Here is a 72,089-nt window from a genome sequence, read left to right as displayed (position 1 = left end):
AGTTCAAGAAACGCCCACTGACGGATTCTGCCAACGACTGAGACATCCAAGGGTGAGTGGCTGTCCGGACAGAAAGGGTTCACCCAGGTGACTCAGCCAAGCGTGGCGCCGATTTACGCACAAGCAACCCCTAGAACCATTACACTATTATTATTACCTTTAACCATCTAAGAAACTTTTTGAATTTGAATCGAGGAATTGATTAATGAGCTTTACTGGGACGATCTCACCTGCAGCTGACCCCTCTACTTTACACTAATCAATCACAGGAGCAGAACTGACTTGAGGTTGCTTCTTCTTCTTTAAGCACCCTAAACCTGATTTTTTAACATGTTCAGATTCAGCACAATAAACTGCAGGTGGTGGGGGTGGTCAAGTGTAGAAAAAAAGGCAGGGTGACTCTAGCCTTTATTGCTAAGAAACAAATTATTAGGGTATGTACCAAATACAAGTTTTTGTTTGGACTCCGAATGCATCAAAAGCACTCCAGAGGGTACCTAATTTTTTTCCATTAAAAAGTCTGCAACTCCCCCGCTCCCTATTTTACAGAATTAGATGACATAGGCATAGTAGCATCCCTTGAGTGGATAAACTTGCCAAATTAAGAACAAATAGGTCCGGTGGTTTGGGGGCTTTATACCTTTTCTACTATTTATGCTAAAAATAATAAATCAGAAGGTTAAATGTGGTATGTGCACATTCTACTAGGTGCCATTAAAGTCTATGCTTTCCCTCTCTTTTTTTGAGGAAGAAGATGTTTTCACTCCCTGTAATTTTGTGGGGAAAGATTTCAGTAGCAAAATGTCATGCATTATAGAGGTAAAGGTAAATGACCCTTGGACAGTTAAGTCCAGTCAAAGGCGACTCTGGGGTTGCGGCGCTCATCTCGCTTTCAGGCCGAGGGAGCCGGCGTTTGTCCACAGACAGTTTTCCGGGTCATGTGGCCAGCATGACTAAATCACTACTGGCGCATGGAGGACTGTGACGAGTGCCAGAGCGCACGGAAATGCCGTTTACCTTCCCGCCGGAGCGGTACCTATTTATCTACTTGCACTGCCGTGTTTTTGAACTGCTAGGTTGGCAGGAGCTGGGACAGAGCATTGGGAGATCACCCAAGTGTGGGGATTTGAAACACCGACCTTCCGATCAGCAAGCCCAACAGGCTCAGTGGTTTAGATCACAGCGGCACCCGCACATTGTAGAACTGCTGCTAGGAAAGTAGCCAGTAAATTTTCAGGAGGATAGATGAAGGGTGAAATATACTCGGAGACTCCTGCCAATCAAGAAGCTTGGGTACCCCCCACAAAAATTTACAATTTGGAAAACAATTGGATTATATGATATGTATTGTTATAATTTGGACTAATTGATTTGATGTGTTTAATTTGGAAATATGAAATTTAATAAAAATTATTTTCAAAAAAAAAAAAAAGAGTAGATTTCATGCTCTTTATTCACCTCATAGGGGTGAGGAGGAATGAATGTTTCCCCAAAATATCTGCTTTATATACATTATTTACACAATGGGCTGCATGTGATTGGCTAATTCCTGGATTCTCCTAAGGGCCAATCAGGTTGTGGATTCACTTCTACCTGGATTGGTTGGCTCCTGCAGATCAATCATACTGTTGCATTGTTCTAGGACCAATCAGACTGCTGCATTTTGGATCCTATTCAACTCAGTACATAACAAAGGGGGTTGAAATAAATGGGGAAATGATAAAAGCTTCAGTCTCGAGTTCTGCTCAGTTGGCACCCAAAGTCTCAGAAACTAAGTGCAAAGCTGATTTGACAGCAGTGGCTGTGTGGGCATGTGACTGAGCCAGAAGGCTTTGAAAGTCCAACATTTTCCAAGCAAGCACCCTAACAGAACGGACAGAGAACACAAAACAGACAAGACCAAGGTGATATATTACGTCAGCACCGCTCCCTCAAAGCGCTGTGATTGGAGGGCCCTGGTGAAACCAATCCCTCTGACCTGTCAGTCACAAAAGAGGTCTTCCATTCTACTCTACCCACCCTGGCTTCTTTGTGAGCAAATGTTTCCAGTTTGGCAGATATGCTGTCTGCAATGCTTTATCAATATCTAAATTTCCAAAGCACCTCAAAATACTTTGGAGGTCCCTGTTCCAATTTGGGGCACTTTAGAGAGATGCTGCTTTAGCTTAGAGATGCCCTGGACCTATCCAAAGCTCCAGTTTCCATTTTGGATTCACCCGGAACAACGGCACACCCCAACTGTGTGCCTTTCCGTCACAGAGAGCCAGTGTGGTGTAGTGGTTAAGAGCGGTAGACTCATAATCTGGGGAACCGGGTTTGCGTCTCCACTCCTCCACATGCAGCTACTGGGTGACCTTGGACTAGTCACACTTCTCTGAAGTCTCTCAGCCCCACTCACTTCACAGAGTGTTTGTTGTGGGGGAGGAAGGGAAAGGAGAATGTTAGCCACTTTGAGACTCCTTTGGGTAGTAATAAAGCGGGTTATCAAATCCAAACTTTTCTTCTTCTTCACAGTCCACCTCACCCAGTATTTTCTGCTCCAACACAGTGGCTCCCCAGAATTTCAGTCAGACATTCCCCCGCCCCCATCTCCCGCTGCCTAATGCTTTTAACTGGAGATGCCAAAGACTGAAACTAAGGCCTGGTGCCAGAAAAAGCATGTGCTCTACTGCTGAGCTATGGTCCCTCCTTAATGGATATGTACAGCTTGTTTTGAAAGAAAAGTTTATTTCTCCCTGTCTCTTTCTTTGCAAAGCAAGTAAGTCTAAATCAATCCTTCTAAATTAAGAGAGAGAGAAGCAGCATATGTGGGGAGGCTGTAAAGAAAAGAAAAGAGCTAAGTAGAAGGAGTGCTGAAAATGGAGAGAAAAGGCAGCATTGTTACTTCTGCAATTAAAAGGCTCAGAGGTTATTTTTTCATCATGGTAATGATTGGCAGAGAAAGGGAAAAGTGGAGTGGGAAAGATTCTATTTTATTCCAGACTGCGCATCAAAACTGAAGTTTTCATTCCTTCTTCTTGACCAGAGAAAATGCCAGAGAGTTCACAAAGTTTCAATCGTGTGAGAAGATGGTCGGGTCAGGGCCACCAACAGGGAAGTACAGGGGCCAGTAGCGTCCTGTGTTTACATTTTTTTTTAAAGTAAGTCAATCAAACATTTCTAAAGAAAGTTATAAAACAAAATGCAAAGACAATTCCAAGGCTTTGGAACATGGCAAGCAGCACCATGGTTAAGGATGCTTAATATCTATTGCTAAGCAATCACAAGAAGAAATGTTGACTATCCCCAGCTGGGACTCAGAGCAGCAGCAAAGCAAGAGAATCTGGATGGAGGATACTGGAGTATGTTTAGTTCTTGGTATGAGCTTTCGTGTGCATGCACACTTCTTCAGATACATATCTGATTTGGTATCTGAAGAAGTGTGCATGCACACGAAAGCTCATACCAAGAACTGACTTAGTTGGTCTTTAAGGTGCTACTGGAAGGAATTCGTTTTGTTTTGACTATGGCAGACCAACACGGCTACCTATCTGTAACTGGAGTATGTTTGTTTAAGCATTTTTCTTGTGTCCACATGATTCCATTCACTCCCCAAGCGTGCTGCCTTTGCAGAACAAAACACAATCACTTGGAAATAGCTCTCTTGATATAAGCGAGGCTTCCTTCTGATTGAGAAAAAATGTGATATTGCATTGCCCTCCTCAGATTTTCTAAGTCCAACCTTTCCCCCCGGACTACTACTCGTCTGCTTGTCATCAGTGGGCTGTTATTTATCAATCGGCAGTAACCATAAAACAAAAATATAAAATGCAAAATGAATAAGCAAATACAACCATAAAATAATGAAGCATCTTACAACTGCAGCAAGTTAAAATTTCCAGAGACTGTACTTTAACATAAACAATTTTGCTGTTTATCAAGGTTGGCAAAGAGTTTTGTGTGAGAGTTCTGAAACTGCACATTTGCTTTGCTTGTTGTGTGTTTGTAACTTGGTCTTCCTCCTAAAAGCTCTAGTCTGTGTTCCATTGTCTTCCCCCCTTTATCTTCACAATGGCCCTGTGAGGCAAGCTAAGCTGAGAGTTGGTCATCAGCATGTAATGGAAACTACATATGGACTTCTGTGGTGAGGGAATCTCATCACTTTGGGGCTGCCACAGAGGCTACCCTGCCTAGGAGAGGTCCTTAGCACCTTCCATTTTTGCATTTGAGAGTCACGTGTAAAAATAAATAAATTCAGAAAGTTTTTAGCTGAAGCTGATTTTTAACGGGAGAATCACAGTTTTCATTTTTGTCCTACAGTATGTATTTTTGGATTGCTGTTGTGGATTTTATTTTGGTTGACTGTAATGTTATTGTGAGAGTTCTGTTTGTCTTTAAAGCAAAGTGTGCGGAGAATTTTGCTTATATGCTGGTAGAAGTTTAATAAATACACCCTTAAAAAACCTCCACCAGCTGTTGATTTTATCTATTGTTTTGTATTCTGTACCTTACAATGGCATGCAGAGTTCCCAGATGGTCTTCCATCTCAACCAGACCAAAGAGCTGCTTAGTTTCCGTAAGGTCCCTATACATCGTGCATTTATACCACATCCTTTCTATAACAGGGATGGGGAATTTGTGGTCTTCCAGATGTTGTTGACCTTCAACTCCCATCATTCCTGACCATTGGGGCTGATAGGAGTGGTAGTTCAGGAACATCTGTAGGGGCATAGACTGATCTACATGGAATAATCGGTTCAAGCTGTAGCTGCTGGGCCATCCCAAGACATTTTGGGACCTAAGAAGGGGTGAGTGTAGATCTACATCAGGAACAAGGAGAGAATCCAATCAACATTACCTGAATCAATGCTTGTTGTGGGAGGAGATGCCCATTCTGAACAATGTCAGTTGGGTGCAGAGCTCAGAGGGCAGCCCTCGCCACTTCCTCCCTAAGGGAGCCATTCACTGAGAGGTTCCTGTAGAGGCAACATGGGCATGGGATGCCAAGGAGGTTTCAGATCCAGCCTCCAAGAGGGATGCCACAGCTATTGTTGTAACTTTTGATGATCGCCAAAGCAATCCCAGAAAGTGTGCTGGCACTGCTGACTTGTGCCAGGGTGCCTGTCTTAAATGGGACATTCTGGGATCAAAACAGAAGCTAGGATTGGCTTCTGCGATCAGGGACGCCCTGCTTAAGTTGTGAGGTATGGAAAACAGCATTCTATTTTCACCATTAGACAAGGTTGTGGTGTGTGTTGTATGATGCTTGTGGTTCTCACAACAGTTCCTCTGGTTTGCAAATGTGCTTACAGACCTAAAGACAATCCCTGTTGTAAATTAATAGGATAGAATAGAATACTCTGTGCTTGTGGCACATTATAAAGACTGACATTTCTTACTACCATTATCCATTATTTTTGTTCATTCATCTATTTATACCTACAGATCATGCGATCAGTGTGACGTCATCTTGTAGGAAGAAAAGAATGTGGGCAGACACCATCACATGTACCTAAAGCTTAGTTACAGCTGAGAATGAAGATTAAAAGGATAAACTAAAGATCACACGAAAAGGGTAGGCTTTGAGGATGAATTTGAAGGAAGGTAGAAGACTTATATTTCCATCGTGGCATAGCTGCTGCTCTTAAGCAGCTGATTCACAGCCCAGTATAGAGAGGCTCTTTATAGGTAGATATCTGAAAAGCATTTTAAAGAACAGTTTTTGTGGCATTTCAGCATTCATTCAATGATGCCTATAACTCCACTTCTACAAATTCGTTAGATCCACAAGCACATGGAAATGCATTTGCACACAGCCTTTTTATTTTCCCTTTTTATTAGTGTGAAACAAAGCCCAGGTCACATTCAATATTGATTTCCTTATGAAGAAGACATCGTGGCTTCTCTGGATAAGCACTCGAACAAGCGACATTTGGCATGACTGTACAGATTTCAGATTAATGGGCTTCACTAGTTTGAAGGCTGAAAGGAATGATCATAACCTTCTAGTATTAATCATTTCATGACAGTCTTTCCTAATAGCACCATTTTTATACCTCTATGGTAAATTTAGCTTTCAGTGTTAAATCTCCCACTGCAGATCATCCATCCTCACAATGTCACCGCATATTTTCAGCACCAAAAATGTTGAATAAAAATGGCAGGGAGAGAGAGAGAGAGAGAGAAGAAGAAGAAGAAGAAGAAGAAGAAGAAGAAGAAGAAGAAGAAGAAGAAGAAGGGAGGGGAGGGAAGGAGGCTAGCAAGGCATTAAGCTTTCAATCAACCAGAGAAGGCTTTAGATCAGTTTTGAGCAATGTGCAAACACACAATCATGCTATGGCTGAGCAGGGCCCACTGAGGTGCATGAGACTGATAGGGAACTGATCTGGAAGGAAAAGAGCATATGTGATGGCACATAAAAATGAGAAAAGCTAGCTGGGTGATACATGAGGGGTCTGTAAGGTGCTCTTTGTGTATGTTTCTCAAACTAGAACTCAACAGCTGAGCTCTCGCACTAGGGATGCAAGAAATTATATAACATATCTATGCTACGTCCTTTTTATGTAAATTATGCAACTTAAATTGTCGTTACGTTATTCCATTACATTCATTTCAATGTAAATGAAACACAATGCAAAGGGGGGGGGGGGAGAAATCAATTTCCTATAATGTAAACCCTGAAAGTAAGTATAGCAGTGAATTCTGATTATATTCACTGGATTTATTTGTGTTCTGGACATGGGAGGAATATGCAATCACTGGCAATTTCCACTCCTCTTTCTGTTTTTGTCAGAAGTCTCTAACATCCAATTGCATTTTTTCTCTTGCGCCACTAGTGCTGTGTGTCCGCTAGGTGGAAGATCTAGCCCTGTCACCTGACTGAGCATTATATGGCAGACATTAATCTCTCCTGTCGATAATGACCCTTTCACCCGTAAACTGCAATACTTTCCGTTACAGTTCTGGAAAGACACTCCACACTGGAATTATTCCCTATTCCCCATTTGTGGATTAGATGGTTGATTTGCACTTTAACTGCTGGTGTCTTTGTTTCCTTAACGCTGGTTTTCTTGTAGTGGTTTTTGCTAAAGTTGGTTGTATGGTACTGATCCTGTAGGCAGATCAGAACCACCTTATGTTTTAATATTGCTATGTATTGCACGGATATTTTATGAGATGGTAGCACACACCCATAAACCCACACACCCTTCCTCTCGCCATCTTGGATTATATTGGATGAAAGTAAAAACTGACACATCCCTCCCTGTCTGCATAAAGTAATTCTTGGGTAATCTACAGTCAGGTATCCCGGAACTGAGATGGGTCCAGGAGTGCCTGAAGGCAGCAATCACAAACCCTTGATGGAGAATGAATTCCATCAATTAGGCATGAACCCATTTTCCCTTCACCACCTGCTGTTCACCAGATCTGCTGACCATCATCCATTTAGTCCAGGTTCTGCTTCAATCAGTTCTCTGTTGCCAAAGCCTGACACACTCATTAGTGAACTGGTTCATTAAGACTTTGCCGTAATTGCTGTGGTTAGGCTAAGCTTCAGTAAGCACCAGAAAATGTTTATTTGCATTCAGGAATGGGCGAGAACCAGGAAATACTTTTTTAAAAAATGAATCCTAATGTGCAATGAAAGAGAGTTCTCATTTGTTTGTTGTGCTTTTCATGGAAACCGAAAGTTCTTCTGTGAATCCAGATAAAACCAATTATCTGATGCAGACAATAAAGCAGGAAATGTCATAGGAGTTTTGGGAGAAATATCCTTGGGGTATCCACTTTCTTCCTGGTTCTCTGACTACCCATTCAAATTGATTAGGTAGGCATTAAATGACGAAAGAAGACCTTGAAGGTCTGTACAGATGGAATTGTTCTGCCGGAAATAAGACAACTTGAAATAGTTCAGGGGGGAGGGGAGTAGGGATAAAGAAGAGAGAAAAGAAGTATTTGGTTCTGACTCAGTAGCTGTTGAGACAGGCTTGGAAGAGCTGTTCAGATTTCTTTCCTGTGGTGAGGGCTGGTTTGGGGTGTGTGTGTGGATCAGTTTGCTGTAGTTTTAAAACAAGTAGCATTTAAGAAACTGAGAAGAGTCTGCTAGATCAGTGGCTTATCTAGTCCAGCATCCTGTTCTCACAGTTGCCAATCAGATCCCTGTGTTAAGCGCTCAAGCAAGACCCAAGCATAATAACTGTTAAGCTGTGGGTGAACATATCAGACAACATAGCGATTCTTCAAACAGCTCTTGTTTATTCACAGGCCAGAACAGAACTGAACTGAAGGGTTCAGCCAGCCTGTTTATATAGAGCTCCACTAGAATGCAACAGTAACCATTTTCTGTAACTATCCAATCACTGAACATCACTTTCAATCCCTTATTTGCATATATGGACCAGAGTGAAAACTATCTACAGTATCCCCCTGCTGGCCCAGGGTGAGAACTTCAGTACATAACAATAACATTTCCTGTTCCTGTGCTTTTTAGTAACTGGAATTCAGAAGCATCACTGCCTCCAGTGGTGGTGGCGGCTGCGTATAGTCATCACCGCCACTGGCCATTGGTAGCCTTATCCTCCATGAATCTGACCAATCCTCTTTTAAAGCCATCCAAGTTGGTGGCCATCACTGCCTGCTAGGGGAGCGAGTCCCATAATTTATGCGCTGCGCCAAGAAGGACTTTCTTTTATCTGTCCTGAAACTTCCAACATTCAGCTTCCTTGGGTGCCAATGAGCTCTAGTGTTATGAGAGAGGGATGATTTATTTGCTTCAATCTAAAGATCCCTTTAGATGTTTTTAAACTAGTGATGTATGGAAGTGAGAGCTGGACCATAAAGAAGGCTGATCGCCGAAGAATTGATGCTTTTGAATTATGGTGCTGGAGGAGACTCTTGAGAGTCCCATGGACTGCAAGAAGATCAAACCTCTCCATTCTTAAGGAAATCAGCCCTGAGTGCTCACTGGAAGGACAGATCCTGATGCTGAGGCTCCAATACTTTGGCCACCTCATGAGAAGAGAAGACTCCCTGGAAAAGATGTTGGGAAAGATGGAGGGCACAAGGAGAAGGGGACGACAGAGGACGAGATGGTTGGATAGTGTTCTCGAAGCTACCAGCATGAGTTTGACTAAACTGCGGGAGGCAGTGGAAGACAGAAGTGCCTGGCGTGCTCTGGTCCATGGGGTCACGAAGAGTCGGACACGACTAAACAACTAAACAACAACAACAACAAAGATTCCCTGCTTGTGTGCTAATGTAGATCCTACATTTCTGGGTTTTCCCAATCATTTCTAAGGAGCCGGGAGGACCATAAGCCCATGCAAAGCTGACCTGACTTTTGAATCAAATGTGGAAGCTCTTGTAGAGCAGACATTTCATGTAATCATTGGTTCTCTGTGCTCACAAAAGATGAGCAGGGTGAATATTTAACACATGGGTATGGAACCTGTGGCCCTCCAGATGTGGTTGGACTCCAGTTCCCATCAGCCTCAGGGACCAGTGGTTAATGGTCAGCAATGATAGGAGTTGTAGTCTGGAAACATCTGGAGGGTCACAGGTTCTACACCCCTGATTTAATCTTTTCAACATTCTAAAGAAATTATTAGTTGTTTCTCTTACAGTTGAAAGATACTTTGATCAGATGCATTCACCAATCCACCTTGAGGGAGAGCCTGAGAAGCACAGCTGGGCATGAAGACCCCTCAGTGGATGGTTTCTGAAACAAGCAGACGGCTTCAGTCTAAATATTGGACATTCCTTTCTCACAACCTCTCAGAAAAAAATCTCAGCCACATATCGAAATGCTTTTTTCCCATGCTTACCACAATGTAATTTTATAATTATCATCCATTTAAATTATTAACAACAGGGCTAGCCCATAAATGTGACCTTTTGTTCTCTCACAATTAGAAATGCTAGCACTGGTTTGAGACAACATAATAATGCTATTGTGGAAAATGCTGAAACACACACACACTCATTTCCATTCAAGATTGCAGCTTGCACAGAATGAATTTAATAGGAAGCCTGATGCCGATACAGTGGTACCTTGGGTTACGAACTTAATTCGTTCCGGAGGTTCGTTCTTAAGCCGAAACCGTTCTTAACCTGAGGTGTGCTTTTGCTAATGGGGCCTCCTGCTGCCGCCATGCCACCAGTGCGTGATTTCCATTCTCACCCTGGGGCAAAGTTTGTAACCTGAGGTACTACTTCTGGGTTAGTGGAGTTTGTAACCCGAAGTGTTTGTAACCCGAGGTGTTTGTACCCCGAGGTACCACTGTACTTTGCTGTCAAAGGTCCTCCCTCAATGCGGGGAAGAGACGTCTTATGAAGCACTTGTGTGCATGCAGAGACTTCCGATCAGGATATTTATAGTGTTCCTAGAAACTGCTGGCAGGAAAGCTCACCAGCACCCTCACCACGTATGGCTGCTTCCACCAGCCGAGCAGAGCTGGGCCTCTCACCAAGGCCACCTGAAAGAACTTCCCTGTGATGAAGAGCACCATCTCCATCTGCTCTAGGGTGGTGGTACCTTCTGGGCCACTGAGCCTTTCCTGCCATAGTGGAGGGAGAAGGGAGATGCTGATCAGTCACCTTGGAGTCACCCTGGCTCAGAGGGACAAGTGGGACATCGGGTGTGATGAGTGTGTGTGTATGTGTGAAGGGGAGTGCCATAGGGTGCAGCAGCACCCCTGGGTGCTTCTTCTTGTCTTCTCCTTGAGTCTAACCATCCCTTTCACCACCTTTCCTTCCCATTCTCCCCCCCTTCCCCTTTCTTCACACTCAGGAAGACACTGGCTGCATTCAAATGGAAGTTTATTCACTTTCCTCCACGTATCCCTCACCATTACTTTATGCATTACATTTTAGCTTTCAAAAAGATGTACGTAAAAGCCACTTCCAGAAACCTAATGGAATACTGCACATGTTTGGTGCTCATTTCCATGTTATTTGATTTCAGGAGTGTGAAAGTGATGAAATTTGAGGCAGTATGCTGTCACCCAGTTCTTTCTTGCTGCTTTTATGGGTGAATCATTGGGAGAACAGAAGCAGGCATGTAGAAAAAGTGGGTGAGGAGTAAAGGCATTTTCCAGTGATGTTCGTCACTCTGTCACACAGCATCCACCAATGTGAATGAAGTTTGGCACACCGTAGAATCATAGAATTGTAGAGTTGGAAGGGATCCCAAGGGTCATGTAGCCCAACCCCCTGCAATGCAGGAATCTCAACTAAAGCATCCATGGCAGATGGCCATCTAACTTCTGCTTAAAAACCTCCAAGGAAGGAGAGCCAACAAGCTCCCAAGGGAGTCTGTTCCACTATCAAACAGCTCTTACTGTCAAACAGCTCCATGCTGGTATATTGGTCACAATGCAACAAGTACCGCAGTGTGAACAGAATATTAGAAAACGGGACAGAAGCTTTAGTATTATAATCGGTAAAACTAATGCAATATTCCCCATGCTTGAACACACCCAGGCTGGACCTATGCTGATTGTAAAAATGCTTAAAAAAGAAACGTTCTATAGCTCTCAATGGAATTTTACGTTGTCAATTTTACATTGCTCTGCAGTGCCCTCTGGTGTCACATGCTTATAACACATTTATAATATTTTAAATTTTACAGGAAAGATTAGTCCCCAGTCTGTTCCCCTGTCATCCATTTCTCCTCTTTCCTTCTTTTTCTTTCTTTCTTTTTCCTGCCCCGTGTCAAATTCCCATGCTTTATCCTTACTTACAAACCATCTCTTCCTGTTTGGGAGCTGCTGCTGTCAGAAATGAGGCAGGCGAGCATGAAGGCCCCTGGCACGCTGCCTGAAAATGTCCCTGAAAGTGTACTAAGACCTGCTGGTCCTCTTTGGCTTACAGTTTGTGAAACTCTAGTGGACTACCAGACAACCATACTCTATAGAGTTGGGGGAGGGTCAGCCTAGATGATGCCCTGGATCCCTTCCAGTTATTGGGCTCCTTTATCTGTTGGGTTAAAATGTATAAGAACAAGCTTGCCAAACCTTTTCCTTCCACTGAGGTAGTGACATTGGCTAGCCAGTTAAGAACCACACTTAGCATAACCAAATACTTGCTCTGTGCCATAGAACAAATGGGCCAATGTTAGGGGGGTTAACCCCCCCTCTTCCTTTTACTTATGGGGTTCATCCTGGAAGCCCCCAACCCCCCAGTGACCCAGTCCAACATTGTGAGTACTATGGGACCTGTTCATTTTATTCTTGTTCTGACTTGGAGCCTAGTACGTTTTAGGTACTTGTTCCGTATTTTATGTCCTGCGTTTACATAGCCACTCACTAATAGAAATTCTTCTCGCTGTCCGCCAGGTGAAAGAGCAACAAAATACACTACAAAATAATAACAGCACCTATAACATATTATTACAAAAACATATTATAATACAAAATACACTACAAAATAATAACAGCACCTATAACATATTATTACAATAACATTATAATACAAAACATAACAGCATACTATAACATATTATTACAAAATAGTAACAGCACCTATAACAAACAATAGTTTTGTATTTGAATGAACAAATGAATAGAGGACACTATTAATAGCTGGGGACCCTCTTTAGTAAAGGTAAAGGGACCCCTGACCATTAGGTCCAGTCGAGGCCGACTCGGGGGTTGCGGCGCTCATCTCGTTTTATTGGCTGAGGGAGCCAGCGTACAGCTTCCGGGTCATGTGGCCAGCATGACTAAGCCGCTTCTGGTGAACCAGAGCATCACACAGAAATGCCGTTTACCTTCCCGCCGGAGTGGTCCCTATTTATCTGCTTGCACATTGACGTGCTTTTGAACTGCTAGGTTGGTAGGAGCAGGGACCAAGCAATGGGAGCTCACCCCGTCATGGGGATTTGAACCGCCGACCTTCTGATCGGCAAGTCCTAGGCTCAGTGGTTTAACCCACAGTGCCACCCGCGTCCAGGGGACCCTCTTTAGGTTGGCTGAAATGCCCTCTGCATCTGCTCAGGGGCACCAATATTCCAGGACTTCACTTTTGATGCTACTACCAATTAGGTGCCAACACAAAGTCTCCAGCTGAAAACCCGATTTTCTTGCCCCCACTTTTTTTTAATGCCAAGGAGGGGCGGGGACCTGTGGCCCTACAGAGGCACTCCATTTCCCATCAACCCCACCCAGCATGGCCAGCTGTCAGGGATGATGGGAGATGCAGTCCAGCAAAACATCTGGACTGAGGTCCACAGGTATCCTCATCCCTGGACCACAGTCAGGCGAGCCCTTCTTTCCCGGCGCAGCTCAACCCGCTTTCAAAGAGCGAAGGGGGCAAACAGACGTCGTTATATATAAGTGTAGCATTTCTTTCACCCAGGCAGCGAGTGAGGGCGGATCTCGCCTCCCACAACCGGGGAGGGGAGGAAGGAACGAACGAGGCTTGGGGAGGGGGACGCTCTCTCTGGGCTGATTCTCTGATCTCATCGCACAAGCCAGTCAGCTGCGAGCTGTCTGCCTCTCTCGTCAGCTGATCCAGCAGGAGAGCTTTCCGTCTCTCATTGACTCTTCTCCTCTCACTTCCCAAGTGGATTCCTTCCTTCCTTTTTTTTTTTTTTAAGATAGCAGCAGCAACAAAACTCTTGCCGGGGAGTTTCTGGGTCAGGAGGAGGATATATTCCGAAGGCTGGTCTGTGGGGGGATTTAAAGCAAAACAACAACACCTACACGCAGCAGCAGCAGCACCCAAGCCCACAGCCCCAAACTGGATTGCATTGCAACTTTGCTCCAACTCCGCTCCTTCTGTTCCCTCCGTCCAGGATGGCTTCCAATTTTAACGATATAGTGAAGCAAGGGTATGTCAAGATAAGGAGCAGACGTTTAGGAGTAAGTATTTTTTTTTTAAAAAAAAAACAAACAAACCAAAACCCTCCACTGGCGTTATTGTACCGTGTTTGATTTATCAATGGGTTGGTGTTTTTTAACCACAGCGTTGGCCACGTGCGTTGTGTGCGGTTGTCCAAGGATCCGAAAGGGAAACAAGGTTGCATGCTTTATTTTTATTTTATTTTTAACGGTGCAAAGGGCCAGTCCTTTTCCAGGTCTCTCTCCACTGCCATATGTGCATTATAAATATAGAAGCAGCTTGCAGTGCCGTGCAAAGGACATTTCTCGATAACGGATACAAGCGGGGTGGAGGGAAGGAAAGCCTGCAAAATCCACACTGGCTCTAATGCTATATTTCCACTGCCTTAGCTGTGTTTGTGTGTGGAGAAAGTAGCAAGCTTTGGAATGTCACAGAACTCTTCTTAAGGTGCTACTGGATGATTTTTTTTTATTTTGTTTTGACTATGGCAGACCAACACGGCTACCTATCTGTAAACAGAACTCTTCTGTTATGGGGTTTGTGGAGGTGAGGCTCATTTCTGAAGATTTATGAGCGTGCTTAGATAAATTTCTTCTCCAATCATATTAGAATTGTCTAAGGGATCTCCTAGTCAGCCAGTGTCCCCTCTTAACTTTTCACTTTCAGAAGAGGAGCTAGCAAGCAGACTTTAGGACTCAGTGGTTCAGTGCCCATGCACAGTTCCCATTCATTTCAATGGGGCTCGCCCAAAAGAACTTTCTGGCAGATTAAGAGTGTTGTAGCACCTTAGAGATAAGCAGCCTGATGCTGGACAAGCTTGCTCAGAAATAAGCCCTGCAGGATCCAGTGACATTTATACCCCAATAAATATGCTGCGGCAGTAAATTCAGTGGTATTTTTGCATGCAAAAGGTCTCTGGTGAAACCCCTGGCATCTCTAGGTAAGTCAAGGAAAGATCTCTGTCTGGAACCCTGGAGAGTCAACAGGAAACCATATGGACCAATGGTATGAGTCAGTATAAGGCAGCTCCCTACATTCCTATGCTGCCTTGAACATTGATAAAGAAAGCAGATAAATAATTTTTTTGAATAATGATCAACAACGTATTATGCCTAGATGACAGGCAGCAGTAATGCATTTGTTTCTGAGCCAACATGCAAGGGTGCTATTGTGGTTCTTTCATGGACAGTCCTATCTATGTCTAATCAGAATTAAGTCCCATTGACTGAAGTCCCATTGACTCCATACTCCACCCCATTAAGTGTGTATAGGATCACAGGCTGCATGAGCTGGCGCAGACATCAAGCTACAATGGGAATGTAAAATTCACATTGGCCGCAATGTGACAAATATGTAAAATTCACATTGGCTGCAGTGTGACAAATATCATCGTGTAGGTAATTGGAATGACAGTTCTTGAATATCATAGTCTCGTATTAACAAACCACTTGTTTGAAGTGACACATGTCTTGCTACCTGACTAAATATTAGATGTTCCTTTCAAATGTGTATTGCTCAGCATGGATACAGGTGCAAATGTGAGGTTGTCATTTCCTACATACATGGCACTTGTCGGAAACCTCTGCAATGCATCTGTAGGTCTAAGTTTTGGTGTCAAAATGTTACCAAGGATTCCCCCTCCATGCAACATACCTAAAAAAAGCCACAGTCTTTAGTGTGCTAAACGAGCATGCAATTCTCTACTTGGTTGGAGAGTTTGAGGAAACAGGAACATATACTATTCCAGTGGGGATGATATTCTACAGAAGTGCTGGCTATAAATGTTCACAAAGTTTCATGGTATGGAAGGGGTGTGTGTGTAGAAGAAATACCTTGTATGAACATGTGTGTGTTTAAAGATATATCTCCAGACCAGTGCTTTATTGATTGCAATAGAAACTGATGCCTTAATTTCCTGGTTTGGCTATACATTTTACGTTTAAGCAATTATTTCATTTATTTACACTTCTGTTCCATTTTGTACTCTAGGTTCATGGAGGTTTAAGTAGCAAACCTCTGATAGTCTTAACTCCGCCATCATGCTCTCTGCCACACAATGTTGAACTACAGTGATCCATATTAGGACTGGGTTCTGGAAGTCTTGGGTTCAAATTGGAGGGAGGCACATAGTTCAGTGGTAGAGCACATGCATTGCTTGCATAAGATTCTGAGTTCAGTCCCAGGCATCTCCAGACTCTTATGATACGAGACTCTTATGGGAAAATCTGGAGAGCTGTTGTCAGTCAGCGTAGACGTTACTGAGCAAGATGGACCAATGGCAGCTTCTTATGTTTCTATTCTCACCCATTGATGAATTTACTTGATAGACGTTGGCAGCTCACTATAGTTCTGCCTTGGTTCTTCCATCTGTGAAATGGGAACTATGACCGATCTTGGAGACTGCTCATACAGAACATATAACTAAGGTGTCTCATGTGGCAAGTAGCAGAGAGAAAAATAGGTGATGCCTGAATTTCAGATCTGAATTGCAAGTTGACTCCTAGAGTTCTCACTAGGAATGGGAAAAATACAAGAGCTATGTACAAAAATATACCAATGGTTTTTTGTCTATGGCAGTATTTGAATGACCTTGGATAAAGAAATATAGGAGAAATAAGATTAACAGTACAAATTGTTGTAAGAATGTATTAGAGAATATATAAAGAATAGATTAATAATGGTAGGTACATTCACTATTAGAATAAAAGCATACAACAGGAATTGACAGGGTCCAAAGTTTTTATGATATTTTTTGTTAATAAATTTTGTTAATATTCTTTGTTAATAACTGCATAAAAAGTAGCATAAACACAGCTGAAGCTTAAGGTTTATAACTATGTAAGAAAAGACAAGTATATGGGTGTGTTTTTGTGTGTGTGTGTATATGATTGAAATCTCTATTTACTCTACGAGATGTACTATATATATATGTAATGTATTATAAGACTATTAATAAAGGTTGTTACATTGCAAAGAAAGAATCCTAAGGAGCCACAGAATAGTCACTTCCAATGGTATAGTAAACGTGGGAAAGGTGGCCTGTTGGGAGAAGGAGATAAAGCTTGCTAGTTATTAAAAGTTTCAAACAGATGATGCCTTGCGAAGATCATAATGAAATATGCCATATTGTACCGTGTGCTAGGGCCCTCAGGTACAGTTCACATTAAATTGTCACCTCAGGTGTGGTAAGCTTTCTGTGATTATTGTGCTCATCTATGGTGTTACCCTTGTTAGCTTTGCTGTCATTTTTTAAAAAGTGTTTGAAACAAACACAGCAAAATGGTCAGTGCTGCTGCTATCATTATATTGCTAATTAATTATGTTTTGCACCAGGTGTAATGAGAAAAAACCACCACCAGGTGCTTGTTTAGATGGGAGCTCAGGGATTATACAGGTGGAAAGAGGTGCTTATATTTTGTCCAGGACACCTTATATTGAATTCATGGTGTGGAGCGGACTGCCTCACCAGAATGGTGCATGCTCTAGTTATCTCCCGCTTGGACTACTGCAATGCGCTCTACGCGGGGCTACCTTTGAAGGTGACTCGGAAACTGCAATTAATCCAGAATGCAGCAGCTAGACTGGTGACTGGGGGCGGCCACTGAGACCATATAACACCAGTCCTGAAAGATCTTCATTGGCTCCCAGTATGTTTCCGAGCACAATTCCAAGTGTTGGTGCTGACCTTTAAAGCCCTAAACAGCCTCGGTCCTGTATACCTGAAGGAACGTCTCCACCCCCATTGTTCAGCCCGGACACTGAGGTCCAGCACCGAGGGCCTTCTGGCGGTTCCCTTGCTGCGAGAAGTGAGGTTACAGGGAACCAGGCAGAGGGCCTTCTCGGTAGTGGCGCCTGTCCTGTGGAATGTCCTCCCAGCAGATGTCAAAGCAATAAACAACTATTCTACTTTTAAAAGACAACGAAGGTGGCCCTGTTTAGGGAAGTTTTTAATGTCTGATGCTGTATTGTTTTTAATATTCGTTTGGAAGCTGCCCATAGTGGCTGGGGAAACCCAGCCAGATGGGCGGGGTATAAATAATAAATTATTATTATTATTATTATTATTATTATTATTATTATTATTATTATTATTATATAGATGATACCTATTGGAAAAATCCCCCTCCCCCAAATGCTATTCTCCATTTGATTTGTTCACCTATGTATTTATAAGCTATTATTTCTTATAATAAAACATGGATGCCTACGGAGATGCCAAAAGGAAAAGGGAAAACCTATAAATTCAGTACTGCTATTCATTTCCTTTAAAGTGAAATAGAATAGTTAGAATTAATGGAGTCCAGGAGACATTGTTTTGGATGTCACTGTGGCTCCTGGAGATGAGTTTGAGGCTGCTTTCTGCCTCTGTTCCTACTGCTGTGAATTAAGCCATGGTTGGCTTAGCATATTGTCCGAGCCCAGGCTCGTAGTTTCTCTTGCTTTAGACAAACCATAAGCTGTAACCCAACTTTGTTCTCGGCTTACAGTTTGTGCTTTGCCTGGAAGAGACAAACCACAAGGCTGGGTTTGGATGACACCCTAATCGAAACCATGGCTTAGCACGAAGCAAGGTAGCAGCAGAAGGGCTGGGGCACCAACCAGAGCGAATCTCAACTAAAACACCTGTAACATTCATGACTTGCTTTGACACAACATCATTCTAGCCTCCCTGGAACTAGATCTTGAATACAAGATCACAAGCACATGGAATCAGAGATAGGAATAGTGGGTGTGAACTAGGAGTGTTGAGGCCAAAGACTTATTCCTAATGGTTTCAGTGTGATCTTGTCTCATATTAAGCCACAGTTCTCTTTATTTATTTGTTTACTATTTTATGTTAAAGTCTACCTTGGTCATGATGGTGGGTCAAAAAAATGTAAGAATTAAAACAAGTAGCAATGTACAATTAAAATCATAGTATAAAAACCAGAAAAAACACCAAGCAATATTGGTATAACAAAATGATAGCACAGAACTGTAGGACTACAATGGAGGAGGAAGAAGAGGAGGAGGGAAGATGTCCACTCAGCCCAAGGCCTGAGGTGCCCCTTGACCAAAGAGGTGCAACTTGACCAATCATCAAAAAGCATAACTGATGGAACAAGACAGACCTCATAGGGGAGGTCATTTCACAATGTGGGGGACACCACGGAGAAGACCCTGTCACATGCTACCACCTCTTGAACCATGGAGGGTGGCAGCTCAGCCAACCAGGCCTCTGCTGCTGATCTTAACATCTGGGCAGATTGTTGTAGGATGAGACACTTCTTCAAATATTTGGGGCCCAAGTTGTTTAGAGCATTGGCATGTGACACAGGGAATTCTGGCTCAACGTGGGTTAACAACTGAGGAATTATAAACCAGGATTAGTTATTCACTATTATATTATATAAGAGCAGGTACCTTAATTTCCTTATTTTCTACTTCCTTTGTCCTTCCTCATCCATTATCCTTTGGCATCATAAATATATTATATAAATGTATTATACTCAAATTGATTTTTTTTTTTTAAAAAAAGACACATAATTTAATAGTCATAATGCCAAAGGATGAGGAAGAAGAAAATAAGGAAATTAAGGTACCTGCTCTTATATAATGATATAGAATGAAATTATAAAATAGCCACTGATGAACTCAGTTTGGGGCAAGGAGGAGAGGCGACTAATTGCAGTTGGTCCCATCCACGCCAATGGTATGAGCCTCACTCTTGTTATTTGTGATAAGACAGGAGACTAAGTCCTGCTAAACATTTGAACCAGCTGAAATATTTATATATACAAACAAGTTTTTGCTTGAAGGCCACAGTAAGTGAATATACATGTAGCAGGAAAGGGAATTACAGAAATGATAGCTGGTGGCTAATTTAAAAATCTGATTTGGGTTATTTACTGTTAGTAAAAGTGCAATTTTACATTCCATTTGAAACGGGCAATTAGCATATTCATTTAATTAAAAAAATAGTTGCCATGGAAGCAATAGTATCACATCCTCCTTCCAAAGAAAAGCATTGCCTCTCTAAAATACCAAATTCTTATAGAAAATCCAGGAATCTCAAGGCAAAAACATTGTTGCTGTTGTTGTTGTTATTTTCATTATCATTCTGCATTTTTTTTATCTGCCTTTTGACTTCCAAAAGGCCCCCCAACGTGGCATCCAGATTAAAAAAACCACAACAAAACAATATAAAATGAGATAAAAAACAAACACAGTGCATCAATTAGATGATTTAAACTATATGTGCACCTTCTGGTTAGGATCCCCAAACAATGACTCAGTTTCTCCCCCTCGTAAGTAAAATACCTCTGAGCATCTACAGAATGCTCTTCCTTAGTAAATGGAATGTGCCATGAAGTGACTTTGGTCCTCTACTTCTACTTCAGCATGTAATCTAAGGGCCAAGGTAGTTTTAAAAAACTCTTAAAGTCAGCCAGGGAAGGGGAATGCTGAAGAGCTCTCCCACTAAAATTACCCCACCCCCTGCTGCAAGCTGTTATTAGCCCTTCTGGAGAGAAAAAGATCGCAGAGGGTTGAACTAGATGATCCTTGGTGTCCCTTCCAACTCTACAATTCTATTATTCTGTGATTGAAGGAGAATATTTCAGCTGGGAAATAACACTGGGGGTGGGGATTAAACACTCCCTGTTCCATTGCTTGTTCTCCATTGCTAAGTTAAAAACAGCTGGGAACATTGTCCTAATGTTGTCCTGGTTTAGACAATACCATACCCTCCAACATTTCTCAGATGAAAATAGGGATGTCTCATTCCACAATGGTAATTTTACTATTTATACCCCACATATCTTATGGGGTTGCCCCAGCCACTCTGGGCAGCTTGCAACATATATAAAAACACAAAACATTAAACATTAAAAAAACCTTCCTTATACAGTGGTGCTTCAGGTTACAGACTCCACTAACCCAGAAATAGTACCTCGGATTGCTTCAGGATGAGAACAGAAATTGCACAGTGGCAGTGTGGCGGCAGCAGGAGGCCCCATTAGCTAAAGTGATGCTTCAGGTTAAGAACCGTTTCAGGTTAAGAACGGACCTTCAGAATGAATTAAGTTCTTAACCCGAGGTCCCACTGTACAGGATTGCCTTCAGATGGCTTGGAGGTTGGATAACTCCATACTCTCCAACATTTCTCCCATGAAAGTAGGGACACCCTAAGGAAAAGTGGGACATTCTGGGATCAAATCAGAAACCGGGATATCTTCTCTAAATCAGGGATGTCCCTGGAAAATAGGGACACTTAGAGGGTCTGCAATACGCTTGCTACATATGCGAGACTGAATGATCTGTAATCACAATATTAGGTTGCCTATGCAATATATTATACAGTTATTTATCTGGACTATGAAAACTGAATCCAAAGGGCACTTTCTGCTCTCTACCTAGATCTGCCTTCCTGTAACTCACTGCTTCCTGTTCTATTGTCAGTGGAAGGGATGAGCTACTATATTACATCCTGCGATACTCATTCTACTATTTGTAAAATGATCACCATTTCTCTCTTCCAATGCTTCAGTCTAATTACGGGCGATTCCATTGGCTGCCTCTCCTACGGTTTTCCTGCTAGATCTTGTATCATCCTTGCAGGTGTCCTGAGAACCTTGTATGGCTTGTCAAAATCCACTGCCACATACTCGGGGAGGGGGGTGTCCTTGTGTTCAGAAATAACACCGTCTTTTCCCACCAATTGTAACACGAAGAAGAATCCCAGGCGGAGAGGCTTCTGTTATATATAGAGTGTGAACTGCTAAGACCTGAGCATTCCGTAGTGACTTCCTTCCTGCATCTTTGATATCCTCTTTAATGGGGCAACCTGAGGACAAGACTTGGAACTGGCAGGGCTTGATCTTGGATGCAAGCTGCCAAATGTGTTCACAGACCGGTTTAGAGCCACCCACTGCTGTTTCTGGCAGAGGACTCTGAATTCTACCTTGCTCCCCACTTCCCCGTTCCGCTGCTTCTGCAATGATTGCAATTTTATCGACCAATAAAATGGCAGTTAAGGAGTTACAGACTTCCAAAAGGGCAGTAACAGAGCTATGTATGGGCACCAGGCACCCAGCTGATGCTCACCAGGCCTTGCAATGCACCAAGATTAATTGAGCTCATGTACCTTCCATGAGCTAGTCAGCCCCATTCCCAGGTGTGTGCAAAACGGTTGCATCTCTAAAATAACCACATGGATTTTGCGATCATGCAGGCATTTATCTGAATTTTAAAATTGTTTCTTGTCTTTCACTCCTATACATATTTCTGTAAGCAGAGCCTTAGTTTGCTTTCTACCCCTTTGGACACTCCCTGCAAAGTTGGGTTGTTTTATTTGATATTACAGTCAAATTCTTCCACTCTAATACTTATTAATGGCCAGGTCTAACTTCTTTATCACCCACTATACCCACCTGTTTATTCTGTGTTTCTATCTTATTCTCTGTTATATTCATTCTCTCGCTTTTTCTTTGATCAGAAATTCCTTTTTGTTGATAACATTTTGCTAGATTCCTGTGTTTTTTCAAATGTACTTCTAAAACACAGTGTCTTCTGTTCCCTGCCCCCAACACCTATCCCACAGTTAAATGTGCAGTGATCCTTGTTGCACATGCCTGCAGGTGACCTGTCTCTGAAACCTTTCTGAAATGACACACCAGAGGACATAAGAACATCCACCCAGTAGCTCCTTCTATGCCCCCCTACCCAAATTGCATTGAGATAATAAGGCAGTAAATTGTTGCTGACAAATCCAGCATGGATCAGTGATGGTCCATTGTTAGAGAGCATTCAGGGCTGTGTCAGTGCAGTTTGCCTCTGAATACCAGTTGCTGGAAACTGTGAGAGGGGTTTGGGGCTTCCTATAGGCACCTGGTGGTTGGCCCCCATGAAAACTAGACCTTAAGCCTGATCCAGCAGAGTTCTTCTCATGCAGTCTGCTAAGCTTTTGACTGGCAGGAGAGAAAGGCACATCTGCCTCAGAATAGTGTCCCTCTTAGTGTTTTACACATTCTACCAGTTACCTGGTTTCATCTTCTTTGCCAGTATCATTGACAGGAGCGAGCCAGCAGTAAATTACACTGAGTAAGTTGGAGTTAACTCTGGATTAGCAAAAACGGGATCTGCACAGGAGTGTCATGTCTAATGAGCCCAGCAGCTCATCTCTAGCAGGTCTTGTTGTGAAGTCCCTGCCTACCCACAGCTGCCTAAATCCTGTCCTCTCCAGGGTTCCCCCCAAGTAATCTGGGACTATGCCTGTGTGAAGCTAACTACTCTGCCCTCTTCATGCCTCTCCTGGTTCTGGGAGACCAGGAGAGAGGGGAGCTTGTTGCAGCAGCAGGAGACACATGTGCCTCTTCACCAGCTGGACTCCTCTCTGCCTCTTGGCCTCCCCACTCTCCTGCTTCTGATTCTGGACTTCTCTTTGCCACAGACTCTCCCAGCAAACCCAGTTACAGATAGGTAGCCGTGTTGGTCTGCCATGGTCAAAACAAAATAAAAAAATTCCTTCCAGTAGCACCTTAAAGACCAACTAAGTCAGTTCTTGGTATGAGCTTTCGTGTGCATGCACACTTCTTCAGATACACTGAAACAGAAGTCACCAGACCCTTCTATATAGTGAGAAGGTGGGGAGGGGTATTACTCAGAAGGGTGGTGGGAATGGGTGATTGGCAGATAGCTGCGATGAGCCTGTTGACGACTCTTAACGACTGCAATAGGTCTTACAGGAAAAAGCAAGGGGTGAGAAGGTGAAAAATGGCTTTGTCTTGTATAATGAGATAAGAATCCAAGGTCTTTGTTCAAACCAGGTCTCTCCATGGTTTTAAGTTTGGTGATAAGTTGCAATTCAGCAGCTTCTCTTTCCAGTCTATTTCTGAAATTCCTTTGTAATAGAACAGCTACTTTGAGATCTTGTATAGAATGTCCTGGGAGATTGAAGTGTTCTCCTACTGGTTTCTCTGTCTTGTGGTTCCTGATGTCGGATTTATGTCCGTTTATTCTTTGGCGTAAGGTTTGGCCTGTTTGTCCAATATAGAGAGCTGAAGGACACTGTTGGCAGCAAACCCAGTTTACCTCTTCAGCTTCTGACACCTCCCAGTCTTCTCCCTCTGACCACTCAGAATTCTCCCCCTCCCCCATGTCTTGGAGCCTTCTTCCCTTGGGGCTTCCTCACCTGGTTTCTGTTATGTATCTCACCCTGGGCCAGCAGGGAGATACTGTAGATAGTTTTCACTCAGGTCCACATATGCAAATAAGGAATTGAAAGTGACGTTCAGTGATTGGATAGTTACAGAAAGTTGTTACAGTTGTGTTGTAGTGGAGCTCTATATAAGCAGGCTGGCTGAACCCTTCACTTCAGTTCTCTTCTGGGTCTGTGAATAAACAAGAGCTGTTTGAAGAATCACTGTGTCATCTGATATGTTCACCCACAACTTAACAGTTTCTCTCACCATTCCCCTGTGCCCAACCAGTCCATGACAATCATTAAGCAGCACAACTTGAAATCTTTCAAGCCAACTGCAGCTTGGCTGTGTAAATAACTGATCTGATTTTGCTGTTTATCTGGGACTGTAAATACAGGATGTGTGTGTGTCAGGTACCTACACAAGATAATATGTGGCTAGTATGGTGTGTTTGGCTTGCTGGGACACAAGTCATTCAGACTTGCTTTAATTTACAATCCCCAAATGTACAGGGGTTTTATTTATCTCTTGGTATTTCAACACACGCCATCTTTAGAATGTAAATTAGGACTTTCTTCTATTGCCAATTTTTTTGACAGGCCATTTGTTTGATTTCCCTGTTTTGCAATTATTAGAGAACCGAGGGGGAAACCGAGAGAGTGCGTGAGAGAGAGCACACTGTGATTTTTAAATTCACCGTGCTTGTGTTGGATGCTTTTCTGCACGACCTGCTTGTGCTGACTCTTAGTGGTGTGTAATTTGTAATTCCAGGCCATATTTTCCCCCAAGATTCCATGGATTTATGTTTTAGCCACATCATAACGGAAAATTTGCCAAGACAAACCGCTAGCTGTCATTGAAGATTTACAAAAGAATATTTTTTAAAAGTTAATCTTGAAGCAGCATCTTGGGGAAAGTTGCAAAATGCTTTCATGTCTCAGAGATGATGGTTCATGTGTCAGATGAGCTAAAAATATATGATTCTTACTCTTGAAAGATGTTAAAAGTTATTAAAGTTATTATTATAGCTGATCATGTCTGCCAAACCTGTTTTAGGATTGTAGAACAGAGATAACAGACATATTTCTGCAAGTGTCTGAATTGTTAAGAGTTGCTTTGGTCATCTTTGTTATTCTGTTGAATGATTTCCCTTTGGAAGCATTTCCACAGTGTGCGTATCGGAAATTAATACTTATTCATTCCTTTGGAAAAAAAGAAATTATTATTATTATTATTATTATTATTATTATTATTATTATATTGATTAAATTTTTACTTGCTTTAAGGTGCCCAAGGCAATCCAAAGCAACTTACAACCAAATATAAGTGCCTGTGTATTATATATTTACCTAGTCAGACATTAGAGAACATTTGGCAAGTTGTGATAACTAATCTGGTTTTATTCTGTTATTTTTATGCTGTGTGTTTTAGCTTTTAGTGTGTTGTCATGACTTTCATGTGTGCGGCCTCCGGCACTTTCAATAAATACTTGGTATCGAATAGGCCACAAGAAACGTGACAAGTGAGCCTCTTTGGGAAGAGTATTCCACAGCTGGGGTGCCACCCTTTCCATTGTAGTTACTGTAACAGAACACTTCTCAAACAATAGTATGTTTTCCATTTATCCAGGACAGCTTGTAACTTTCAGCCAGCGCCTGTTGGTATAGCGCAAAGCTAAGGGGTGCTTCCCCAAAGTAGCAGCCTTGTGTTCAGCAAGACATTCTCCCTGTTTTATATTCCTGCCTTAGGCTGCAACTGCCTTGGATCCATCCCACTCATGCTGATGTCATTGGTCCATCTCACTCAGTATTTTCTACACTGACTGGCAGTGGTTGGCCAGTATTTCAGGTTACAGATTCCACTAACCCAGAAATAGTACCTCAGGTTAAGAACTTTGCTTCAGGATGAGAATAGAAATTGCGCACCAGCGGCGCGGCAGCAGCAGGAGGCCCCATTAGCTAAACTAGTACCTCAGGTTAAGAACAGTTTCAGGTTAAGAGCAGATCCCCAGAATGAATTAAGTTCTTAACCCGAGGTACCACTGTACTGAATATTAACCTCAGACTTCCTGCATGAAAAGCGGATTTTCTACCATAGAGAGAGCTACAGCCTTCCTGTCAATCACTGTTCTCCTGTGAAGTCAGGACCAGAAACCAGGCCAAGACTAGAGATGGATTTGCATCATCAAGGCAAAGTCCTAGGCAGAAAAGGAAGCATTTACATCCCTTCCTGTTGAGGAGAGATAGTGGCCAGTCTTGAATGGGAGAGACACTGACCAACTGAACATCCTTCATTCTCTAGGAATATGCACCAACCTGTAGGCCTGATGGCTCATCATCCTACAAGGCCAGCTGTGCAGAGAGCCAAGGGTTCCTGAATCCAGTGCTTTTTTCTGGGGATACACATACCCCTAAATATTTTGTGAATCTAAGTTTGACCTCTTTGAGAGGCACTATTTCAATATGAGTAGGAAAATGAGAATACCCCTAAACATTTTTAAACAAAAAAAGCACTGCCTGTAGCCCATGTAGCTCCTCACAAGAGGAACCACAGCTGCCTGTATTTTAAAAGTCTAGGTTGTGAGGTGATAACTCCAATTTACTGCTTCTCAGTGACTCAGTGCTTAAGCCTTTAGAGTAGTTATTCCCCACTAAATTTTGTAGAAAATGATTTGCTGGTTACTAGTGACAATTAAGTGAAGTTGCTTAAAGTAATGCACGCCACTGGCTATTTCCTTTCTATTCTTCATTGGTGGAGCTTAATTAAATGGAGTTGCATTGATCCAAATCAGCACAGGAGCTGATTGAAAGTAATCCAGTTACTTTATATAGAACATTTAGATGACAACTTCCAGGGCAGAACCTTCCCAGAGCGGACTGTGTCAGAAACTTAATGCATAATGCATCAGATATCAGTAAAGGCAGCGTCTCAAAGAAAAACATTAAAGCATGAACTTTCAGCGCCAGTAACACCAACAGTCAACAAACTGGGGAGGTTTTCGAGAAAGTTATGAGAGTGGAAAAGGTCAGGGAGATAAATCATATGTGGGCAAATGGAAATAGCAAGGTATTTTAGAAAAGCCAGTTAAGGCTGCAGCTCTGAGCACTCACACTGAGAACTCGTTGGAAAGTCAACGTGTTTAGATCAGGCTGCAAGATGATTATAATACTCCAACACAAAATATAATGTTATAAAAGTGAGCGATTGTTCTCTTGATCTACTGAGAGCAGCAGCAATAGCAATGCTGTCTGGGCTATAAGATGACAATTTAAACTGAGCTGCTCACTGGAACAAACAACTGAGAGCCTTATGGAATTTCCTTCCCAAGAAAAGAGGGAGCAGCCATCTGCCAGGAATGGTTCACGTTTACAATGCGACACCTTAGGAAACGACCGTGGTCCCATCTGCGTTTTACATTTAGTTTCAAAAGGGAAGGCCTTGATTTGAACTGGGTCTCAGGCAGTAGTAAGGGAGAAGGCGAATGCTATGGAGTTCACCGTGGGACTTTTTCCATAGCAGGAGTGATGATGTCAACAATGAGAGCAGCAGGTTATTTGATGAAGCCTTGGATTTGATATCCCGCTTTATCACTGCCCGAAGGAGTCTCAAAGCGGCTAACATTCTCCTTTCCTTTCCTCCCCCACAACAAACACTCTGTGAGGTGAGTGGGGCTGAGAGACTTCAGAGAAGTGTGACTAGCCCAAGGTCACCCAGCAGCTGCATGTGGAGGAGCGGGGAATCGAACCCGGTTCACCAGATTACGAGTCTACTGCTCTTAACCACTACACCACACTGGCTCTCACTTCTTGCTTTGGAAAACGAATGAGTTGACGGCGAGGCTTTCAAGTTTGTTTTCAACAGATTAGCATAGAGGAAGGCCATAGGGTGAGGGAATCATCATGGTGAAGCTGGTTATTTATTTCCTTTTCTTTAATGCAGTTTAAATGGTTACACTTCTTTGCAAGTTGTTTTCGTTTCTGATTGAATACCTCAAAGCAGTGGTTCCCAATTGGTGGTCTGTGAACCCCAGTTGTCCTACATAACCCACCCAGGGTGTCTGCGGCACCATTCGCATAACAAAAACTATTGTAGAGATATCAAATTTTTCAAAAATAGTGAGTTAATGGCTTGGCTTTTGAAAAACAGGGGGGCTACTGTTAGGGTTGCCATAGCGTCCAGAAAATTTTGAAAAATCGGAAATTTTGAGTTTCATTTCCCAAAAAAGCTCAAGAACTTTTGAATTTTACTTAGAAATATGGCAATCCTACTGTTGTACTTAGCTAATTGGAAACCACTGCCTTAAATATTCCATGTCAGCTGGCAGAAGATCTTTTTTTTAAAATTAAGTTCAGTGTGTTTTACAGGTTGAACTTGTGCAGCCAGAAGCTCTACTAAGTTCAGTGGAGTTTGCTCCAAAGAAACTATGCATAGAATTGCAGTCCTGATAAACTGGATATTATGCTATGTTGTTCTCTATCTACCCCTATCCATTCAGCTGCCTGCATTTTGGGACTTTCCCTGAGAGATATGCCTATAGACATTTATTGGGACTGTGGCGGCAGCTGGAGCCATTATGAAAATTTACTACTATACTACAGAGTGCAGAGGAATTTGTGAAGAGTGCTTCTGAGCATGTACAGGTTAAATATAGCTCATTACTAAGTAGCTGCAACCGTCTTCCCCCTCCAGGCAGAAACTTGGCATTTGCCTTTTTCAGAGACAGACCACAGTGTACAACTTTTGGGGCCTCTTCTCATATATGTACAGTATATAGGATAACCAACAATAATTGGAGTGACTAACTGGGGATTAGATTAATTTTTGTGGAGTTGATGGACTTTTCTTTCCACTTTCATTTTCTTGAGTCATCAGCAAGTATGGCCAGGGCCCATGCTTCTAAAATGACTCAGGGCTTTGTTTACCGCTGTACCACTCATCTCTTTAGATAACAGGCTATGTAGAAATGTAAAGAAATTCATGAAGGGTGTTTCTGAGAATATATGGGTTACACTTTGCTCATGACTAAGCTGCTATCATCTTCCCCCTCTGGGCACCTAGGTCAGAACGTGCGCTTTCCACACACTTTTGAACACTGGCATTTGCCTTTGTAGAAACAGACCAAAAGTGTTAGACTTTCAAGGCTTCTTTATCCATCTGCAAGATAACCAGCAATAATTGGGGTGACATAATGTGGATTTGATTCATATAGGGTTTTTTTTGGAGCTGACAGATCTTTCATTGCACTGTCTGCAAATATGATCGGAGTCCCACGCTGCAAGAGTGACTCAGACTTTTGCTTCAGTGAAATTAATGTCACTGGTTTTAATTGAAATTATTGATCCATTAGGATGTTTACACCATTTACTTCCTGGTGCCTAAACTGCAGAGGATTAAATAATTGGACTCCCCATTTGTTTGATGTCAACGAAGAAAACGTTGGTTCCAGTGAAATGACTGATTTAGTTTGGTGCCTGGCGAAGGAAGGAACCCTTTTCCATTTGAGGGCTGCATGCTGGCAGGGGAAAAGTCCAGAAGCAAAAGTGGGAAGATGAGACTCTTAACCTTGATACAGTAGTCTACATTCCAGCTGTGCAAAAGTCAGATATACAGACACATGCACTGCACACACCTCTCTCCTCGAACCAGGCAAGCAAAGGGCATTTTTCGCTCAAAGAATAGCACTTGATGAGGTCATGGAGCAGGGCCAGTGAGGGGTGTGGCTTGGAGAAAGTGGGTGTGGTCCAGTGTGGGGGAGGGGAATAGCCTAAAGAGAGTCCTGAGCATCAGACAGATTCCTGGACAATTGCATTTGGTCCCCAAGACTTTGGTTCCCTATCCCTGGTTAAGAGTATGCTTTCCAATTTCTTCTTTTGTTCAAGTATATGTATGTATACGATAAACTCAATTCAATAATATTGAATGGCGTAGCTTATTATAGCAGCAAGGGAGTTCTGATCATGGGGCACATCTGTTAAGGTCTTGGTCTTAGCTTCTAATTTTCTGGTTTTGTGGAGCTCGAGTGAACATCAGACAGCTCTAACTCTGAACAACCAGCAGAAAGTTGTTGGGTTTTTTTTTAAAAAAATCATTAAATAGCATGATTGGCCCATTAGATGAGCAAGGCTTTTTTTTTAAGCAAACAAGCCTGATAAAAAGGCAAGATTCATCACATCCTTCTGACCACCTCGACTCTTCTCCCCACAACCAAACAACCTTCAAAACACTCCTAGTATCCCTGTGCCTGCTACTGCAAGTCTTGATTGATTACCAAGAGGTCAGAAATCGAGAGATGTGCGTGCACAACTGGACCAGTCCCTAAGCAAAAAGTACCATGAAGGTATCAGCCTGTGGCAATAAGCAGAAGGCATGTTCCATCTGTTTTGTACTTCATTCTCTTATGGCTCATTTCATCACCATCACCATCATTATTAAAAGTGGAGGGAAGGAGGCTGCATACCACAGAAGATGGAGGTAAGCAAAGTGTTAATGAGTGCGTTGTACAAGCTACGTCAACATTAGCAACAGACGACAGCTCTTCCCCCTCCTCTGCGTTTTCCTAATTAAATGCAGTAAGTAGGATAGAGAGAACCATAAAATGCCACAGCCTTCTTCCTAATTGCTAAGTCCTCATAGTCCCCAAAGTTCCAAAGTCTGTATGGCCACGAGTTAGTCACTGGATGTATTGCACTGGCAGGCAGCCCAAGTTATTAATGAACTGACTCATTTATTTATTTTTAAGCAATATCTGATCTGCGTTGGTGGAAGCTCCAGTCAGATAGCAGGAACTGAGCTGGATCGATAGTATTTTCTGTGTCTTTGTCACTATAGACTTAGTTACTGTACTGTGAACATTACTCATATAATTTATGTTTGGAATCAGCTTCACGTTGAAGCAGAATGGATATTAGTGTGGGCACTCAAGGTGGACTTTCAGCACTAGGGACAAGTGTAGGAGGAATACCAGATTACGATTTTGGATATAGTTCTTCCTTACGGAATGAATTTAAGTGTTCTGGAGGATCAGCCCCAGCTAGACAGAAGAGGCAGTGGTTGGTTTGGTGGGAATATCTGTAATTCAGTGGTAGAGTATCTGCTTCATCTACAGAAGGCCCCAGGTTCAAGTCCAGACATCTCCAGGTAACGCTGGAAATACCCCCTGACCAAAAGTCTGGAGAAACTGATGTCAATCCTGGGCTAGATGGACCAGTGGTCTGACTCAGCAGTTTCCTGTGTTCCTTACACCGAAAATCCATTTTGGGGTTGCCACTTGGGGAGTTGCCACTCTGAGACCTTATTTATGGCCCCCAGCATGGTTGAATGCTTGGTGAGAGAGTGTGGAAGGAAAGCTGTTGGTCACCTTGTGGGGTGAGAGCCCGCAACAATGGCGGTCATAAGGCTCTTCCTGGTGAGAGCTGGGGTTGGAATGTCTGCACTACCCCAGGTAGGAGATGGAGTGGCCTCCTTGGAAGAATGAGTCTCAGAACCAAACCAAATATTGAGTGTGCTACTATTCTATTTATATACCTGTTGTCTTTGTTCATGGAGTTTTCTTGGCAGGGATACTGGAGTGGCTTGCCAGTTCCTGCTCCAGGTGGATCACGTTTGGTCAAAACTCTCCGCTATGACCTGTCCATCTTGGGTGGCCCTGCACGGCATAGCTCATAGCTTCTCTGAGCTATTCAAGCCCCTTCGCCATGGCAAGCCAGTGATCCATGAAGGGGATGTATGGAATGTATTTTTAATGATGTATGGAAGTGAGAGCTGGACCATAAAGAAGGCTGATTGCCGAAGAATTGATGCTTTTAAATTATGGTGCTAGAGGAGACTCTTGAGTGTCCCATGGACTGCAAGAAGATCAAACCTATCCATTCTTAAGAAAATCAGGCCTGAGTGCTCACTGGAAGGACAGATCGTGGAGCTGAGGCTCCAATACTTTGGCCACCTCATGAGAAGAGAAGACTCCCTGGAAAATACCCTGATGTTGGGAAAAATGGAGGGCACAAGGAGAAGGGGATGACAGAGGACGAGATGGTTGGACTGTGTTCTCGAGGCTACCAGCATGAGTTTGACCAAGCTGTGGGAGGCAGTGGAAGACCAGGAGTGCCTGGCGTGCTCTGGTCCATGGGGTCATGAAGAGTCGGACACAACTAAACGACTAAACAACAACAACTATTCTATTTAGAATCATAGAATTCTAGAGTTGGAAGGGACCCTGAGGCTCCTTCATCCTCCATAGGTTTGGAAAGCGTAGACACTGGGTTCCCTGCCTTGTCAGGCCCAGGCGCATCTGGGCACAGGGAGGTTTCATCAAGCAGGCTCTGTGACTTTGTCTCATCCCTGCCCATTTTTGAGTCCCCATCCTCTGCTGAATCACAGAGTTCCGAGGGATTCATATGACAGCTGGATGGGGAGACTTAATGGGCCAGAACTGTCCTGGGGGCAGCAATTTGTCACCTCTGCTTTATGGGTGGCATCAGAGCTCCCATGCTTATGCATGGTGTGGTAAGATTCGTGGCTGCTTAACACCGTATTTGCCGTATGCTTCAAATCCATGAGCAGTCAGGCACTGTCTGGACGAAGAGGAGTGGTGGGAGACCAAGGAGAGGTGAGAGGGAGAAGATTAGGAGGAGGTGCTGGATGCCGAAGGGGCAGCAGGATTTAGTGAGCAAGAGGACCCTGTGAAAGGGAGCAGTTCAGACTATAAGGCTGAAGCAGAGGAGGAGGGGTCAAGAATCCAGGGAGTCTCTCTCTCCTGCTGTCTCTCCCTTCCCCCCTGGTTTTCAAGAACTCAGATAGTAATGAGAAGAGCAGAACTGAGGTCAGAGGTGTGCAGTCGCAGTTTGAGACTGCTTGGGGAACATCTGGGAGGGGAAGAGCCTTAGAGAGGGTGGAAGGCAGAGATCTTCAGTCCTGGCAACTGCTCCACGGGGTCAGGACCTATTGGGAAGTGTTGCTGAATCAATTAGACCGAGTTGTATGTCTGCTTCCTTGAATAAAGTGTTAAGTTCCCTGACAACAGAGATCTGCTTCCTTTATTGCTGACCTGCGTCTGACTCCAACCCTGACATGAGCCCGCAGGAGGTGAAAAAAACCCCTCACCTCATTTTGCACTTCACACATTATGGCACATCTATATTTTCCTGCAAGGAGACTCTCTCCCTTTCTCTGTCTCTCTGTCTCTCATTATCTCCCTGTAGTAAAATGAAATGTGTGGTTAGTTCTGCAACTGGTGAATGTCCCTTTTTAAATAAGAACTGTGCGTTTGTAGCAGCAGGAGGGTGATAACAGTGTCATGGGCAAATAACAGTGTCATGCTTAATAAATTTGAGGCATATTTTAGGATGCAGACATAGAAGCCTTACTTCTTCATACTACTCATTGGTTTAACCATTTTAATTAAAAAGACAGTTTGCATGTAAACTGTGCTGCAGAGGTGGAACAAGTCTGCTTGCCACAGCCATCTGTTTGGTCCCTGTGAAAATGGGATGCTGGAAGGCAAGCCACTGACATGATCCAGCAGATCTCTTACATTCTTATATAAGCCTTGCATCTTGTGGCAGTGGCGAGCTTCCGTTTTGTCAAGCATGCCACACGTAAAGATAGTGTCATCCTTAAAAAACATAGATAAATAATTCACTTTTTTTAAAAAAAGTATTTATGGTTTATTTGTTTGCTATGGGTGATACTGGAAGTAGACAGACCACTGAAATCAACTGATTTCAATAGGTCTACTTTTGAGTATGACTAAAATTGACTATCGCCCTACATAAGGCCAAAAGGCAGAGAGAAGGGACTAGATGGAGGAAAAATCCAAGTTCTCAGAGTGCCAACATGTTTTTTTATTATTATTATCATTTCAGAATCAAGAAATTCTTTTGACAGCAGCAACATTTCTCAAGATCAACCAGGGCAGATAAAATTCTGATAAGAAGTGTCACCCCACTGAAGGAATTTCTTAACTCTGAAACATGTCGGGCATAGTTTGGGAACTTATCCTCTCTGGATTTTCTTATATTTACACATGGCCATCCAATAGCTTTGTTCTCTGGATGGCACACATAAAACAATAAAATGCAAAATTAAAATACAGTTTCATAAAATCACAGTTTTCAGAGCAGAAAAGCTTCTCCCTGGCAGAAATAAAAACAAACCACAGCTCAAAAGTGGTGGCTAAAACCATGGCAATTTCATACATGTTAAAAACCACAGGGTTTTTGAAAGGCTAGGAAAAATAAACAAGTCTTCACTTGGCATCGAATAGGCCACAAGAAAGGTGGGAAGGGTATGCCACAACTGAGGTACCACCACTGAGGAGGCCCTTTCCGTTGTACCAAGTGGAGTGGGACCTCAAAGTTCGGGTAGCCATTCTTTTAGGTATCCTGGTCATTCAGATTTAAGAGATGAAATCAGCACTTTTGAGTAGTCATGGAAATGGACCCATTAGACTGCCAAGGAATGGCAGGCACTCAGTATCTGAACTTTCCAGAAACAACTGAAGGCATTTTATCCGGAGAAGCTTCCCCAGTTGGCTGCATAGGTCTACTGCCATGTGTGTCTACTTTGTCTTGTTCTTAAAATTCATATTCTGGTGTGTGTGTTGTTGTTGCTGCTTTTATTATATTTTGTACATTGACTTGGGACGTATGTTGAAGGCGATTGATAAATAATATTAACCACAACAACATAATGCATATTAAACAAACCTATACTAGAAGCTACCAGCTCTGGACAGCTCAACTTGGACAGCTCATCTGGGATAGCTCACCCTGCTTCCAAAGGCTGGAACCCACCAAATATTGAGAAATAAAAAGAGAGGGGAATAACACAGAATCTTCATAATAGAATCTCTTTTCACCTTCATATGCTAAAATTACCTTACTGCAATTACTCTCCTGGAGGTTCATAATGTTCAATGATGTGTTGACAATATTTAGGGATGCCTTGCCAATAATTAGGGATGCTGTCAAATTCCACCACCATTGGCCTAGAGACTGGAAGCCCAGATATCAACTGGTGTGGAAACATTACTGCAAAGGGTCAGGACCTGCCAGACTGCAGAAGCAAGGAATCAGAGTTATTTATACCAATAATATGGCTGGGGAGTGTGGCAGCTTTAAACTACTAGAAGCCCCTTCAGTGAACCTTGGAGGACCACTAAGAGAATGTTCTCTTTAAAACAAACATGGGGAACTTGCAGCTCTCCAGATTTGGCTGGATTTCCCATAATCTTTGTTGGGAGTTGATGGGAAGTTGCCTGGCACTGTAGCAGTCATACCTCACCCCTTCCCCCCCCCAAAGGTATTCGAAGGGGCTAGGTAATGTTCAGCATCTTCAACTGGAGTAGCTTATTGATGCTGCCACCGTACAGCAGTTCTTGAACCTCAAAACTCACCATGGCAGCTTTCATCAGCCAGCTGTCCTCCAGATATTTTGGAGACCAATTCCCATCAGTTCTAGCCATTGTAGTCCAAAACATTTGAAGGGTTCAAAATTTGAAATGACTGGCTTTTCATTGTTGTTGTTGTTGTTTAGTCATTTAGTCGTGTCCGACTCTTCGTGACCCCATGGACCAGAGCACGCCAGGCACTTCTGTCTTCCACTGCCTCCCGCAGTTTGGTCAAACTCATGCTGGTAGCTTCAAGAACACTATCCAACCATATCGTCCTCTATCGTCCCCTTCTCCTTGTGCCCTCCATCTTTCCCAACATCAGGGTATTTTCCAGGGAGTCTTCTCTTTTCATGAGGTGGCCAAAGTACTGGAGCCTCAGCTTCAGGATCTGTCCTTCCAGTGAGCACTCAGGGCTGATTTCCTTAAGAATGGATAGGTTTGATCTTCTTGCAGTCCATTGGACTCTCAAGAGTCTCCTCCAGCACCATAATTCAAAAGCATCAATTCTTCGGTGATCAGCCTTCTTTATGGTCCAGCTCTCACTTCCATACATCACTACTGGGAAAACCTTTTACTATACAGACCTTTGTTGGCAAGGTGATGTCTCTGGCTTTTCATAGGCTTTTCATAGGTTCCAACTTATTCCGTCAGAAACCTGATATCAGCTCTGACCTTTTCCAAGCATGCAGGTCGAATTTAGCATAAAATTCCAGCTGGAAAGCTCTTGACATCTTACTATGTTTCAGAACTTTTGTGAAACAAAATTCCCTGCATGGAGAAATTTTGTGTGATCCCCCTCCTTTAAGGTAAGTACAACGTTAGTGAAGCAGAACGCATGGTGAGAAATGTCTCCATTAATGAGCTGCCACCCTATCTCTAGGTCGTCTATTTTTACAGGTTTATCTCACGTATAGAAAAGTCAAATTTTGGGCACAGAGCCAGGTGTGTAGAATATGATCTTGCACTGCAGGGTATTGCATTCACTTAAAGAAAGAAAAAAAGATAGAATAAAAAAACCAAATTCTTCAGAATACCTGATCTGTCAGTTCTCATAGGTGTTTCCTGGCAGCTTGTACAACCATGGCAGGCACATTCTGCTTTTGTTGTGGAAACAGCAGAATAAATAAAGTGAAATGTCTGTTTTCCAGAAAGTCTTCCATATGCCTCAATGAAGCAGAGCTTGGCCTGATTTGTCCTATGCAGGACAGTAGTGACAGTAATTGTTGTTGTCAGCATCTGTCTGTCTCTGGAGACAATGGAGGAGTAAACTTTTGGGAGTGAAGTCAAACTGTTGGAAGGCCTCAGTGCCTGCTGTAGCTGTAGAAGCTGATAAGGGAGAGATATGTTTTGTTGCAGCTGGGGCAGATGAAGGCATCTGGCTGTGCTGATGCAGATGCACCCTGGCGTTTCTTCTCTCTGCACTCCTCCTCCTCTGGTCACTGCTGACCTGTCTGTCTCCAGGCACTGTGGTCGTCTGCAAGTGATTCCCACACAGCTGGGTCAATGCTGCCAGACTTTGCAGATGTCTTTGTAATAGAGAGTTGGTCTGCCAACTAGCCTGGTGCTGGAAGCCAGCTCCCCATCTTACATTCTGTGGACATGAGCAAGCTGATTTGGCCTATACACGACTATAGAGACAGTAATAACATTAGATGACTATTATTATTATTATTATTAAAAATAGTGTTTATTGTATTGAAATATACTTTTCTTTATTCTTTTACTGTCTACTTTTCTTCGCATTTTTTCTTTTTCTTCTTTACTTTTTCTTTCTTTCTGTTTTATTGGATATTATTCTTTATGTATGGTTTTGTTTTGATTTGTTTACTTTGCAATATAATAAAGAAGTTTAAAAAACAACAAACCAAAATTAGCTTATCAATACCATTGCAGTGCAGTAGCTGCAAAGTGGTCTTTTCACACAAATGTCATTCTGGGGATAACTGAGATAAGAACTGCTCTTTGTATTCCAAAAAGCAATATGGAAATAACACCTCAAATTCTTAACCATACATTTCATTTGAAACCAATGCACCTGTTTTGTATATGACAGCACACTCAGTTATTGGTTATACCAATGCCCAACCCTTCCTCCAAGGTACCCTGAATGACTTAGATGTGCCCCCCAAGCAGTCACTGGCACAGATGCTGGTCAAGGTCAGGGCTGACAGAGGCTTTAGAGATGGTGCTACGCCAGGCCCCTTCAAATTGAGAGAGCTCATTGGTAGAGAGCATATTTGTTCGCAAATATCTCTAGGTGGTGTTGGGAAAGACTGCTTCCTAAAATGTTGGAGAGCTGTCTCGGTCACCGTAGACAATATTGAGAGAGGTGGAATAGGGACCTGGGCCAAGGAACGGTCAACTGATGGCCTGTATACCAGAGTTCATCTGCCCTGGTGGTCCTGTTAGTGGTGAGCCAAGATGAATGTTGTATCTCATCAGCATCACTCCCCACCTTGCAAAACAGCCCTCCTAAACCTTTTGATACTTCTATGTACCCTTTAGTGTAGGGGTGTCCTTTGGCATGTTCCATGGCCCCACTCCCTCTTCCTCTTCCTTTGCAGGGGAGTGGGTGACACTGTGGTCTAAACCCCTGAGCCTCTTGCTGATCGGAAGGTCGGTGGTTTGAATCCGCATGATGGAGTGAGCTCCCGTTGCTCTGTCCCAGCCTCTGCCAACATAACAGTTCAAAAGCACACTAGTGCAAGTAGATAAATAGATACCGCTCTGGCAGGAAGATAAATGGCGTTTCCATGTGCTCTGGCTTCTGTCAAGGTGTTTTGTTGCACCAGAAGCGGTTTAGTCATGCTGGCCACATGACCCAGAAGGCTGTCTGTGGACAAACGCTGGCTCCCATGGCCTGTAAAGCGAAATGAGCGCCGCACCCCATAGTCACCTTTGACTAGACTTAACTACCCAGGGGTCCTTTACCTTTACCTTTTACCCCTTGCAGCAGCCTTCCCCCAGCATTTTTTAAATGCCCTGAACTGTGAAAATGCCTCTTGTGTGCTGTTCTGCATAGGCCTGAGACTTCTATCTAGCTGGAATGTATAACCAACTATAAAAAAGGTAAGAATCATACCCACTGCCCTGGTTTGCAGCCTGAACAGCAACTCTAAGAAAGTGGTTGTCACAGAGCAACTGAAAGCTGTTAACAGCATTTGACTGACTGATGGATCGATTGCATGAAGGCACTGGCCATTTCAAAGACAATGAGGCGAAATGTTTTAAAGACTAAGAGCAGAAGTTTGAACCCTGCGCAGACCATGACCGCAACCCAGTGCAAGGCCTGCTGCCAGATTCTGCAATTACATGTTAACAAACTCTTTGTATTTGCTTATTTTGTCCCTCTCCCAGAACGCTGATCTCTATCATTGTTTTAGCTTTCGTGGTTGTTGGCAGTTTGTCTAAGCAGACGTTGAGCTGAAGAAATTCCAAGTGCCTGAATGACAGACAGAGAGAGGCAGAAAGGCAGGCAGGCAACCCAACCCCATCTCCTCCTGGTGTTCCTTCAGATATTTGATCCTCCTCATTTAAGAACAAATTGCTTCTGTTCAACTCTTTGGCTGTGAAAAGTATCCAGCTGTAATAGCTGCCATGTGTCGGGATCAATACAAAAGTGTGAAGCCAGTGCTTTTTCTCCTCTTTAACCGGAGAGAGAAAGAGGCAAATGAATCATTTTGAAGAATCAGCACTTAGGGATACATTAAACCTCTTTGTCTTTGTCTGTGTTCATTTCCCCGTAATCCTTATGCAAAAGAAAATGAAATCCTGACAATGTGTTTTATTGATCTCTCTGGGTATTGCTATTGCTGTGAGTTTGCTTCCTGAATTAAAGTTTGTTGTGCGCTGCAGTTAGTGTGGGCTTGATCTGGAAGATGTTGCTTGCGGCATGCAGCAGCCAGATCAAAGGTAAGCCCTTGTAAGTTCAATGGGACTTTCTGCCTCAGAGGTGGGGAACCTTTTTCAGGCTGAGGGCCACATGCTCATGGTGTTTGGGACCAGTATAAGAGCCAGTCTAAGGACTGATGGATGAACATGAAACCGCATCCACATCCATTTGTGTACCCTCTGATGCAAAAACATAATTTGGACTGGCTACCTCAGCATGTAGCAGTTCCGAGCATGGCCAAGATTATGCATGGGAAATTGTGAGGGGTAGTTGGAGAATTGCTCGGAGACCCCCCCCCCCCAATTTCCCTCACAAAACTATAGTTCGCAGAATGGTTTAACAATCAATCCCTCTTCCCAGGGGATGGAGGGAATTGTAGCTGTGTGAGAGGAACAGTTCTCAGCACTCTTCACAAACCACAGTTCCCAGGTTTTCTTAGGGAAAGGCATGGCTGTTTAAAGTGGGATGATACTGCTTTAAGTGTAAAATGCAGACGGGGCTTAAGTTAGCAAAAACTGGAAATGTTAAGGCTCTGGAATGAGATTTTAAGTTGATATTTTGGTTCAGGGATAGTGTTTCAACATGAACTGTCAAGAAGAAGCTTTATGCAGCTGTGGTTTTTCAAGCCACTTCATTTCCCCCACGCTCCGCTGAGCAGAAATGCACAGTGTGTTTTATATATTGGATGACAATCTGAATAATTGTTATGAATGGATTTGACAACAGCCAGAGAAACAATGAATTAATGCGCACGTACTAGGCAAGTCTATTATTCAGAGAGCAAAATGCTCTCAAAGGATGTTGTCATTAGACATTTGTGAACCTGATTTCACTTGCTCAATGCTGGAATTTTTAATGAGAAAATTATTATTATTATTATTATTATTATTATTATTATTATTATTACCCTAGCCACTCCATGTTATCTATAGTGATCTAAAATATATAGCCACTATACGTTGTCTATAGTTATGTCTGAACAGGACCTGAATCACTTATGACCCACTAGCCTGAACATAGCTCACAATGTATGGTGGTGTAGCAGGGGCTCTATAGATGTCCCAATTTTGCTATCGGCCTGGAAAAGCAAAAGCAGGGAGAATCATATCAGCATCTAGGAGGAGAAAATACATAGTTCTTGTCTCAGTTTGGCTTGGTGAGTCACAGTTTCTGCAGGACTTACGAAGTACCACCCACTCAGTAACCGAAGAACTGGAAACTGGAAACTATGGACTCAGCTAGATTGGTAAAGAAAAGGTGATATATCTGTGTTGTATATGCAATGTAACATCATGCCACCAGGTGGTGCTGTGGAGTCCAGTTTTTCTCTACTTGTTTCCCCTGTTTAAATTTGCAACATGTTTAACTGAAACACTTCTTTGATGTGTCTAGATCCAGCCTATATGTGCCAGGATCAGCAACCATGGTTTAATCTCTGCTCGTTCAGCAAACCATCACCAGGGCTGGGGAACAATTTCCAGCTTGAGAGCCACATTCCCCTGTGAGCAGTTTTCTGGGGGCTGTGACTCTTAACATGACTCTTCCCTGTATGTATCATGTACATGATAACACAAAAGGTTTGTTTCTACATGCTATCCATGCATTTCTTCATCTGGGCAAGCAGGATGGAGACTTCCAGAATACATTCCAGCCATGCAGAGACCATGGAGCAGGGCTGGTGAGAGCTGTGGTCTAGAGAGGCCTCAAGGATTGCATTTCTTCTTCAGGTCTGATGTTCCTCACTCCCAGTTTAAAGCTTATCCTTGTCAGACATAATGACAAAGTACAGTTGTTGCTGTTTAGTCGTTTAGTCATGTCCGACTCTTCGTGACCCAATGGACCAGAGTATGCCAGGCACTCCTGTCTTCCGCTGCTTCCCACAGTTTGGTCAAACTCACGTTAGTAGCTTTGAGAACACTATCCAACCATCTTGTCCTCTGTCGTCCCCTTCTCCTTGTGCCTTTCATCTTTCCCAACATCAGGGTCTTTTCCAGGGAGTCTTCTCTTCTCATGAGGTGGCCAAAGTATTGGAGCCTCAGCTTCAGGATCTGTCCTTCCAGTGAGCACTCAGGGCTGATTTCCTTCAGAATGGATAGGTTTGATCTTCTTGCAGTCCATGGGACTCTCAAGAGTCTCCTCCAGCACCATAATTCAAAAAGCATAAATTCTTCAGCGATCAGCCTTCTTTATGGTCCAACTCTCACTTCCATACATCACTACTGGGAAAACCATAGCTTTAACTATACGGGCCTTTGTTGACAAGGTGATGTCTCTGCTTTTTAAGATGCTGTCTAGGTTTGTCATTGCTTTTCTCCCAAGAAGCAGGAGTCTTTTAATTTCGTGACTGCAGTAACCATCTGCAGTGATCATGGAGCTCAAGAAAGTGCCGTTAGACATAAGTAGATGCTTATGCTATCTTTCACAGGGCTGCACTTGAGGCAAAGAAGGCCCATCCTGTTTCTCCACCTGAGGGGAAACTGGAATTGTCACCTCCTGCCTCCCACTTCCACCGCTGGCAAGAGCTGCAGCTTTCTGCAAAGCATTGCTGCTTGGCTTCTCCATTTGGTGGTGTGATGTGGAAGCCATGTGGTGCGCAGGAACGTCCTGGTTCTCAGCAAACTCTGTGGGAACCGCGGCGTTCCATAAAGCCTCCTCCACTTAGAGCTTCTGAATTGTCAAATTCTGCCTAAAATTGGGAAGCTGAGTTACAATTTGTCCTGAGCAAACATCTGTGCTTAGCCCGAGAGAAGATGAGTTAGAGAACTCCTTGCTGCAAGAAAAGGTGTGTGGCAAAGAATTTAGAAAATTCACCCAAAGATGGGTGAGATATTAGTAGAAAACGATGTCAGTAGCTGCCAACTCATTATGCCAAACTCTGCCTCCGTCTACCACCATTTTGTGGCAGGCTGTGCCCCCTGCACCACCATTTTGTGCCTGGTCAGCCTCAGCAATTTTCAGCTTCCTCAAGTGGGCTCTGGGGGTGGAGAGTTTGAGAGCCCTTGATGTACGGGAACTGAATCAAAACCTCTCAAAGAATAAGTGTGTGGTGTCTTCTAACCTTTCGATAAATGCCACACAAATTGACGCCATTGTTAGCATAAGCAGTAGTATACCGCCAAAGGTTTCAGATGCTGAGAAACCAGCCCTAGAGTCATGACTTGAAGATTTAAAGAAGGGAGAAATTTACAGAAATTCACTTTGACTAGAAGCAAATCCCTTCTCAGCAGTATCATTATTACACTCGACAAATAAGCATGTTTACCTTCTGGCTGCTAGCATTACAGATTCAAACAATCCTGCTTAACCTTTGCAAATAATCCTAGGGTTATTTTAATAAGGCACAAACTGTTCACCCACCAGCTGGATTCCCTAAATCTTTAGCTGTGCTTTTATTTGCCAAGCTGTTGAATGCAATGCCACCTGGATGCCTCAGCGATTGCTGGCGTACCTCTGCACTCTCTGGAAACGGAGTTTGGTTTCCTAATCCTGTGTAGTTATTTTACCATCAAACGTTGCCATTCTTCTCTTGCGATGATGTATATCTTTGGTACCTAGATCTGTCATCCTGAACGTGGAACTCAAGCAAGTGGGGATAAAATATCGCCTCAGACTGGATGGTTTTGTTCACAAAAATGAATGCCCTTTTTGTGTCTCAGGCAATCCTTTTCAGAGCTCTCAAAAACTGGCTCGGATCCAAAGAGCCATGCAATTAGCTGTGCATGCCCCCCAAAGGGGTTTGGGTTGCATTTCTCTGAAAGCAGATCCCTTGTCACCTGGCAAACCTGCATTTGAAATGCAGGAGGGAGTCAGAAGCATTTTGGGATATGGCATGGTGTTCAAAGGGATAACAAAACATGTTAAAAAAACCTTGTCAAATCGCTCTTGCAATCCTGACCTCGGTTCGTATCATTTGTGCTTTGAGAAACACAGAGAAAATATTGTAGTACAAATGTGGATGTAGTAACAACAACAACAACAACAACAACAACAATTTATACCCCGCCCATCTGGCTGAGTTTCCCCAGCCACTCTGGGCGGCTCCCAATCAAGTGTTAAAAACAGTACAGCATTAAATATTAAAAACTTCCCTGAACAGGGCTGCCTTCAGATGTCTTTTAAAAATAGGATAGCTGCTTATTTCCTTCACATCTGAAGGGAGGGTGTTCCACAGGGTGGGCACCACTACCGAGAAGGCCCTCTGTCTGGTTCCCTGTAACCTGAACCTCTGTCTGGTTCCCTGTAACCAATGAGGGAAGCGCCAGAAGGCCCCCGGTGCTGGATCTCAGTGTCCGGGCTGAACGATGGGGGTGGAGACGCTCCTTCAGGTATACAGGACCGAGGCCGTTTAGGGCTTTAAAGGTCAGCACCAACACTTTGAATTGTGCTTGGAAACGTACTGGGAGCCAATGCAGATCTCTGAGGACCAGTGTTATGTGGGCCCGGCGGCCACTCCCAGTCAACAGTCTAGCTGCCGCATTCTGGATTAATTGCAGTTTCCGGGTCACCTTCAAAGGTAGCCCCACATAGAGCACTAGTAAATACTTAGTAAATACTAATAGTAAATACCGTATTTTTCCTTCTATAACACGCAGATTTTTTCTTCTAAAAAGGAAGGGGAAATGTCTGTGCGTGTTATAGAGCGAATGTGTGGTCCCTGGAGCCGAAAAATCATGCAAAAATCAAATCGCGGCGCTGCACGCTGCACGGAGAAGCGAAACCTGAAAAGAGGAAGCGGCTGCTTTCCTGCATTCTGCCTCAGGGTCTTACTGCCCACCCTCCTCTGTTTCGTTGCTGTGTTTGCTGAAACGGAACAAAGAGCAGGGAAAGCCCCTCCCCTCCAGGCAAGCTCCGGTGCTGCTGGGGGAGAGGGAGAGAGAGGGGGGAAGGGAGAGAGAGGGGGGAGGGGGAGGGAGAGAGGGGGGGAGGGCGAGAGAGGGGGAGGGAGGGAGGGGAGAGAGAGAGAGAGAGAGAGAGAGAGAGAGAGAGATGGCTGGCTTGGGTGGGGGGAAACTTTTGCCTTTCTTTCCTCCCTCCCGTTAAATCCCTCTCCTGCATTCTTAGCCAGCTGCTTCTCTGCACACCCCTCTAATGTCCCTTCTTTGTTTTTCCTTCGCTCCCCACTTAAAATGTGGTTACAAAGCATGGATCCACAGGGATCCTCAGGATCTTTGCATTGGGTCACCCCAAATTCACCATCAGATCACATAGCATGTCCATGGCTACAGCCTGCACCAAAAAAATCAGGCACCCACTGTTGCTTGGGGCTGCAGTGGTGCAAAAATGTGGTTTAAAAGCATGGATCCACAGGGATTCTCAGGATCTTTGCATTGGGTCACCCCAAATTCACCATCAGATCACATAGCATGTCCATGGCTACAGCCTGCCCCCCCAAAATCACGCACCCACTGTTGCCTGGGGCTGCAATGGTGCAAAAATGTGGTTAAAAAGCATGGATCCCCAGGGATTCTCAGGATCCTTGCATTGGGTCACCCCAAATTCACCATCAGATCACATAGCATGTCCATGGCTACAGCCTGCCCCCCCAAAATCACGCACCCACTGTTGCCTGGGGCTGCAATGGTGCAAAAATGTGGTTAAAAAGCATGGATCCACAGGAATTCTCAGGATTTTGGCATTGGGTCACCCCAAATTCACCATCAGATCACATAGCATGTCCATGGCTACAGCCTGCCCCCCCCCCAAATCACATACCCACTGTTGCCTGGGGCTGCAATGGTGCAAAAATGTGGTTACAAACCATGGATCCACATGGATCCTCAGGATCTTTGCATTGGGTCAGCCCAAATTCACCATCAGAGCACATAGCATGTCCATGGCTACAGCCTGCCCCCCAAAAATCACGCACCCACTGTTGCCTGGGGCTGCAATGGTGCAAAAACGTGGTTACAAACCATGGATGCACAGGGATTCTCAGGATTTTTGCATTGGGTCAGCCCAAATTCACCATCAGATCACATGTCTGTGGCCACAGCATGAAGCACAAAAATGATACATCCACTGTTTCATTCAGAATGTTTTTTCCCTTGTTTTCCTCCTCTAAAAACGATGTGCGTGTTATGGTCAGGTGCGTGTTATAGAGCGAAAAATACGGTACTTTCCAAGCTGTAGTAGAGGATGGTCGACATAATGGGGTTCATGTGTGGTAGAACGAAGCATGTTGTGAGTTGTATTGTTTTCTTTATAGAAGCTCTAATAAAGGGTTTGGGAAGTTGCCAGCCCACAGATGTTGGACTCCAATTTCTGTCAGCCCCAACCAATGCATTCAGCAGTCGAGGATGATGGTATTTGTCATCCAACAACATCTGGAGGGTCTCCACCTCTGTTCTTTTGAATGCACATGTGGAAGGTCTGCTGCCATGATGTCCCCACCCCTAATGGAATTTTTAAAATAATCTATTATGTAGGTCTGTAAGGATCAAAGTGGATGTGACACACAGAGGACTTCCATGACTCAAATAACTGATTTTTTCCCCTTACAAAATCCAGTCCTCCATTTTAGATGGTAATATGCTCACCCACTTTGAAATATGGTAAGCTAGCCCTCAAGGCCAGCCCAAGACATTTTGCAGCCTGAGGCAAAGGACAAGATGGCGCCCTCTCAACATTCTAAGTATAGAAACTGCAAAACTATAAGGAGGCAATAGACGCCTGCCTGAAATCTTGCAGAGCTGCTATCAGTCACTGTGCACAATGCTAATTTAGATCGTTAGTATAAGGTAACTCTGTGTGTCTTGGTGGATAAATGGACCTATACAGTTGTACCTTGGGTTACAAACACTTTGGGTTACAGACTCAGCTAACCCGGAAGTAGTACCTCGGGTTAAGAACTTTACCTCAGGATGGGAACAGAAATCGCGTGCCGGTGGCCCAGCAGCAGTGGGAGGTCCCATTAGCTAAATGGTGCCTCAGGTTAAGAATGGTTTCAGGTTAAGAACGGACCTCTGGAACGAATTAAGTTCTTAACCTGAGGTACCACTGTATGTTTTATATGTTCACTTTGCATATTCTGTCTTTTCCCCATTTTACTGGTGCCCCCAGTCCTATCAAATGAAACCATCAGAAAAAACTTTGAACTGGCTTCTGAAACCATTGCATTCTGAAATTACTCCCAAACCATCCTGAGCTCTCTGAATTCGCTGCCAAAGCCATTTAATTCCAGTGCATCACCCCCATTGTATCCTTTTGCCTGGTATTCCCACCCCAGTCTTTCCCCAAGTATATAATATATTGTAAACTGTCCTGCTGACAAAGCCCCCAGTTCCTTCTCAAGGATACGTAATGAGAAAGGAAGATGCACTGCCAGCTTTAATTATACAGTCATTAGGTTTGTACAGCATCTCAATACCAACAAAGCCAACTCCTTAGGCGGTCCTGTTCTCCTGGGACCCTACATTGCTTTGCATTAGCATATCTACCACTTGTGTTTTCCCAGTTGGCTCTAGAATGGCTAATGCTCACAGAGCTATTCAGTAATCATTTTCATATTAGGCTATTACGTTGTTTACTTAGTATATTGCCCCCTTTGGAAAATATAGAGAATTCTACGCTTGATCTCTAATCTGCTTCGTTTCAGCAAAATATAGTTTCCCTCTTTCAGCAACATGCTTATTTGTCTTGACTTCCTTTCACATGTAGGTGCATGGACACTAAAGCACCCTCTGGTGTACAACCTGTCACTCCATTTCACTTGTGGTAGCTGGTGAGGTTCATTTCGAAGTGTTAAGTATGATAACATATACTGCTGGACAACTTTGCTTTGTTATTTCATTCTGGCACAACCTCCTGATATGTTTTTAAATTATGCGGCTAAGTTTCGTTCCTTCTTGGTTTCCGAAACACAGTGCCTCTGTTCCCTTTTATCTCCCACATAACCATCTGCCCATATAGTAAGTGGTGCTGTTTAAGTTGCAGCTATCTTATAATAAGTACAGCAAATCAGCTGTGTGTCTAAACATTGTACGAACCATCCACAGGTTTTTAACAAAGAGAATTGTTATGATCAGTTTCCCAACATGTTGGCTTCTGAAGCGGGTACAGAACAAGCTGTTGCAGAAGAAACAAAGACAGCAAGGAAAGGGCCTCCAGGATTGCTTAGCAGAATGTATTACAGGCAGAAAAGAATCTTCCCTGGTTGCATCTGTGAGTTGGTGTGGATATTCTCATTATACAGCCTAGGGACTAGGTGGCACTGGACTTAGTTGTATCTGGGAGCAGTCAGAAATTTCCCAGGTCTATTCTGCTCTTGTTGAAGGAAGACAATAAAGTTCTTGCCTAGCTTCCTGACTGTTCCTGACTGGGGTGTCCTCTGCGCCTTCTATGGCAATCACCTACTAGCACTGGCGGAGGAAGGAGTGGGGGGAGCATACCGCCCCCAGACCACATTCCCGGTGGGGTGCCATTGCGGCTGACCCCTGGGCTGGGCGCCATGCCCCCGGGATGCGCACCATGCCCCTGCGGGCAGTGTGCCATACCCCTGGACGCACGCCACACCCCCGGGATGTGCACCAGCTATGCCCCCACCTGCTCTCTGCCCCCGGTGCTGGAGCATGGAGTGCACCACTGCCTACTAGGGAGGTTCACATAACCTTTTGCTTGCAGGTCGAAAGGGCGTGTGGGGGATGCTGTGGAGTGTATCCTCAACACCATCAACCACCCTACTGTGAGTGGGCACAATGCTCCTGTCCTGCCCCAACCATAGACACCCACAGCAGAAATTACTCCCCTCTGATGTGTGTTCAGCCAGCATGGGAAAGGGCTGTGACTATGTACTACACATAGTGTGGAGACATAAGGGGAAGACCCTGACTGGCCGACATCCCCTAATTGAATTTCTTTATTTAATATTTGCTCCTAAATATGACTACCAAAAGGTTTTCAAAAATAACTGTTCTGTTAGGTAACATGTATTGTATACAGCAAATGAAGCTACAATGCAAGTGACAGCACATTTTGAAAGCAGCTTAAGAGTCGGGGATCCCTCCTCCTTGCCAAGGGACATCTTACTCACAGCATGCAATGTTCACCTCACTCACAGAGAGATGCACACTACACCCAGATCCTTATGTCGACACAAGTCGTACAATGTCTGCTAGTCATCCCGTTCTACCCACACACCTTAGAAACATCCATAAGCACACCACCCACCCAGTCACTCCAGTATCTCCCAGTCACTTGTGTCGCTAACCACTATCACCAATCTCTCCGCCCGCTCTACTAAAAATGTACAGAAACACTAGGAGACAATAGAACCATTCACTGATAGACGCATATAAAATATCAGGAAAAAAATCCATCCACCAACCACATGTTCTAGATGTAGTCATTACAATGACCCTGTAAGGCGGGTCAGTATGAGACCGATGCTGAGAGACACCACCTTGCCTGACACACCACCTAGCACAGGGGTGGACAGCATGGTACAGTATCCCTGCCAGCTGTTTTGGACTACAAGTCCCATCATTCGTGAACATTGGCAGTGCTGGTTGAGTGATGGGAGTTGTATTCCACAACATCTGCAGACCACTGCATTGGTTGCCCCTCCACCTAGTATGTTCATGGTGAGAGGAGATTTGAAACAGTACCTCCTAGCTCCCTGTACCAACTTTTAGATGTAGTCCTTTCCTTCTTCCTCTTCCTCTTCTAACAACCACCAATGGATTTTACATCTTTCAGCCATTTACCACCACTACTGTAATGGGTGTATATGAAGTTGTTATTCTGCATCAAAGGCAATTTGAATCTCTCTTGAATTATGCAATTACCAGCGTAATACAGAGATACTCTTTAAAGATTATCTTGCCATTCCTCTGTGCTCACTGCCAGCAATTATGCCATCGTGTGATTGGGGATTGGATTGCTACTTATGCACCACCACCACCAATGAAAAAGGATGAAAGAGAACATGCTTCTTCATATGTACAGATGCAGATTTGGAAATAATTACTTTACACGTTGCACAGGTCCCAGGTTCAAAATACAGGACCCCCAGGTAGGGCTGGGATTGGTCCCTGCCTAACACCCTGGAGAGTTGCTACCAGTCACTATGGACATGGTTGAGCTAGATAGACAAATAGTGTGACTCATAAGGCAGCTTCCTATGTTCCTAACAGAAATAGGAACCCTATATATTTTAAGATAGTAGAGCAGACTGCGACTAAGTGATCTGTGGACCTTCTCAGTCTTCTGCCCAGGTGCGAAGAGTGGACAGGCCAATTCAAAGCTCTTCCTGCTCTCCCTTCAGATGACTGTCCCTTGACCACCCTTCAAACAGAAGCCTGCCATAAGCCTGTAAAGTAAGACACATGGCCAGCCTAGTTGATGGCGATCTCTGCAACACCCAAGCCCACTGGAGTCCATTCCTGGGGAAGAGTGTAAAGGAGGTTCGGGGCTGAATCTGGGGAACTGCAGTGGGGACAGCACAATAGCTGTGGAGGTCATTGGCAGTGTCTTCCCAGCAGCTGACCCAGGAGGGGAGAGCTTATGAGGGGAGGAAGAGGATGTCCACTTGGATAATGGTGGGTGTCACTCTGTATAGGCAGATCGCCTTGAAGGTGATTGCGTTGTGCAAATAAGCAACTTGGAGATCTTTTGGGATTATAAAGCAGAATATAAATAAGATAAATAAGCAGTGCTTTTTGTGTGATTTTGTTGTCATGGATACCACTTTTCTTTGCTGCCCAGGGCAGCCATTTTGTTCTGGTGCCCATGACACTTTTATCACTATATGAGTACTGACACCTCATTTGTTACCAAAAAAAGCGCACTGTAAATAAGTAAGCATTGAAGTCCATAAATAAATAAGGGTTTTGGCAACCAATAGCAACAACAAATGCATGCTTGTGAGTGAGAATGTAAGTTGGTACAGGAAATGGACATCATCTGGAAAAGCAGGAGGAGGAAGAGTGTGAGAAAGAGGAATCAAAACCAACTCAAGGAATTTTGCTGAGCTGAGTACCTGCCCCTTGCAATTTTGTGGGACTTTTCATTCCCCAAAATGGAATATTTGAAAATAATTATTTGTCATAAGGTTCATTTTTTAATAATAATAATAATAATGTGTTTCAATGTTTCTAGATTTATCAGAGATGCTGGCTAGTCTTCAAGAAAGCATCAAGCAAAGGGCCCAAAAGAATAGAGAAATTTTCAGATGAGCGTGCTGCTTACTTCAGATGCTATCATAAGGTAAGAGAACATGCATGCTTCCTCTGTGTCTCCTTCACAAGAAGGTTTTCCCATGTAAGTAACTGCCATGGTTAATCTAGACTTTAGCGGCAATCCTGTTAATGATTTGTTGTGATTTAGGCCCTATTCCCAGGGCTAGCCCACCCATGAGGCGGAGTGAGGTGGTCACCTCAGGTGGCAGTTCCGCCCACCTACCCTTGCTGCCCACCCATCCACCCACATGTCCCCCCAATCTCCCCAATGCGCCACTGGCACTTCACTAGTCCTCCCTCTCTGGGCCCATTCTGCACATCCACCCAAGAACATCTGGCTGACCACAGAATGCTGGACTAGATGGGATTTTTGCCTGACCCAGCAAAGGCGCTTCTTAAGGTCTATTCTTCCTATCAGTTTATAGTCAGCCTTAGAGAAGATATAAATAGTATATTTAAATTGTAACTTTAAAAATTAATACGTCCCTTTCAGAGAATACCTATCAGGGGTTGTATCAATGGAAACAATATAATTCGTTCATCATTTGCATAATCGTTGTTGCTAGATAGAAAAGTTTCTGAGACTCCTTGTTAAAAAAAAATCAGTTGGGGATCACTCTGCCTGAGAAGGTACATGTGTAATTCCCCTCAGCACCATAACAATAGACCCTTTAATTTTTAATCTTTGACGGCAACAGCTTAATATATTAGAAAATTGGGATTTAGGTGTGCAAACAGTCTCGGCCTGGGAGCGAAAAGATAAGCTTTTGGTGGCTGATCCATTATTATTTGGCTTGAGAGGTGTTTAAGGAATAAATCTCATGAGAATACCACATTTGAATCTCCTTAAACTATTTGCTCTGATCTACATCTCTCGGATGCATAATTTATACAGGACTGGCCATGAAGCCTGGGGGACAATTGGCCCTACGTGTGTCTCGAAATAGAAGTTCAGGGGAAATTTATCTGAGGCCATTTTCAAAAGTTACGAGAAGAGACTCAAAATCCCTTCCTCTGCTTCATCTCAACTCCTATTGGGATTGCGCAGAATGTATATTTAGAGCACTTTAATTTCGGCTCAGCACAGAAGGTGTGTCATCTGTAATGATACTGAGCCGACAAATTATTGATGCAAATCTTATGTCTCTTTTACTCTCTCCCCTTCTTCACATGGTAATGTGAAGTATAAGTGCTACATCCACCTCTGAATGATGTGGGAATTAGGGCTGAAATGGAAGATCATAGTCTCTTAAACATTCGCTTCTTTAAAATGGGTCTTTATTTCCTCCCCTTGCATAATCCAGAGACTAGATTCTGTGCCACTCAAGGTATGTAGCTACCCATTAAACCCTGTTTATGTTGGTATAATGTAAACAGTGGGTTAAATTACACAGTGCTTGGTCTCATGTCTTGAGGAACACATCCCCATGTCTGGATGTTCTGAGATAAGGGTGCCAGGTGTCCTGGGTTACCATAGCAACACCAGCAAGGCCTCCTCTTGATGTGACATTCACCCACCAGGCTGCACTGGTCCGTGTGGCATCTCCTGGAGGGGCAGCCATGGAGAGAGTTGGCTGTTTCATCCTTTTCCCCTAGCTTAGCGGCAGTAGTTCTGGAGGTGGGAAGTGGGACGTTCCCAGATCCAGATGGAAGCTGGGAATGCTGGGAATTTCGGATGTACTGGTAAAAACAGGGCAATTCAGGGTATGTTGAAATCCACCGACTTCCTAGAACTTCTACATTTGCAACCATAATTACAAATAAAGCTGACCCTTTGAAATGTTTGTTTATTTGTTTATTGTGGTTTATTTGCATGCTGAGTTCCCCCCAAACACCCCTACCCCAAAAACTCACACATCACTCATAAATTTTTGTTTAAGGTTTTTGGCATAATTTTGGCCACAACTTTATTAAACATACAAATTGTGAGTGGTTGCTTAGGCCTTGGTTATGACTATCTGTCCCTCCCGCCTTGGGGGACAGCACTGACTCCTGGATTCCAGCGAAAGCCAGTGTGGAGGAACAAGATCAGGGATCTGTGGCACAGACCCTCAGCTTCTCCCCGCATGCTCCCAGGGGCTTACGCGGCCCAAACCCAATTCCAGGGGTTTGGACGAAAGGATGGTAAGCCCCTGAATTCCTTTAATGGAATTCCTGTGCAGCAGCAGCATTGGAGGGGCAGGCACAGCCAATCCATACCCCTCCACCAACCAATTTAAACCAATGCCTAACCACTAACTTTACAAGTTGTGACAATTTGCTATGCAGTAGGCAAAAACCAAATGGCACACACTAATCAGCCAAATGGAAAAATTCCTACCAGGCCCCCGCACCAAGGCGGACGACCCCATGACAGGCATAGCAAGGTCAAAGCACAAGCCCAAACCAGGGAGGGCGGGCGGGTGATCCGGTGCCCACAGCGAAAGAGAAAGCAGCTTGCTGTGAACCTTGTTTAAATAACCTGTTCCCACCCCCAAATTGGCAACATCAAATTTACCCCAGCAACACCAACCACCAATCCAAGCCAGGCCCCTTCAATCTATCCTGCCTGGCAACTACGGGGTGCTTTGCCTGGCCCCATCCGCAACAGATGCTCTCCTTTAGTGAGAACACGCTTAAACAGTAATTCAGCTAATCATACCCTAGATTACCACACTAAAGACAGCAGCAAAAGTCACCACTGATCAACAAACAACAACAGAATCAAAAAGCTTATGTAAAAAAGGATTTTTGCTCAGTTGTCAGCAGAACACAAATACAGAAGAAGATGCCCAGACTTCTCATGGAAGGAGTACTAGCACTGAAGAAGCCTTCTTGTCATGTCACAATGAACAACAGCACTCTCTTTTTTATGTATAGAGCCAGGAATTCTAAAACATACTAAACCTTTATTGGCCTCGTTGGAGTCAATAATGTGTTCTAATAAGCATCACAGGCAATGATTTAGGATCAGTTTGATTCCACAGTGCCTGGAACTGATATAATCTAGCTGGTTTTTTCCTAGTGATTTATTGCACTAGCTCATCTGACTTATGTTCCCTTGCCTTGGTGATGTATGATGCTGGCATATAACTCTGATGATCTGGCTTTATAGATACATGGGCATAGATCCAGAGTTTCCTTCTGCCAGTGGCAGCATCCTGGGAGCATAGTTACACGCATGAGATGCTCCCAGTGCCTGCTGGTGGAAGGTAGCTTTAAATGTTCCCCTTGCAGTCCATTTGCAACAGTGGAGGAGGTGCTGTAGGAATTAGTGAAAGTTGCCTTCCCACAGCTTCCAGAAGTGAGATCCTGTGCTGGATTGGCAGCCCTTCCTTTCATGGGAAAGAACTCTGGATCCAAGTCGTGGTCAAGGGAAATTATATCCAGAAGGGTTTGCCTAACAAGGTGATAGGAGAAATGTTTGAAAGGAGAAGATATGAGGGTATCTTTTTCAGCTCCCTTATGCTATCTGAGGAATGCCAGCACAGTGTTGCACAGCATGTCTGCAGGAGGCCTAGAACAGCATGAGGATTCAAGATCGGGGAGAACTTACTGAATTTTCTGGAACAATATGCAAACTGAAACATCATTGTAAATTGGCACCTCTCCGTCTTTTGCAGTTAAGCTCTCCAGCCAAGTAACATGTACAAAAATGTGTATGTGAGTGAAGATAACATACATAAATGCATTGGATTACGGAAAATAGCTTTGCAAAAATGTGTACATCAAGGAAAATTTCTATACAACATCTAACAATATTTGGAGAATTTGGAAAATCCCTACTGGGTATGCCAATGGAGAGTGTTAGGCCTCTCTGGAAATGTCCACAGCAGTTCGTAGAATCCATTCCAGATATTATAATGTAAACTGGAGTTTTGGCAGAGTAGAATGAATCCATTCTGCCCAAACTCTTCAAAGCAGATCTCAGGCAGCTTCTCATTCCCAGTTGCGGTTTGGTTATATATCACCCTAATGTATGCATCGTCTGGCTATTATTGAGTAGAACAGAATTTATTGTGTTCATGTAGATGAATGCTTCTTGCTCTCTGCAATATCAAATCAGGACCTTTGGTGCTATGAAGATAACAATCATGGGAGATGAACTATCTTCCTTCCCTGCTTTATGAACTGATGCCAAAATGAAGTGCAAATGGTGGGAAGGACAAGTAGCAAAAAGAAAACAAATTTTACTCTTCAGGTGAATGAACTTTGAAGCTTCAAATGTGAACTGAGGCTTGCAAGATGTACGTTGAAATATATTGCTCTGCCTTTTGGATTTCTGCATAGCAGTTGCTCTTTCGGTGTCTGACCTTTAAGGATGAATTGATAACGTGAATAAATCGAGTAATGCTTCACTTTTATTACTTCTTTCCCCCCTAAACAGCATAAAGCCATCACATGCAGCCAATAGTCCATGCCTCATCCATATACAGTTACCTTCATAAAGAGCTTGATATGAGAAAGCGTTTCAAAATAGAGTGCGGTATCTCATTTCCTTCTACTCAGAGGAGGCCCAATCATATTAATGAACTTAATTACTTAAGCATGATTAAGTACTCTAAGTGTGATTAATGCTGGATATCACCCGGAATTCAGATTAAAGCTATCTTGAAAATATTAAGCCTTTGTAACCAAATAAACGATGGCACATTTTCATTTAATTGAGAAAAGTATATGGAAGAAAGCTATATTTCAACAAGGCAAGAATAAAATCACCTTGTTTGGGTTGGGCAAAGTCTTTCCTTCCCCTTTGCATGGTGTGTGTGTGAGAACATTAATGTGTGTGCATGTGTGTGAGTGAGAGAATGAGAGAAATTATCAGGTGGTAAGGTAGTATTAGGGACGTGGGTGGCGCTGTGGGTTAATCATTGTCATTATCCAGTTCTCTGCCCAAGTAGAGAAAATCTGGGAAGACATGCATCTGAGTCAAGCTATTGCCAGATGGACCTGATGTTGCCAGCAAGCCAAATGTAGTCAATCCAGCCACATACAGTAGCCTCCCAGGTCCTTAACAAGCCATCTTGCTTTTGCCATCTTGAGCAGGAAACAAATACAGAAACTTACAAGTCCCTGTCATACATGCCTGGTGAGTTGTGTTCAGCGCACTGAGTCACAAGTTACACAAGCCTTCTCTGTACAAACCTCTTTGTACAAAGATCTTAATGAGAGCTGTAAGTTGCTGTTTTATTTTATTCCCTTCCCCCCATTCTTCTTCTTCTTCTTCTTTTTACTCCAGGTTACGGAACTTAATCATGTGAAGAATATATTGCGCTTGCCAAAGGGCACAAGGAAGCATGCTGTAGGGATATATTTTAATGATGACACATCCAGGACGTTTGCTTGTGAATCAGGTGGGTTTAGTGGCATGGGCGGTTGTCATTAGCTGTAGTAGCTGTAACTGTCGCAGCAAGCTGTAAACGTTATAAATGTTACATACCACACCAACATGCAGATTTTTGGTCGTTTATATGCAGAGCTTGAAGCGGATGAATGGTGTAAAGTCTTGCAGGTGGAGTGCCTGGGGGCTCAGATTAATGATATTAGCCTTGGAGAACCTGATCTATTGGCTTCCGGTGTAGAGAGGGAACAAAGTGGTATGTAAATACTTTTTTTTTTTTTACACAACTACAAATAGAAACGTTTAGGCTGCCTCTGCAATGTGCTCATGAAATCCATAAATACTGTGGACCAGTGCAACAGAGTGTGACATTCTTCCATGTGATCGTGTTTTGTGCTCCACGGTTGCTGCTGCTCCCAATGTTACACTATTTATAGATGCGGATATATTGCAATGACCAAAGTTAAAGCGTTTCAGCTTCCGCCAACTCAGTAACACATTTGGGATTTAAAAACAATTTAAAAAATTGAACCTCAGATGTGATACAAAGAGGAAACCGAAACATTTTGCTGCACAGTCCTAAGCCTGCCTTGAATTTCATATGGCATTTCATATGTTGTTCTGTGTTTGACCGAATCCTTCTAGGGTCAAGAGCCTGCCTCAGAAGCAGGGGAAACTTTTCAGGCTGAGGGCTGCGTGGGAAAATGTTGGGGTAGGTGGGTGCATGCCAGTCAGAAGTGGTGCCAGAGGAAGAAAAATGGGAGGTGCAAAGGCTGTGACTCCTACTTTTGTATAGTAGGTTATGTGCCAGCCAGAGAAAATTCAAGGGTCCTTGCAGGGCAACATATAAGAAGCACCACCCCAGTTCAAGATATTGGAGAAGGGAATAGAACAGGGGTCAGCAACCTTTTTCAGCAGGGGGTCGGTCCACTGTCCCTCAGACCTTGTGGGGGGCCAGTCTATATTTTGAAAAAAATAACGAATTCATATGCCCCATAAATAACCCAGAGATGCATTTTAAATAAAAGTACACATTCTACTCATGTAAAAACAGGCTGATTGCCAGGCCGTCCACAGGCCGGATTTAGAAGGTGATTGGGCCGGATCTGGCCCCCGGGCTTTAGTTTGCCTACCCATGGAATAGACCTTGGGCTAGGGAGAGCAGTCTGAGGAAGAGCCATGGCATATGAAGAGTCTTGAAGGCCATGTCGAAAGGCCTACAGGGTGCATTCAATCCCTGGACCTGAGCTTTTTTCACCCTTGGCACACTTGTATTTATTGGTTGGTTTAAAGATATCAGTGTTCAAAGTATGGATGGGGAGGAGAGAGGCACACATGCAAGATCTGCCTCCAACATGCCTACATGTGATGTCCTTTGCACTGATTCTGCAGCCGTCAAGCTTGGCAGCAACCTAAAACCGCACAGATTTTGCTACGTGCCTGCCTATATCAAACAGCTTCACAGTCAGCTCCTTTAAAACTGGTAGCAGGCTTTCGCACAGTCAATCACTTCCCTTTCCTGCAGATTGTCAAAGTGACAGAGCAAAGATCAAACTAAGGATAATAGTGTGGAATGCTTGCGTTGAAACTTCCAATGCATTCAATTGCATTCCCTGTTCCTAGAAATGCCATTCCATTGCATCCTGCCCCCCATATTCTCATTATCTAATTTTTATCTCCCATTCTGTGCCCACTGAGCTCAGGTCTCACTGGGCTGAGATTGGAGTCGTCCCCCCTCAAAAAAATAATAATCTCCCAGGTAATATGGTGGTACCATTTTGGACAGATAACAACTGATTCTCCAAGAGTTGAGTTTGCTCTTAGTCCCATAGCAAATTCATCTTCCCATAGTCCTTTCATAAGGATGTGAAACCAAGGCTGCAGTCAGTGGCTGTATAGTTCCTAAGTCCCTGAAAACTGAATTTTTTAAAGACTGAATACTGTTCCTTGTTATGCATCATCTCAATATTGAGGCAGGGAAATGCTATAGATGAGATATTTCCTACACACCATGCAGAATGAAGTGCTGGCAGTATGAGTTGGTAGAATTCTAGACTTTACTAAGATAGCTGTGGGTGTCACTTTTTATGAGTGGCCTTCCACCCTGGGTAGAAGGCTACACTGAACTTTTTGATGTGTAGAATGTAGTCTTATTCCAGCATTATAAAAATCGGGGAAGTTCCACATAGGGGGAGAAGCTCCCAGGGACAAGGACCTTTGCTCTGCCTCCCATGACCTTCTTTTAGTGTATCCTCCTCAAACACTGTAGAATCCCAATTTTCTAGGGTCCTACATTGTGTGATGAGCTTACATGTGTACAGATTCAGACTATCATCCTTCAATTCTGATGGCAAAGGCGGTGGATTTATTTCTGAACTCCCCTTCCCCCCATTTGTGGAATTTCCCAACTGCTCTCTTGTTTTGTAGGACTGTTATGAGAAGAAGAACTGCAGAATTCTTTGGACATTGAGAAATGATGTTATGATATGATTGTACAATGTCTGTCATGTTGTTTTTGATTCTGCAAGGATTTTAGTCTAAATCTTTTGTTTTTCTCCCAGAGAGATTCAATGTGTATTTGATGCCATCCCCTAATTTAGATGTGCATGGGGAATGTACCTTGCAGATAACGTTTGAAAATATCTGTCTTTGGGACATCCAGAATCCCAGAGTAAAGCTCGTCTCTTGGCCTTTAAGTGCCCTCCGACGATATGGGCGGGACTCAACATGGTTTACATTCGAAGCTGGGAGGTGAGTGAATGCTTTGAAACAACTTGTTCCACAAGTTCTTCAGACTCGGGAATTCTGGGAACCTCCACACCATACATTTATTTAAAGCACTATGGTGGCACTTTAAACAGCCATGACTTCCCCCAAAGAATTATGGGAACTACCCCATCCCTATTTAAATGGCCCCAGAGCTCAACTTGACTTTTAGCAATCTGAGGCTGTTTGAAACTCACTCAACCAAGACCTGTATACCTCTGAATAACACCAAATTTGACTTGGGGTTCAGGCCTTGGGCAAAACTGGAGCCACTACCATAGATACATATATTGACTAGAGTTGAATGCCAGCAGCATACTAAACAATGGTTTAATTGGGGCATGGGGGTAACAACAGAAAACCGCCACACAGAAAACTGAGCAGCAACATCATTCCCTTGTATGCAACTCGCATGCCTTAGATCCTTCGTATATATTTTAACTTGAATGAGCAGATTGTCGTTTTATTCACAACGAGAAGACTGATACTTTGGCTCAATGTGGAACCAATTGCATTTGATAACTTCTGCCCCAAGTATAGATGAAATTTCAGAATGTGTGATGATCATATTCCAAATAAAAATTAAAAGTGAAAGAAGGGGAGCTATTCTGCTTTTGTGTCCTCCTTTCCACTGAATGTTTTCGCAAGGCTTTTATTCTTATATAAATCTAAGAAAGAAAGAAAGAAAGAAAGAAAGAAAGAAAGAAAGAAAATAAATTCTGTCTGCCAAGCCACTGAAGCTGCTGTGAAGTTGGGTATCTAAACTTCCATATTAGTTTCATGCTTATGAATATGCACACATACTTACGATGCATATATTTGCTTCTTGACCTAACACATATTAACAGGGCTACCCCAAGACATTTTGTTGCCTGAGGCAAAGGACAAGATGCCCCACTTCCATTGGATGTTCAGAAACCAAATGGGCTGACACTTGACTCTTCCTTCAGCCCTCATGACACAGCAGTATCCTGCACCACGCTTGAGGGTAGCAGGCTAGCCTAGGAGAGCAGGAAGAAGTGTCTTATTGGGTGGGGTTGAACTAGCTTCTCGGTTGTTGTTTCTTACTGGGAGGGAGAGAGGAAGGTGGTGGGGAGGTTGGCGTGAGGCAAACACACTGGCACAGTCTGGCACCCCTGCCAGTGTGTTTGCACCACCATCTTGCCTCTAACACTCTGCTTCCCAGTAAGTAGCAGCGATCCACCAGCCAGCAAACTAATGTAGCAGCTCCACTCCACCCAGCAAGGCTCTTCTGGATTCAGGGCAGGCCACATGGCACCCATAGTGCTGTTGGCTTGCTGCCATGCCCCGCATCTGCCACCTAAGGCAACCTCCTCCTTCTGCCAAACAGTAATGCCTGGCCCTCCATGTCAATCAGCTGCTGTTATCTCCTCATGCTGTTACATTTCTGTGCAGGCACTACTACAGATGCATGCTAATAAGTCAGTCCGCTCACATGTGACCCTACTCTGTTCTCTTTCTGGCAGGATGTGTGACACAGGGGAAGGGCTATTCATCTTTCAGACGAGAGATGGGGAGGCAATCTATCAGAAGGTTCACTCGGCAGCTCTGACCATAGCAGAACAACACGACCACTTATTACAGAGTGTGAAAAACTCAATGGTATGCTTACTGGCCCTGCCTGTCAACCTCTAGCAGTCAGCGGTAATGACATAAAATCCATAGGCCACCTTCCTAAGCATGAGTTCAGATTGCGATTTTCAGATTGCAAACAGATTTGAGTGTGGGGTTGTCTTCCTCTCCTCCTTGTTAACTCATTCAATTTCTTCATTTCTTCATGCATGGGGTTATCGGACAAGTCTGTAACTATGGCTGCTTTTCAATTAACTAGCCTGATAAGAAATGGCTCTGCACCAGATTTGCAGATTGGTTTATGGATTTTGTTTCTTTCTAAGAAGTGAGCATGTTGTCTAAGTTGCTACAACTGATCTAAGTCTTGTAGACTGGCACGAGTAATGTACGGCATATCAAAATGGGGTAGGGTGGTGGCCTTCAGCCTTTGCATGAAATGTAAAATACCTGCTCCTCATACTTCTTGCTATAACTCTATTTCTAAGCCCCTGATGCATTCTTGAAATGCAAATTAAAAAGGGTATATGAGAATGACATCTTCTGTATCTTCACATGTGTAGCCTATGTTCCATGTGATCTATATGAATCTCTGACCCCTTTCAATACTTTAGCTGCCTAGAGTGGCTGGGGCAACCCAGTCGGATGGATGGGGTATTAGTAACAACAACAACAACAACAACATCCGTATTTAGTATCAGATGCTAGACTAAATAGTACTTTGGTATGACCCGGCAGCGTTTATGTTCTTATTTCTATTACCTATCAGCTTCAGGGCTCTGACCATCTTAAATAAATCTTATGATGAATCGTAGAATCATAGAATCATAGAATCATAGAGTTGGAAGAGACCACAAGGGCCATTGAGTCCAACCCCCTGCCAAGCAGGAAACACCATCAGAGCACTCCTGACATATGGTTGTCAAACCTCTGCTTAAAGACCTCCAAAGAAGGAGACTCCACCACATTCCTTGGCAGCAAATTCCACTGTCGAACAGCTCTTACTGTCAGGAAGTTCTTCCTAATGTTTAGGTGGAATCTTCTTTCTTGTAGTTTGGAACCATTGCTCCGTGTCGTATGAGTTTTATTTCAGCAATATTGCTTAAACTGGCATAATTTGCATAGGAACAAGCCTATGCCTCCGAAGAAAGTTGATGCACGCAAGCATCAAGCAAATATCACAATAGATCAAGCATTCCCTCATGCATGACAGAGGAAAAGGAAAGCCTTTTCTAAGATGGTGCCTGTCACTCACAAATGTTAATATTAAAAATATATTTCTAGAGAAAGCTGCTACCCAATTTCGATTCGCAAAGCCCTAAACAACTTATTTCCAAGAGATAGTCTGAACCCTTATATCTCAGCTTGATCATTGAGATCACCTGCAGGAGCATGTCTGGTCCTTCCCATGTCAGCAAGACTCATGTTGGAAGGGACACCCTCCAGGGTTATCTAGTCTGACCCCCTGCAAAGCATTTGAGAAAAAGACACTCAGACTTTAGAGTCAACAGTCCAGTCCTGTGGAATAATCTGTTCATAGAGATTCAGCAGGTGCCATCTGTGCTAACTTTTAAACACCTGCTGAAAACCTTTCTATTCTACCAGGTCTGTGCAGGCAGTTAAGAGTATTTCCTTCCATAATGGTTAAATGATGTCCGCTTTTAACATTTTTCATATATATTTTTTATTGCATGGTTTTATGTTTTATTGCTGTAAACCACTTTGATTTTTTTTAAATGACATAGTGGTATATAAATATTTGTATAAATAAATAAATAAATAAAACAACTGGGAGCACCTTTTATAGAATTATGGAGTTGGAAGGGACCCCACGATCTATCTAGTCCAACCCCCTGCAATGCAGGAATCTTGGCTCAAGCATCTATGAGAGATGGCCTTCCAGCCCACACTTGAAAACCTCCAAGGAAGGAGAGTCTCACCTTGACATTAAACAGGTTCCTGCTAAAAGCATTTTTGCTTCGGCAAACCTACCCAGCTACGTCAAGTCAGCATGCATTTTAATATGTATTTTTAACGTGTAATGTATATTTGCAACTGCCAATTCTAATTATGTTTTGAAATGGTTCAGACCTACGTATTTTTAATTTCTGACTTCATTGATTATTTTAATGCATATTTTATATAAACCGCTTGGAGGTTTTTATAAAATAAGCAGTATACAAATTACGTCCCATATATGAAAATCTTTTCTTTTGAGCTCCCCCCCCCCCCACTTCTAATTGTTTTTGTCTAGCTGTTCTCTTATGGCAAGTTTTATGTTCTCTGCGAATAAAAATGATCACTCTCATTTTCACTGAATAGAAGTTAACAGTGAAATCAAAATGATGAGGGCTCTGCTTTGAGAAATGGGGTGGGTTGTGTGTGTGGGTTTTTTTGGTGCAATGTTTGACAGAGTTCTGCAATTCCAAAAATAGATTCCGAGTTGTTTCCATGACACTGGAATGTAGGATAACATTTCAAGTTCTGTTGAAGCATTACTTGAGGGACCATATTTATTTAACATGCTGTGGGCGGAAGCCTCTATTGTATGTTCAGTGTTCGTTAGATTGGTGTGGGTGTTTAAAGATAACTAGTTGATTTCATATTAATTCCACACACACACCCCCCGCACTTTTAGACTTAAATCAATATAGCCGAATATCATAACTGACCAAGAGTTAACTCACAAAAGGGAAATGTAAAGATTCAAAACTATTCTTTGTTATCGCTTCCGTTCCCCTCCCAGTGGTACTAAATTACTAAAAACGACAATGTGCTGCGTGGATCCCATCCTTTTGACGGGAGCATGAACTGTACTTGTAAAGAAGATGCCTTTCTTCAGATATCCTTTTATCTAAGGGCAGATCTACACTATACATTTAAAGCACATTCAGTGCACATTTAAAACAGTTGCCCATCCCCAAAAGAATCCTGGGAACTGTAGTTTGTTCAGAGTGCTGAGAATTGCAGAGTTGTGATGGGGAAGCTACAGATCCCCAGATTCTTGGGGGGGGGGAATATGTGGTTTAATTGCACATTGAAAGCACATTAAATGCATGGTATGGAGCACATTAAGCCCTTAGGGCAGGTATGTTATAATTGCCATTCTCTCTCTCTCTCTCTCTCTCTCTCTCTCTCTCATCACATAAAAAGCAATGGTAGCCATGTTTGTGCATAAGGTAAAGGTAAAGGGACCCCTGACCATTAGGTTCAGTCATGGCCAACTCTGGGGTTGCGGCGCTCATCTCGCTTTACTGGCCGAGGGAGCCAGCATACAGCTTCTGGGTCACGTGGCCAGCATGACTAAGCCGCTTCTGGCGAACCAGAACAGCGCATGGAAACGCCATTTACCTTCCCCCTGAAGTGGTACCTATTTATCTACTTGCACTTTGACGTGCTTTCAAACTGCTAGGTTGGCAGGAGCAGGGACCGAGCAACAGGCGCTCACCCCGTCGTAGGGATTCGAATCACCGACCTTCTGATTGGCAAGTCCTAGGCTCTGTGGTTTAACCCACAGCGCCACCCACGTTTGTGCATAAGAGAGGTTAAAAAAAAGAGTCTTGAAATCCATAGTTGGGCAGCGCCTTTACTTGGGAATAACGAAAGTGTCACAAAATAGTGGCAAGTCATATTTTGCAAAATGCTCCTTTTGCAGTAACACATCTCCAAGCTAAAGTTTATACAAGCTTGTGCTAGGTTTTAACACAACATTTTCATGATTGAATTATATCACCATGTGTTTATCTCAAGGTCCATTGCCTTTTCTTTCAGCTACAGATGAAAATGAGTGACCGGGCTGTTTCCCTCAGCACCATGGTCCCCTTGCCCCGCAGTGCCTATTGGCAGCACATCACACGGCAACACAGCACTGGGCAGCTGTTTGGCTTACAAGGTAGGAAGCAGATGGAATAATAGTTGAGGCCTTCTTTCATGAATAAGTACTATATCATGTGTATTGCCAAACGATGGTTTGGTATGCCAGGACTGGGCTTGCATGCTTCCTCCTTTCCTCACATGCTCTGATTCTCTTCCTGTCTTCCCATGTCAAACTATGGTTTGTGCTCACTCTCCAAACCAGGGATGGAAGCCACCTCCAAACCATGGTTTCCAGCTTCAGGTTGAAGGACAAGCACAAACTACAGTTTGCCAATTTGGTTGTAATAACAAACTCTGGTTTGCTGTCAACCAGGAGGTTTAGGAGACAAGTGGAAAGGGCAAAAGGAAGAAATGAAGAAAAAGAGGGAGCAGATGAGCCCAAGGTTTGCTAGTGTAGTGTCATGGCCATATGTGAGCCAACAGTGATCAGTTTATCAGAAGACATTTCCCTACTGAAAAGGCAGATGGATGCCATCAGTCCTTGGGGGATATTTGCCTCATACTGTCTAGCCTTCACAACAATATTTTCTGGGCTATTGGCCAAATATTTGCCAGGATTGTTGTTAGAAGAACAGCCACTTCCCTCCTCTTCTATAGTTATTCTGGACATTTTGCAAAAGTGCTGTGAACTGTACCTCCTATCTCCTCACATATGATCACAGGAAATTTTATAATAAAGTTTTTAATTATCCTCCCCTGCTAAACATGGAAATGTGTGTGTGTGGAGGGGGGCATATATATATGCATCTAATCGCTGGACAGCATGTTAAATATGTTTTCTTATGATCTCTGAGGGACATCTAGTGGCCAGGATAAGTACATTGACTAATGTTCAATATAGCATTTCATTGCCTGGATCTCGAAAGATGGGTACTCATATCTTCAGCTGAAGTTCCTGTGACTGCTTCATGTTTCTAAATCCAAATCCTGAGATTCTAGGGAGGAAGGAGTCTTGAAAATGCCCATCTTTGCTCAGCCGTGTATACCTGAAGGTTGATCCCAGTGTTTAAGCACATAAAATGAACCCAAATATTCCCAATATGTGATAATTAAACCATAGGGATTTCTCCTCCTCCTTTTATGTTTGAAGAAGATTTTCTTATCTGGAATGTGCAGTGGGCCAAATAATAAAGTTTTGATCTGTGTGAGGATCAGCTGTGCGGGCCATTCTTGGCAATATGTTTGGAACGGCAAAAGAACATACGGAAATGTGGAAGAAAATTAAAAGATCAATTGAAATTGGACTCAATCTAATAGGGATCCCTAAGCTAGTTTGAGAGTATTCAGACCAGAAGTTATTTGAGCCACATTCAGCTAAGCATGAACAGGGCTAGGTAGATTTCTAGAGTTAAAAAATGGGCAAAGCTAAGCCTAATTTGAAGTGGAAGGTGTGAAATGGAATTATGGAAGATGGCAGGAGGTGCAGGAAGGAGAAGCTGGCCTGGTCAACAGGAATAAGGACACACTGATGCTGAAAAGCATCAAAAATCCACTGTGCAAAAAGGACAGGGCTCTTTCTGAGTCCCAATTGACTGAGAAAAAGTTAGGCTGGGGTTTTCCTCCTGTTGGTTATTTTTACTGCTTTTAAAGGTGTTTTATTATATACATATAATAAACTGTCCTGCTATCTGGGCACCTCCAACTCCCATCATCCCTGATCACTGGCCTTCCTGTCTGGGGCTGATGGGAGTTGGAGTCCAATAACAACTGGAGCGCCACATATTCCCTACCCATGTATTAGACATTACATATATGATAGTTGGACTGATATTATTTTTCCCCTCCACCCCCTGATCTGATTTGGAGAAGATAGTCCACTGAAGATCCATCGGACAGAGACTTTCCCCACCTATCGGTCAGAGCATTGATAAAAGAAAGCCGAGGACATTTGAAATGTGTGCTCCTTGAGATAGACTGCTCCAGCAAAGAGGCTTTCGTTGACAATTGACCAACAATAATGATGCTGACAGAAGAAACAGACTGGATTAAGACTGCGATGTTATTTTTTAACCTTCAACCAAAAGATATACATCTTAGAGATAATATTGGAAAGTTGCTATATTTCATAGTTACATCCAGAAGAAAAGAAGCTCTCCTTTGGTGTGTGATTATTATTATCTTTGGAATATAATTGATATCTGTTGATGATTTGTCCTATGCTATCAGTTGGTCAAGATTCATTTTGATGGTATCTTAGATAATGTAGTTTACATGTATAAACTACATGAAATATTTGTATATTTTTCTTTAACTTCAGTGTCCTGATTCATCACTGAGCATAGCAATTTTCAAAATGGTGACCAGTTTTTTGGAACTGGAATCTGTTGTCCCTGTCTATTAAAGTCTGATTAAGACTAATCTAAGTTATCAGCCGACATTTCTCTTGTCTTTTTATGTTTCTTCTCATACTCCTGTGTTTTAAAATGCCTTTTAGAAGTTTAGAAGTAAAATGCTCTTTTCCACATCACTTGAAATATTGCATGCAAGTTTTCTGAGAGACACAGGTTCAGAACATCAACAGAAGCACCATATCTAAGGTGCTGCCAACAAGTAATAAGAGTCTGAATTGACATTCTCAACGTCTTATTGGGAAGTGGACTGCATCCCAATGGCATCTCGAGGTAAGCACATACATACATCCTTTGCCGAACTCAAATCGAGGGATTTCATTTCTTGTAAACGTTCAAGTTATGGAGCTGAGAAAAATAAACAATATTGCAATAGGCATTTTTAATAAAGCTGAACTTATATAATAGTAGCTTGTACACATGCAGCTAAACAATAAAGCGAGAACCAAAACATGAAGTGAAATAGTATGCTCAAGCCTTAATATGAAGGTGGTGAAAGTGAAGTGGAAGATATTAAGGGGGGGGGGGGACTAGTGAAGAGAAATATGGATGCAGAATATCCTGTTAGCCCAGACTGAGACAACTGTTGAATGCAACAGAACACGAATTTACAAAACAGAAAAGTGCCTTATTCAGAATCAGACCATTTGTACATCTAGCTCAGTATTGTCTACAGTGAGTGGCAGAAGTGCTCCAGAATTTCAGTCAAGGACAGACACATTTTTGCCTGGAGATGCCAGGGATTGAACCAGGGACCTTCTACATTCAAAGCAGCTGTTCTACCATTGAGCTTGTCCCAATAGTCATGGCTTGACTCATGTAGGGTTCTAACCTATGTAGGGCAGTATCTCTATGTTAGCATACCTAGGATCCTTGGCCCAGCTTTAAATGAGGGTGAACTGCTACAGGATATGCGGGAAACTCCTTTACAAATACAGTGGTACCTCGGGTTACAGACACTTCAGGTTACAGACTTCGCTAACCCAGAAATAGTACCTCGGGTTAAGAACTTTGCTTCAGGATGAGAACAGAAATCGTGCTCCGGTGGCACAGCGGCAGCGGGAGGCCCCATTAGCTAAAGTGGTGCTTCAGGTTAAGAACAGTTTCAGGTTAAGAACGGACCTCCAGAACACATTAAGTACTTAACCTGAGGTACCACTGTAATAATCTAAGTCATCCCCATTCGTTTAAAATACGGTATAAATAGAAGAAACAAAACAAAACCCAACCCATTTATTTTACAAACAGGAGTGTGTCCAGTGGAGTTGATTCACACAAATATTGAAAGAAGTAATAAAGTATCAAATAACAAAGCTGGTCAGGGAGTCTGGGCCTTAGCTTTGCTACTGTATAGGTTTGGCCTTCCAGGAAACAGTTCTGAGCATGCTCAGAACAGATGTATAGGCTCCTGGATCTATCAGAAAAGTCGAGCTGCTAATGTCACTGGATTGCCATCTTGACAACAGGAGGGAGGAGGGAACTGCACAACTGAGACTAAGAACCAGTAACTCCTTTAGCACACATATTTACTATCATATTGGTTTTTTTGGCCTGGGTGGAACCTCTTGACCAAAGCAATACTTTTGGACTAAGACTGGCTGAGTGGTGCAGAGAATTGCCTGGTCAGAGAAATGGAGATTGACAGAAATATCTTGGTGAGCCTCTCGAAATTCAAATGAATTATGGAAGGATGTATGGGATAGAAAACAGTGCAGCTTTAAGATTTTGGGAGAAACTGCACAGGGAATAGGAGAAATGAAGAGTGGAAGCAATGCAACAAACTAAAATTCTAGAATTCAGCAATGGCAATTCATTGCTTGTCGTCATGTTTCCAAGGTATCCTCTCAGTTAACAATGTATATTTATAACTTGGACCCCTTTCAGTCATGGCAGGGACTATTTGGTGTTTTGTAAGTTTCTGACTAGTTGCAGGACCTTAGCCAAACCTAGCAGAGTACACGCAGAATCCACGGAAGCAATTGGCGACTTGGCTGCAGACAGGATAGATAAAAGCAGGAACCAGGAACTTGTAGTTACGTGTTTATTATATACAGTAGACTATTTACAGGAACAGAACACAGATCTTTAGCTAGCTCTCTCATACACGACTCACAACTCCTACACTGACACACAGAACTCTGAACCTTTGAACACTGAACTACTGAACTAACACATTCCAGTTAGTAGGCCATTAATTATCACTCCTTTGAGAGAGCTTGACCAATCAGGGAGCTGTCTCCATGCCTCTGTTATCACCAGGCAGACTTACTCCTTCAGATTGCCTTCTGGCTGTCTGCCAAACCTTAATTGACTCTGTGTGAGTAGCTGCGTGTACACAGTTTCCCACAGTTGATGAGTCTGGTTGTACCATGCATAGCACTTTCCCCTGACAGCTGAGTCAGGTACACAGGTAGGTTCCTGGATGCAATATTTTAGTATGTAATTTTTAGAAGTGCTCAGAGTCATTTGCATGGCCTCACTGCTACGCATTGTATCGCCACACTATTTGCCTACATATGACTTGAGGGCAAAGCATTCTGATCAGGAAGGATGCCCAAGTCTGTACCTGGTTTTCCATATGAGAATGGAGGCTACTTGCCACTCACTTCTCACTGCAACAGCTGGCATTCCAGCAAAGGCCAGGCGACCACTCAAAATGGCATATTGTCAGACCCAAGGGGTGCCACCACAAGGAAATGTGCCAGAAGTGACTTGCTGGGTAGGGTGGTACTCCCCAGCAGGTAGATTGCCGTTGCTTACTAGGAAGGCGAGGTGGCAGGGAGGTCAGCACAGTACAAATGCCCTGGCAGAGCCAATCCAGTGCTTCTGCCAGCGTGTTTGCACCATGCTAGCTTTCTTGTCTCACCTGGTAAGCAACAGTAACTCAACAGCCAGGAAGCTCGTGCAACAAAGAAAGTGATGGAAAGATAAATGTCACTTAACAGCATTTGCAGAGAAGGATGTTGGAGAGGTTTCATGCAACAGGAGAAGAGGTTGTCCACAGCTGTTGAGTTGTGCAAAGTTAAACAGTTCAGAGCATCACAAAGCAATCATAAATGAAATGGGAGACCAAAGAGAGCACCAATGCATTTTTCTGTAGTGAGCATGGAAATGAATGAAATGGTACCCAGCTATGCAGAAGAGATTCCTGAAAACCTGAAAGCACAGCTAAGGATTCTAACTAATCCTTCATAAAATGTAGCTCTGAAATGCCAGCACAAAAAATTGTGGGAACAAACGTCCCATAAGCCACCTGATGCGTTATAATTCTGCTAGTCAGATGACTGGGCAGTGGGTAAGAATAGCCTTTGGATTTGCAATTTTATCAGCTTTATCATCCTTAGGAGTCCTTCCGAATTGAAAGGCTGTAGAAAAGTGAGATGTCCTAGTAACCACGGAGACAAAGTAGGTGCAGACAAATAAAGGTGCAGCTTATCTGCTTTGCTCTGGCCAAAGGATCCATATGAAATAAAGGATAGTTAGATGGCATTGTGTTGCTTAGCGAGGAAATCAGTACAACACTGTTGTTTAAGACCTTCTGCACTGCTCTGCTTAATTCCGCAGAGCTTAATTTATAAAGAACACAGATTAAAACGTTATTTATTTCTGGGCTGAGCTTCTCACATAAATAAGTGGTTTAAATGGCAATTTGGGACTGAATTGGTTGCTATCTTGGAAATTTTGTCCTGCTTGCACATTCCCTTGGGCTAACGACAGCATCCATTTGTGTTTCTGTTTATCATGGAGGTGGCAGTTCTGTAGAAGCCTCCATCAAGACTATATCCACCCAGTAATTGATACAGTGCAACTATATATACAAAGGAGTAGTCCAGTTATAAGGAAGATGGGAAATTCCATAAACCTGGCCTTGAAACGATAAGCCCGTTAGTCAGCTGCATCTGATATCTGCCTACATTCCACCAGAGTTGTGGCAGAGAGGGAGTGGGACCCAGAGAGGTCATGCTACTTTCAAATGTTTTGCATTCCTCTTATGATTTGGAATATCATTTATGACATTTTGTGTCAAAAGCTGTCGCAAACTGTTAGACAGATGTGTACCTGTGGATACTGATGATCAGAATCAATTTGTCAGATGGGTTGTTGCTCCACCATTGTGAGATGAATTAGCTAGAGAGGTCATTAGCTAAGCAGAAGAAGAGGGAATGCGAGATCAGATCGCCTCTGGCTTTGGGTAAAAGGTTTCCAAAAAGCTGCTTGGAGATGAATTCTAATAGGTTCCTTTATACTTTAGGGCTTGCATGTAATGATGAGATGGTGCACGTGTGACTGAATTTTGACATGCCTCGTTCGCTGGAATACCAAAAGATTCTGAAATATTAAATTTAATCAATCAATCAATCAATCAATCAATCAATCAATCAATCAATTAGATTTCTATACTGCCCTTCATCTGAGGATCACTGGGTGGTTTACAATATAAAAACACAAAAAAATAAAATAACTTAGTACTAAAGAAAAATAATAATAACCCCCTCCCCATAAGATTTGGGAAACATTGGTTTAACGTTTTAAATTTTTGTTTTATTTGTTTTATTTTAAAATGGAAATACCAGTTGCTCAACAGAAGACCGCTAAGCGGTTTGCAATGGAATATATATGTATGTGATTGTAATAAATCTTAGCATGGCTTAACTGTTTATTCAAATTAACCATCCATTAACATTCAACATTTCGTTTTCATAAGTGCTGTGGACATATATATCTAGATATAAAAGCAAGAGTGTGCATGATCAAGCACATGGCTTCCTGTGCACCAAAATCCCACTGAAATCAACGAGACTTAAGAGCTTAGAAAGCTGTGCTGGAATGCAACCAACAAGGCCTTTAAACACCCCAGGACTGCGATTTCAGCTTACTATTAATTAAATGACCTTGCACATAAACAGCATGCAGAGGAAATAAGGGTTGAGCATTGCTACCCTGTGGCTCTGCATAGTGAATCTGACATACTTTCTGTCTTTGCATTGCTGTTCATTTTAACAAGGACAGAGTAAACTACCTTGGTTCCAAGCAGGAATGAAATGCGCCCCTATATAGGAAAGTTTTTAATGTTTAATGCGTTATTATGTTTTTATATATGTTGAAAGCTGCCCAGGCTGGCTGGAGCAACCCAATCAGATGGGCAGGGTACAAAAAATAATAATATTATAATTATTAGTTTCAGCCACTTCTAGACATCTCCTGCTCAAGCTGGGAGTCAAAGCCTGCAACCCTAGCCCAGTTTGAACTCAATTGGACTTACATCCGAGGAGACATGCAGAGGACATGCATAAGCAGGAAATTATCCCCATTCATTAGTGAAACATGCAGATAATTTTTATTATAGCATAATTATTTATCATTCTTAATTTAGCAATATTCAGTCTTGCTGCACCTTGGACAATGATATTGTGACCAGTGTAATGTAGTAGTTGGGAGTGTCAGAGTGGAGCCTGGGAGACCAGGGTTCAAATCTCTGCTCAGCTATGAAACTCATTGGGTCACTGCCACTCAGCCTAACCTACCTCAGAGGGCTATTGTGGGGATTAATTGAGGAGGAGAGGAATCATATGCATGGCCTTGAGCTCCTTCGAGAAAAAGGTGGGATAGAGATGCAATAAATCCTAAAATAAACAGTACCGGTCCTCTGCTGTGTGAATTGCCATGGTCGGAGGCAGTAAGGCTTCTGAATACCAGTTGCTGGAAACCGCAGGAGTGGAGAGAGCTTTTGT

At 43.2% G+C, this 72,089-nt stretch overlaps 1 protein-coding gene across 2 annotated transcripts; it reads left to right on the top strand.

Annotated features, from left to right (window-relative positions):
- The first annotated feature begins 13,448 nt into the window (after positions 1–13,448).
- Positions 13,449–66,381, top strand: DOK5 (docking protein 5). Of its 2 annotated transcripts, none has more exons than XM_081868070.1 (8): positions 13,449–13,841; positions 50,378–50,485; positions 55,676–55,790; positions 55,914–56,033; positions 58,378–58,528; positions 60,031–60,166; positions 63,905–64,025; positions 65,819–66,381. In XM_081868070.1, exons 1-8 carry the CDS (start codon positions 13,776–13,778, stop codon positions 65,875–65,877), a joined length of 876 nt encoding a protein of 291 aa, XP_081724196.1. In that variant the 5' UTR covers positions 13,449–13,775; the 3' UTR covers positions 65,878–66,381. The 2 variants fall into 2 exon arrangements, with proteins under 2 accessions (XP_081724196.1, XP_081724195.1); XM_081868069.1 differs by having other exon boundaries at positions 13,450–13,841; positions 58,339–58,528.
- Positions 66,382–72,089: the final 5,708 nt, after the last annotated feature.

Source organism: Podarcis erhardii, assembly GCF_964252035.2.
Source record: "Podarcis erhardii genome assembly, chromosome: 6".
Lineage (NCBI taxonomy): Eukaryota > Metazoa > Chordata > Lepidosauria > Squamata > Lacertidae > Podarcis > Podarcis erhardii.
Note: the sequence above shows the minus strand (reverse complement) of the source record. Positions and strands in the feature narration are given on the sequence as shown.

Bases quoted from the DNA above. Each gene is read 5' to 3' on its own strand.
- DOK5 (XM_081868069.1), top strand. From the start codon at position 13,776: ATGGCTTCCAATTTTAACGATATAGTGAAGCAAGGGTATGTCAAGATA. The intron at 58,529-60,030 runs GTGAGTGAATGC...TCTTTCTGGCAG, and splicing joins TTTACATTCGAAGCTGGGAG to GATGTGTGACACAGGGGAAG. The intron at 60,167-63,904 runs GTATGCTTACTG...CTTTTCTTTCAG, and splicing joins AGAGTGTGAAAAACTCAATG to CTACAGATGAAAATGAGTGA.